The 72089-nt window shown below is 35.4% G+C and overlaps 2 long non-coding RNA genes across 2 annotated transcripts; both read right to left on the bottom strand.

The window, feature by feature from the left end:
- Positions 1–19982: 19982 nt before the first annotated feature.
- LOC143696144 (uncharacterized) lies at positions 19983–22730 on the bottom strand. The gene is made up of 3 exons (XR_013185552.1): positions 22498–22730; positions 20883–20980; positions 19983–20092 (listed from the first exon to the last, which is right to left on the bottom strand). It is a non-coding gene; the product is annotated as an uncharacterized LOC143696144 (long non-coding RNA).
- Positions 22731–57110: 34380 nt separating this feature from the next.
- LOC143696143 (uncharacterized) lies at positions 57111–68256 on the bottom strand. The gene is made up of 3 exons (XR_013185551.1): positions 68062–68256; positions 66676–66765; positions 57111–57224 (listed from the first exon to the last, which is right to left on the bottom strand). It is a non-coding gene; the product is annotated as an uncharacterized LOC143696143 (long non-coding RNA).
- Between the last annotated feature and the right edge of the window lie 3833 nt (positions 68257–72089).

The following is a 72089-nucleotide window of genomic DNA, read 5'->3' as shown; positions in this document are numbered from 1 at the left end:
CTATAAAGGAAAAGTAAAGTTGAAAGTGTGAATATATAAGTATTAAACAAACATTAGAGAACTGAACTACAAGTTAGCAGGGGACTTACTAGATTAAAACTATTTCCAAAGTATTTTCTTCTTTGACTTAAACATACAAATTTATCAGAAAGGGTTTGAATTTTTGATAATTTCGGAACAGAATCAGCAAATTATAACTCTCATAATACTGAAAAAATTGTCACGATGACATTTTATAGAAATATGGCATCATCATAAAAATAAGAACTTATGCATTACAGCTTTTAAAACAAACCCACTTAGATTGTCTTTGCCTCCTGTGTTCAATCCTTAACTTTTTAATGTTATATTTTATAATTTTTCTCCATGCATAGAAACGTAAAATAGTACACAGAAATAAATTCTGTCACATGCTTCCATAGCCTTTCAAAAAAAAGAATTATTTTAAAGGGTTTTCTTGAAGAAATTACTTTAAATTTTTGAGCATTGGCAGTACTGTTCCAAAAGTTGAAAAAAGATAACTTTTTAGATTATTACCTAAGATTTAATTACATTTTGTATATATGGTATGGTACAACTGTGGTACTTGATCTCATATAAGCTCCATTTTTACTGGAGCTAATTCTTCATTTAGAAAAAAAAAATTCATTTTATGATTTGCTAACTGTAGATCTTCTGAGAATATAATATTTTCCTCCCTTAAAGTCCTGATATTTAAATTCTATAAAAAGAGTGCTCCATACAGTGTACATGCAGATGAAAACTTTTATTTAGTAAACCAGATTTAACTAGTCTCTAGAAAATTTATTACTGATCAAAGTAAGCAGTGATGGACATTTTAATTAGAAGCTTGGTTTAATCATTAAGACTAAAGTAATATTTTCTTGACCACTGAGCTTAGAAGTCAGTTTGAAAGTATTTTTCTTTATTCTTTAAAAAGTATTATATAGTATAAAGCCACTATATGTTCATTTGCCTGCTTACTACTGTGGAAAAGCTTCACAGGAACATATGTGCAAGACCTTGTTTCCCAAGTAATTACTCAAAAAATAAAATTGTCAGGGAAACATGAGGGCCTGCTTTTCCTTGGGTTGGTTGTTTATGCCTTCTAAAAGTTGTAGAACACCAACTTTTTGTAAGGTTTGAGTGGGAAGAACAATTTATGTTTATTGTTTAAGTTATAACAAAAATACTGAGAACACTGGGTCCTAGTGTAAGGTCAAAGCAATTGCAACATTCTTCAGTGATGATAAATGAGAACTCAAAACTGGAGCTGATCACTACTGTGCAACTTCACTATAACAAATAAAATTGAAGTCTCTTGTGTCACATACCTCAGCTGCTGGCTCTAACAATTAACCTTAATCATAAAATTCCTAGAGATCTTATTATCACAGCAATTTACCTGAATGCTAAAGCCAGTGTCAAAAATAATTCACGTCATAAAAGGTATGATTTGCCTGTAAACCATTAAAGGGATCAGTCAGATTACAGTATACTCTGGCTGCAGGTGGGACATACTAATGAGGGTAAGTCCACTTTCCTGATGTGTCAGGGCTGGAGGCAGGATCCTTGAGGGGGAGACTGAGCTCATGGTTGCATGTAACTGACCATGGTTATTAGATATCACCCATCAGCAGAAAGGGCAAGATACAGATCTGCAAGGGACAGAGGTCACATCAGATTTACTGGACAAGTCTTGCTGGTTTTCGTGGTAAGCCACACATACTGAAAATAAATTATAGTAATACAAATAATATGTGTAAATATAAAAATAAATTTCTGCTTCAACTGGAATATAATGTTTAAACACAAATGCAGGTAAATATTTTAAACTCTGCATTAGCATTTCCCTGACACCTTCCCTTAATTGTACATATTATCGATCCCCTGCCACCTTCTTTTAATTGTTCTATCTACAGTTTATTCAATGAATTAAAAACAAATCTAATAAAGTTAGAATATAGTTCTACTTTTTAAAAATTTATTTGAGTCTTGGAAAAAAACAACTGCACTTTTAAAAAAAAATTTATTATTTTTCTTGTATTTTAGCTGTCTCTTGCGTTGGACCTAAAATTGCAAGAGAGGCACTTCCCTTTGCATGGTCTTTCTGAACCAGCCAAAACCACATAATGATGGAAACCTCACAAGGAAGCCTATTTTGAAAAAAAAATTGCCTGGTTGTCTGCAATGTTTTTCCTTAGCCTGTTATTTCAGGGAAGGGGTGGGAACAGGGATGTTGTTCTTTGGGTAATGTGTGGGTAGTGATTAGTATTGCAAAAGCCTACAGCTGGACTGCTTAGCTGACAAAAACAGGGAGCATAGAACTATATGAGAACAAAAAGGTAGGGGACCAGCTCAAAACTTTTCTAATTTTCTTTTTTAAACAGAAACCATAGCCAGTGAGGCTGTCAGTGTATATACAGCCTGGGAAAAAATGCTACATGTCCACATCTTAAATGCTGGAGTTGTCACAGCCTCCAGCTAAGAGGGATGAGGAGCAGGCAGCACAGCTATGACTCTGCCATATGACACAAATAATCTTCAGGAGGCCTGAGCTGTTCAGTTCTCATTATGTGTATGAGTTACTTTCAAGAGCAGAATGACAGCAGTCTGAAAAAGTGATCAGACTCTTTCTCAGAACATATTTTTCTAAATTTGCATGTCTGTGAAGGTTGCTGTTCTTTTTCCTAAGTATCTGCTCATCATCTTCATGGTTCCTTCATGAATCTGGCTGCCCAGTTGCAGCTGACTCAGAAAATACTTTTTTTAAGAAAATGCACATTTATTCAAATGAGGAGATCTTAGCCTTAGACCTTTATTCAGGAGCACACTTTTTACCAGATAAAAGCTCCTCTAAGTATGTCTGGACTTATGTACAGTTCTGCTGTGCTGTTAGAAATGGAGACTGGAAGTGTTGTTTGGACAGCTTTTGGAAGCTAGACCATGAACATAAATGTTAAAAAACCAAAACATCTAGGCCTGCAACAGCATGCATAATTGCATCAAAACCCTTTAATAAAGACTAAATGGAATGTCTATAATTAAGGAATATTTAGAGAATTAAGGTTAACAAAACAGGACCACATGGGTAGGAAGATTTTGCTGCTTTAGTTAGTGCTCTCTGCATTATCTTCTGACTGGAAGGATTGAGCCAGGGCCCCCATTGCTGTGGCAGCTAGAAAAGAGGTAGGCCTTGAACCTTTCAAGGATTTCACCTTGTCAAATGAGAAACCTTTCAGATTCTCATCAAGAAACTCTGGCTTTTATGTTATTCTTGATTGGTCTTTTCAATAACCTATCTTATATTATTGGCTTTTAGTGCCTGATATTGAACAGTTGGTTGCACAGTTTGTTCCATGTTTGAAATGCTTCATTCCCTTACTTTTCATATTCTTTTTCAATTAACCTACCCCTATTTCTTCTTTGGGGAAAACCAAAGCAGAACAAACAAAACAAAACAACGCAAAAACAAACCCAAAAAGCTCCCACCAAAACCAACCAAACAGAAAATCCCCAAAATGCCTCTGGGACTGTGATTCCTTGCAGTTTAAGTCCTGCAGTAACTTTAAAGAGTCTGCTAAGGATCTAGAGCTGGCAGCACTAACCACAGAGGAACCAAGAGTGCAAGCTAGTCTCAGTTGCAGTTAAATATGCTTTACCTGTGCAAAAGAAAAATGTAATTCCTGGAGGTGGCCAGTTGTGTGCTTCCTGAAATGGAGAATTGGGAGAGAGGAAATAAAAGACAGGTGAAAGGAAAAAAAAGGGGTAATTTAAGTAGGCATATAAAGATTTTTTATTAAACTTCTTAATTCCTCCAGATTTGTGTGCACCCTATAAAAAAATCTGTTTCTGCTAAGGCTCTTGGAAGGGAATTAAATAAAAATTCAAATTGGTGAACCAGCCTTGGGCAAGTTGCACTGGCTTGAAGGAGAAAATTTCATCCCCTTCTTTCAAATCTGAATAAGTTTAAACTGGCAAAACTGGAACAAAGGAATATCAAACAATAAATTACCAGACACAAGCACAAAAGCACAGAATCATAGAAAAAATATGACTAGAAGGGACTTCAGTGTATTATCTGGTCCAATCTCCTGCCTGAAGGCAGGATCAAGAATGTGTATGTCGTTCTTGACAGAAGTTTGGATAACATCCTGAAAAAGGTCTACAGTGAACTTACTGCCTCCCAAGAAAATCTGTCCCCAAACCCTGCAATCCTTAGTGTTACATGATTTTAGTTTTACCTATAACATACTGCTTTCTTTAGCAGCTTTATTAAGACTTTTTGTTGTTTAAGTAGTATGACCATAGGCAACCCACTTGAGGTATAATACATGCTAATACAGGTGATTTGGAAAAGAATATTATATGGGCCATTTAAAAATGGAACTGATTATTGCAGAAATTAAATTATAATTATTTTTTAAAGTATAATACTGATTCACCATTAATTGCCACAAGTCATACAGTGGTTTGTGTTGGTTGGAAAATGTAAATGCAGAGTGTGGGAAAGATTATGCATACCATCTGTGAGGTCAGGTCTGGGTTGGTGTGGGAAGTGAATCCTGATTGTAGGATCCAACAGCTCCTAATAGTAAATGAAAAACTAATGTACAAGATGCCTCAAAATATGCAGAAAAGTCACTTTCACAGACAGTATTAGTTTGTTGAGTTAATGATTAGGAATTTATCTGCAGTCTACTGATTGGTTTAGAAAAAGTAAACCTGCAATTCACCTTTAAGTATTTTTTTTATTATATTCATTATATAGTTTGATAGAAATACAGTCATTACTGTTACAGCAAGAATGTTTTTTTTCTAAAAAACTCAGAGATTTACATTATAGCTTTTTAAGTAAATATGCACCTATTCAGGATTTCTGATTTAGTAATCAGAAATTTAAACTGATTTTAACAGTCAACACAGGAATTACGTTTTGCAAAAGTTTACCCATAGTACACCACAGCAGTAAATGTTAACTTACTCTCTAGCTGTGCTTCAGTGGAAGTTTAAATAAAGAACTGATAAAGATGTAATTAAAATCTGTCAATTTAAGTATATCTCATAAATTATTAAAATCTCGCTCCTTCATATCTTGCTGTAATTATTCTGCTGTACTCCTCCAGCTCTTGCAATTACTCTTCACAGGGCCAGGCTGACACCTAAAGGGACCATCTGCAAAATTCAGATAAGGGCCCTGGCTCACTAGAGCAGCTGCAGGGTGGGTGGGAGAGGGTAAGACTGCAGCCTCTGGGCTCTGGGAATGTCTTGGCACTCCTGGTGATATGTGGGAGTGGAGATGGATTTCTGTATATGGTTTTAATATATGGACCTATATCTTGATTAAAGTGAGGAGAATGAAATCTTCCAGAGAAACAATTGACAACAATGTTAAAACATGAACCTTTGCAGCAAATTCCCCAATCCTGGACTGTCTAAAAGTCCTGAACTTTCATTTGTATAAATGAAATATTTACTTAAAAGTAAAGTCAGAGGCTGTCTTAAGAAGCTTCTTGCTCCTAGAACCTATCTATGTGGAAATTGAAGGTAGCTCCATAGCCAACAGGAGAAGGGTGCAGTTTTCTCTGTGTGACTGCCAGTTTAGTTAATACATTAAGTGGTTCCTTTGTCTCATTTTTACCCCAAAAAATTGTTCTTAGATAATTGCCTCATTTCACTGTGAACGATTGCCTCATTTCACTATGCGCTTGAACCGTGTGCAGCTGATCTAAAGGAAGTAGCAGTAGAGGATTGCAAAGAATTTTTGGAAGGTTTTAGTTTTGGTATTTAATTAGACTAGGGACATTTTGAATGAAATGGTGGAGTCAGGGCAACACATGGGACTGTGACTGCCAAGGAATCCAGGAGCAGTGGGAGCTTCCTGTGGGAGGGCAGGTAAGGGACTGATAGCTTGTCCCTTCCTACCACCCCAGTCAGGATCAGGGCAGACATATAACCTGTGCCTGTGCTTTGGGCACTTCCCTGGAGATGGGGAGAGGCCTAGGCAAGGATGGGATGTGGTCCTGCAGAGGGGCCTGGCTTAGAGGCAGGCCAGGCTATGGGGAGTGAGAGTCCAGCCTTGCTGCATCACTGGAGTGGGAACTGATGGCCCTGGGGCTGACATGGGGTCCTGGATTTTGAGCAGAGCAGGGGAGCCCAGGGGACTGGGCAGGGACAGGCAGGGCTGGTGGTATTCTTCAGGCCCTTGCTGTAAGTTCTAGTTTTGTTGTTTGAAATCTCATAATGGGAAAAAAGCTTGCCCTATTTTCATATTTGTAAGCACTAGGTTAGTCTTATTTTAATATAAACAAGAAAATGGTTAAAATACATTAGAATGTTAGAATAGTGCATAAAATCAAGAAATCAAGTGCATTTCAGCTTTGCATGTCACTTGGATTTCCTCAGAGCATATCTCTCTCTGGGGAAGCTCTGCCTTGAACAGTATTAGTCAGTAATCCTTGCAATGCACAGGCTGAATTTTAAGAGTGTTTAGGTAGCCTCATTCAATAAGGCTAATATCTTGGTAAACCTGCACTAAATATTAAAGTGTTTGATGAGTTAAATTCTGATGTTGATTTTCCTGAAAGCATTCACTCTATGAAGGGAAAATTGCCCTTAATGCTCAGGGCCTGTCTTGTGCCCGTCATCTACAGGAGACCATGGTGGGACCATGACTCCTGTCCTTCACAGGGATCCTGCTTCCCTTTAGTAAGAATTGCGTACAAATGAAAATCTTCATGCTTCATTTCAGACTTTTTTCTTTTAACAAAAACTTGTGACTTTTTTTGTGGTTGTAGTAAGTTATTTGTCTTGCTTGTCTAAACCATATTTCTGCTAGGACATTTTTCTTGGCTTAGTCATATAGATAAAACTTGTAAACATTTCCCAACCTAAGACATGAATCTTTTGGTGTGGTATATTTTGCTGGTCGCTTATAATTCTTTCTTGTAGCTTTTCCCAATAATTTTGAAACAGCCCTCTAGGTTGAGTATTTTCTGTGACAGAATTAGTAGTGGGAGAGATATATGGAATATACTTGAGTGTACATGGGTGTTTCCACATGCAAGCAACTGATGAAGCAGCAATATTTAGTGGTGTGAAGTGTCATGGGGAAGAGAAACAAGACTAAAAAATTAAGGCCTGAATGATCCACTCTATTCTTTCATGGCTGATGTCTAGAGCTCTCCCGTGATTACATAGTAGAAATAATGACAATTGTACATGGAGAAATGAATGCTGTGAGGAACAATAAGCAACAAAAATATGAATAAATGATTACAGTAAACAGAATCACAAGTTTTCATCCTGGATTTTTTAATTGTATGGAGATTAACTTTGACTTACATAAAACATTCTAATAGACATGTGCATTCATTCCCTTAATTTCTTCTGGTATGACACACACAGAGTACTTGTTCAGTGTCTTATTTTACAGTTTCCTGCAACTGACAATGCTACTCTCTTAAGTTTTCTTTGGCGTCTCTTTAGAAAGAGTTTAAAATTATTTGTAATACCAAACATCTAGACTTTAGGAACCAAAACTAACCAGCAAATATTTGTGTTCTCAGCTCTTGATAATCTTTGACCAAAATCTTGTCATCTGTTTTGGTTTTTTTAAAGAGATAATTCAAATTGGAAAAAAACCCCAAGAAAAGTCCCTCTCTGGCTTATATTGAATATCCAGAGTCCAAACAGAAATACTATTCCATCAAGTATTTCTCAAACAATGCATCAGCTATGCTGAAATCTTCCATGTCATCAAGTACATACTACTGCTGATGTTTAAGGTGAACTTGCTCCAACTTTCACCACATCTGGTTTCCAATTTTCTATTCCCCCTAAAAGTACTTTTCAAATTCCACATAGCCTTTCTGGGGCTGACAGAAAGCACCAGAATGGTAAGTAAAATGACTCACCATGTCTAAGCAGATGCTTTTCAGTTAAAGCCATCACCTTGAATATATGAGGTCCAATTTTAATTTTTCATTCTGCCTAGAAAAACTTGATTCTCCACTTACCTTCTTGGAGAGTATTGAAAATACAGGGCATTTTAAGGTAGCTCTTTCCAATTCTTCTAGTGAGACTATTTCATTTGGAATGAGATTTTTAAAGCCTTTAAACCAAAGTGGGGACTGGAATATAAACTTCCCTCTTGCAGATACATATCACTTCCGTTTCTTTTTACTTCTCTCTGGCTTAATGAATATTGAATTTTTCTGTATAGTGAAATAGTTTCACTAACAACAAGCAGCAGAATACTGTGTGAGACTGTCCTGAGATCAGAGCACTCCCCTACAATTAAGAGCTGTGGGTGTAGGTACTCTGTGTCATCCGCAGTCCTAGCAGGCCAGAAGAGATGACTTGCCAGGGGAAGCAGGTATTAGCCTGTCCATATATAGCAGTCTTCTCTTACTGCAGTAGTTTAGGAGGAGGGCATGATTTATACCTGCCAAGCTCCAGAAGAAGATTTTTTTGCAGACAACCACAAGTAGAAAAAAATGCCTACTTCCAACCCATGATACTTCAGTCTACTTCAACCCTACTTTGAGGGAAAGGGAGACTTGAGCCTTGCCCTTTAATTTCTCATTTCACGCTAACAGATTTATGCAAATTTTCCACTAACAGTCTGTTTTTTATGGATACCTGTCTTAAGATTCATCTATGTGCATGCATAAAGAACTGTGACTACTTTGACTTCTTGGGACATCACCCTTGAAACTGCAGGACTTAGGACACTGTGATACTATATCACATCATTTAAAAATCTTTGGTGACTGCCATGCTCACACCTTTCATTCATATTTGCTCAGCCTGGGTAGACTCCAGCAGCTCAACACTCTATTGCAATTTGGCTGACAAAAATAAATTGCAGAAGCTGTGTTCCAGGGGACACCTCCTGCCCAGAGACCCACCGCCACTGTTACGTAACAGCTGCACTGCTGTATTCTTTACAATTTCTGACAGCAGTCTCCAGCAAGAATCATCTCACCATTACACACCTCAGGGGAATATCCTGTCATCCTGTGATTCCCAGAGCAAACTCGAGTGTATTTCTCTATGTATGCCAACCACGTACAGCCCTGCAGCCTTCTGTGCACCTGTGCTTCACTTTCAGGGACCTGAGAGGCTGTCCATCAGTCTTTTCATTTAGCAGTTTGAATCAGGGAATTCAATTTGTGATGGGGGATGAGGAAAGGATTTTTTTACACCTCCTATATGTGTGCGTTTAATCTCTTATAAACTCAGATTTCAGTGCAAGCAAATGTGGCACCTTGCTTGAATTGTGCATGGATAGTAAATATGAGTTTGTTCTGTCCATGGTGATTTTTCTACGGCATGTTTCTGTGGCAGCATTAGCATGGTTCTGGTTGTGAGCTAACGTGTCTTGCCTCTGAGAAGGGGTTTTACCTTTAATCCAGCAATATCTTGACAATGGCTCTGTAGCTTTTATGAGGCTTAGGGAACAATTGGCGTAACCACACAAAATGTACTTGTACTTTAGGTTTGTTTCCTTCCAATTTAATATAAAACAACTTCTACTCTCCTTTCTACTCTCCTAGTCATCTATATGCCCCCCTGGACTCTTTGTCTGCCTCTTTTTGTGCAATCTACCCTGTTTAAACTGGCTTTGATCCTCCCCACGGGAGCTTGTTAGAACCATTAGGGTTCCTTGCTGTAGCGAGTGTTTCTTAATGATGATAAAATGGGTAAACTCTTAGACAATTACTAAAGTTTCCTCTTAATTTTTCTAGATGAATGAGAGCACTGAAACTGGCTGATCCCAGAAGTAAATGGCATTTTTGGATAAAGATTAGGATAATTTAATTAATACAGAAATTTATGGTTACCATTTGTTACACATACAGAAGTACATACAGTGTTCCATTTATATATATTGCAGTGTCAGGTATATTTCATTGCTCAGGGGAAGAAATAAGAAACTGACATCTGTGCATGTGGACTAAATTGTCTTTGACTCTCTGTAGGCACAGTTGGTATGTTTCTGACCAAATAATTCTTCCAGTGAACCTCAAACCCGCTTTAAAATACTTTCTGCTGTTTTATTCATAGGTAACTTATTTGAGCAGCAAGTGACAAAAGAGCTGAAATATGCTAAAAGATACAAAAGCTTTTATATAAGTCAAATGCTATATTCTAGGGGAGTTTTTGATATTTAAGAATCTCCTTTAAGTGAAACCACTTTCTAACAATTTTTGTTCTGAAGTTAATTGTCCAGTCAATTTCTTCTGCATATTTTCATGTTCTTTTTCTGTTAAATTCATAAGTGCTCTATGTACTTTCTATTTGTGATCTAATCAGCACTACCAAAGAATTTCTTCCTTGATCTAATTTTTTCCTTATTTAAAAATGTGCTAAATTCTTAATGAGCAACTACAATTTAATCTCATCATGCTCAGCTTTTCCCTCTTTCTGCCTATGTAATTGCATGAGAGTGGAGGCAAGTGCTCCTATCTATATTTCAAATCCCTCCTACCCTGAAATAACTGGCAGAAGCTTTTATCTCATTCCTCCCAGTACAGTATATAAGTTGTCTAAAACATCACTAAATAGTGAGAAAGAGAGGATAAAATCAGAGTTTTGAAGGAATTCCTGTTTTCCTATGATCTCAGTAATTTATTCTGAAATATATGCATGTATAGCAAGCCATATTCTAATATCACATATGTGCATCTATTTCTGGATATTTAGTGCTTAAATTGCACAGATCAGTACAGAATACTGCACAGTTTAACTGTTGGACCAGTATGATTTCCTTGGGGAATTCTGTGTTTGGATGAAAAGAGACTCTTTTTTCATTGATAGCATGATTATTATTATTATATCCTAAGGTTTTGCTCTTGTGTGTAACTGAAAAGCACATCAAAGATTTGGAATAGCTATAATGAGTACAAAACAACAAACAAAATTAGTCACCCACGACCATACTATCTTATACAACTGTACATTTATCAATGCAACCAGATGCTCTGAAACTGACCAGATGTGCTGCTGGCCGACATATGAAATTGAATTTAATGCATACAAGCATACAGTAATGCATAAATAAACTATAATACATTTATATTATTATTTGAATTGTGTAAGAGTAATTCAAATTAAATGCTGTGCTTGTTTCAAGCACTTCAGAAAAAGCTTAAAGAATACATGAAAAAATGCATTATGTAATGAATGGAAATGCTTTGCTAAAGATAACATTTCTTTCACAAAATTGGGCTTTTATAATATTCATAAGTAAAAATATATATTCAAGATTCAGAGTTTAGCTTTCCAGTGCCAAACACATATTTTAAAGGTACTTGCTGTAAACCATTGTAGCTATGTATAGCTGTTATACATTTAGGTCCACATATACATTTATCTTTATAGTAAGTAGATATTATGTAGAGTTTTCCTTTCATGCTTTCCTGTACTTTTACACTTACAAATTGAATGAGTTTGCTTTTCTGTGATGTAGTGGTTAGACACTAAAACTGATCTTAGCAACTGGCCCCATCCAGGGTCAATTACTTATCAACATGGAAATCCAAGTATGCTATGTTAATCAAAGTATTCTTAGTCACATGCTCATTTTTTGCTCCAAATAGCCCTTAAAGATGTGTAAGGATTTTTCCCTCTGTTCTAGTTTCAGCTGGTATACAGTCATTTTTTTCCTTGTGGGTGGTACAATGCTGGGTTTTTGTTGTTTGGTTTTGGTTTATTCTTAAATTTAGTTTGAGCACAATATTGCTAACACACAGTCATGGGTTGAACTTGATGATATCAAAGGACTTTTCCAACCTAGTTAATTATGTGATTCTGCCATTCTGTGATGTTTTAGCTTTTGCCAATCAGTGCTTTTTCTGAGTCCAAGAATTTTCAATTTGCCATGTTCTCCCAGTGAACAGGTGCTCAAGAAGTCTTGAGGGAGAACAGCCAGGAGAGCTGAGCTGACCTGGACAAAGAGATATTCCATAACAGAGAATATCATGCCTGGTATGTAAGCAGGAGGACAGTTGTCTGGGAGATGCTGATCCCTGCTGGGGCACTGGCCAGACATTGGTCAGTGGTAGCATACAATTGATTGAGCATCACTTGTCTTTTTCAGGTTTTACTCGCCTTTCTTTTTGTTATCTACCTTTTCATTGCAACAATAAAACATTCTTATTCTTATTCTTATTCTTATTCTTATTCTTATTCTTATTCTTATTCTTATTCTTATTCTTATTCATTTTACTCTATTTCAGTTATGAAGCTATTCTTATCTCACAGGGTTTACTTTTTCTAATTCTCCTCCTCTTCCTGTGGGAGGGAGGGGAGTGAGCAGGTGCTCGTTTTATATGTAGTTGCTGGCTGGGGTGAAACCACATCTCCTTCTTCAGTATATATACAGCAATAATTCCTTATTTTTAAATTTGTAGATATGTTTTGCTATTATAATTTCTCTTTATTAGAAAATAAAGCAAATTTCTCAGTACTGAAGATAGATATTTAGATCAATACTATTCACCATGTTGCTGTTAGAATGTCTATGTATTCAGGATCATTTCACTATTCATGCTATGAGAGATTTGCTGAATATAGGACAAAATTAGTACTTTTGATAGTTTACGCAGTGGCCATATGGTATTTACCAATTTTTTTATTATTGATCTTCATTTATTGGTTTGATTTAAAGCCTCTCCTCCTTATATGTCAGCTTGAAATGTCTTCACATTTGTCTTTTTTTTTAAATTTAATTTCCAATATTATGCACCTTTTTTGAGTTATTTCATTACATTTCAGTTACCTGCTGGCCCTTCAATTCTTTAAGGCATCTTTGATGGGTCTTTTTTGTAATTTTAAAAATAATTTTCTATTTGGCTATGAATGTACATCAATTCCAGGTGAAAAATTTTGTTTAGTGAGTAACAGACATAACAGAATATGATAAAATATTGATGAACTTTGATGAGTCATTTGTATATCCTGAGAATATTGCATGGGAATTTTGAATGCTACATTATGACATAAAGATATTATTATGGAGATGCTCTGTGTGATATATTGTAATACCCCCAAAGCTATTACAGTGTAATAGTCAGTCTGGAGCATTATCAAGCATCTGTTAAACAGCATCAAGTCACAGGCTTGAATTTAGATATCTTTCTTAGTACTTGTCAAAAATATACCACTTTTGATGTAGACTCCTGGTGCATACTAAACACATACAGTGACACATGATAGAGACCCACTCACAGTATTTATTTCAGTCAGTCTAATCATGGGGGAGAGAAGCTATTAATTCTAAGGCAGAGGGAAGGATCATGCCCTGAAATAAACCAAAGACGTTATTCTGCAGATTAGATGGCCAGAAATTGCCTGTCTTTGTCTTTTGAAATCGTATATTATTCTGAATAACTTCACTGCTGACTCTACCATTAGACGAGAAAAGAAAGACAGAATGAGAAATATAAGAAATTTGTGAATTACGTCTGTTGAGAGTTTGAATATTATGTTGTTTAAAATAGATAAAAATATTTTACTGTAAATTACAGTTAATAAGTTGGAGGGGGTCAGTATTTGTTCAATGAAGGTAGTTCAGGTATTGGATTCAAGTGGAAACTCTTAGTAAAAAATATAAAGTTAATTTTGGGACAAATCTCTTCACTGAACCTTCTGAGTGCCATGAGAAGCACTAGGAAAAACTGATATAAAACCGTCTTGAAAGTCTTCTGTACATCCAAATCTTGGCCCTGTCTGAAATGTTAGGATTGTTTGTATGAAATCAGGATCCTCCAGCTATAATAATTCAGCCTCTGGATCATTACTGAGTCACACTGTTCTCTGGACACAGGCAGATGACACAACCTAATCCTTGCAGTGAACCATTTAGACCAGTGGCTGCATTATTCTCTCCTCTCTTGCTATTTGTCTTTATAGTGTACAAAACTTTGGGGGAATATTTTTCTTCATTAAATGAAGTGCATTTTTCCATAGCTGAAGAGACTAAGGTGAAAATAGCAATGCAGAGATTAATTTACAAAACTGAATAAAAATTAGTAGCTCAATTGATTGTTTTCCTGTCTATGGAATCTGTATACTCTTGCTATGAACAGATAGCACAAGCTCAGTCTCAGGTACCAACAGAGTGGCTCATGAGTCATTACTCTGAATATATCCAGCTGGAAATTTTTGCATTTTCAGCATTCTCTAGAATGTGAAAACAAAAGTACAGTTCATTATAGCCATAGTAGTGCCTTTGAAAAATTGTAAAATACTTAAGGTAAATGAAAAGTTTTCTTCCATTTCACTCAGGAGCTAAAGCTGAAACAGATATTCAAGTCATCAACCTCAGTTACAAAAAAAAATAGTTTGAAAAATCACCCTTAAATACACAGGCAGTTTGCTCAGGAAGGTGGCATGTGGGTGTGATAGATATATAAATACACTACCTTGCAAAAGAGCAAGTTAGACATTAAGCAGGCTAGTAGTCAAAGTGACAAGGTTTAGCTGAGCTCATTAATACTTGCTCCAACAGTGGATAAAAGTAGCCTCCTGTCTGCCTGTTAGTTCAGTTTGGAATATTTGGGCCCATAACTGTGAAAGGATCGCTCAAAGAATTTAAGTTTGAATATTATTCTAATCACAGTCTGTTTAAAAATTGGATCACTGAATTGGGACTTTAGATATTCATATTAAAAACAAAACCAACCATCAAAAAACCAAAAGTTTATATCTGTTTTTAAAATAAGTACATCCCTTCAAGCTAAATAAAAATTAAATTCAAAACAAGATTTGAGTTTTAAAGGACTAGCTCTCCTTCTGGTTTTACACTGGACTTATTCCTTTGAGTTACTCCAATGTGAGATCAGTATGGATACTGGTTTCTGCACTATGGTGCTGCTTTATCATTTTGATATTAATGATAAGCCAAAATCTAATCTACCTGAGTGAATAATTACTCTATTGCAAACATTCTGGCTGAAAGCACTTAAAGAGATTTTGAACCAGCATTTCTGTGGGTACTCTTAATTTTGACAATGAAATTCTGTGGGATCTATTAAAAATTAACTACTGCTTCATTTTTAACACTGGTAAATTAATAAATGTGCACAGATTTTCTCTTTATTGCTTTTGAAGTGTAAAGAAAAATATCAAATTACAGGGAAAGAATTTTGCACATATAAGGCAAATAGGTTTAATTTGTGAATAAAAGGGATTCAGAGACATGGACTCTCAAATATTCAAAAAATATTTCAGTACTTGAATCTTCTCTTTCTAGGAGGTCTTGGATAGGATGAAGGTCAAGATAGTCAGCTGGGAAATGACAGCTAGAAATAATTACAAAGATAAAAGGTCTGATGGAAGTTTAGTGAAGAAACTGTTGTATTTTTGAAATGTGATATGATTTGGGTGTTTACTCCATGGAAGTTCCAGATATCAGTAGTAGCCTTTTCATCCTTCCATATGAGCTTAAATAACAGGAGAGGTTAGGATTTATACAAAAAATAAGAAACAGGAAAAAGTTTGAAAGTTTTGATGTGATTTCTCTTTCACCTTCACTTTAAGTCTGAAGATATATATTGAAATTAAGAGAGTTGCATGACTTTAACTCCAAATAGACTTAGATATAAACAAGTAGTTTTTTCCTTATATGTTTGGGACCTCAAGGGAAGCATATGACACTTGTCATAGGCAGTTTGATGTCCAGAAAAGAGAAGAGGGGGCAAGCAAAGTTATTGGGGAAATGTCAGGCAAGAAGAAGGATCTTAAAACAGGGTGTTCAAGACTAGAAAGCTGTTTAACTTAGGAAAAAACCCCCAAAACTACAGCTTTAGATGGGTAGAAAGTGTAGTGTTGTGACAGGCAATTTTTGAGAGGATTTAACAAGTTTCAGAATTCTTTTTCTTCTTCCTAACAAGAATGTCCTAGACATACAAACTAGACATCTGGCACAGTTCTTAAGTATACCAGATTACACTAAGTGGTTATGACACATGTACCCATGTGTGTTTAAAATGCATAAACTACAGTCTCCCTATCTTTCTAGCTATAATCTATAGCTGGAGTTCTTTCTGTTCAGTAAAAGAAAAAAAATCATTATATGAAGATAATATTTTTCTTTCAGGATTATCTTGCACTGAGTGGTTTCTCTGCCTCAGAGTACCTGCCTTCCCCCTGTAATTTCTTCTGGAGTCAGCTGGAGCATTTTCCCAGGCCTCACTTGCTTTGTGGCATATAGTGCCTTGTCTATTTGACTTCAGGTTTCTCACTGGTATTGAAGAAACGTAGATTGAATCAATTGTATACCCACTGTGATGCATGCTTGGACCGTGCTGGAAAGCTGTTGGATTTTGGAATGAAAGAGATCCTTTACTGATTTTTTTCTTTTAATTCGAGTAGGGGCAATTTGTCTTAACACTTCTTACTGCTCTATAGGAGCATTCAGTAAACATCATGATATACTGAATTAATTTATACCAGAAGAAGTCTTGTGGCCCTGGTTAGTGTGTTCCCTTTATTTAGAAGTATTCAGCTAAGAATTCAGTAATCTTTTTTCAGCAATTTGCAGCATATCGAAGGCATTAACATGTGATAAAGATGTATATAGACATTATCTGAACTTTTGACAAAGGAAATGGACAGTCTTTCTTTGTCCCCTTTTGACAGAGGTTCTGAAGCTAATCAGGCTGAACCAAAGCTACAAGAAAAGAATTTCTTGAGAGGAAAATTGTCAGACAAGAAGATGATTTAAATAGGAGGTGTGCACAATAATTAAATGCATGAATGCTTGGTTACAGACTACTTAATCACAAGATGTGTGTTTTCAGGATGAAAAAGCCTCTTCCTTTTATTTCTCATACTCCTCCAAATGTCACCAAAAAGCCATATGTACAGTTGTTTTATGAGTTGTGTCACATGAGTGTGACAAAAACCTAATAAATCTTTGTGGATCCTAATGTTTCATCATCAGTAAAATATGCAATCAGCTGTTATGAGCCTTGTTTATAAGATAACAGGTAGAGCCTTTTTCTTATAATCAGAAGTTCTGAAGTATAAATCAAACAGATGTAATTATTTCTTTTGCACTGTGGGATATAAACATTCTTAAGCATGATTAGGATATAAGTAGTTAAAGAGTAAACACTGATTTTAAGAATTGTTTGGGGGACATAGTAAGCAGTATATCATGCACAGTTTGGGGTTGTTTCTAGTTATTTGCTTGAAGAAATAGTCCCAGCTATGTCTAAACAACAGTAAATAGAAAACAGTGATATAAATGAAGAGAAAATGATACCATCATTTTACCCAAACAAAACAATTTGAAATGTTCAAAACTGGCATTCAGAACCTTTCACTAACTGCTAACATAATAATAGCTCTTGTAAACTTATCCTATGCTCCATTTGTCAGTTCCTGTACCACAGCAATAAATAGCCAAAAAAGTATTGACAAAGACATCTAACAACTCATCCATTTTAGTATTTTGCATTCATGGAAGATGTGATAGCAAATATGGCAAATGGGTAAGAGAAATTGAAGAAAAAAATAAAAAGGAAAAATTCAAAACTCTTAGTTCAAAAATATTAGTTGGTACCTACAGAGGAATGTAACAATTATTTCCCTTCTTTGCAATGTCACGTTCATTACATGGCCAAATTTTGGGATGCACTTTTAGTAAAGTATGTCTTAGTTTCCAATTCTAGGACTATACTTAGGATATGTTGCTACCCTTCTTTGTCACTTTTTGTGTAATGCTAGCAGAGCTGTTCACTGGTTGCTTGAAAGTCACTGAACTTGGCCAATTAAACTGCAAATATATCTTTGTATTGGAAATTGCAAGTCTATAATGATTTGCAACTACAAATGTACAACTGAAACTTCTTCAGTCTCTATGAAACCACATTTTAATCAGGTCCATGTAAATGGTAATATGATGAGGGTAAATATCTAATCAGAGAATGCAGTCACAAAATACAGCTGAGCTAATCCAGTCTGTATTGGTTTCATTAATTTTGCAGCATTCTGGAAAGGCACACTTCCATCTCTGGAGTTTTTAAATAAATATGGCTGCTCAGCAGATATAAGTCAGTGTAATTAGTATATATGCTGACTTATATAGTAAAATTAGGCTGCAAGCTTTGTGATTTATGTCTTATAGGACTATCTGTCAGATCTATACCTATCTATTAGATGTGCCTGTTTTATTGACAAAGCTGTCAAAGTTGGGAAGCACAAAATGCGAACAGAGGACATAAAGAGAAGGAATGGCAAGGTTTTTCACCATACTAGCATAAATAATTTGGAAAAAAATTGAATCCATTATTTTAAATTAAATAATCAGCTGTAGCAATCAATTAAAGAGTTTGTAAAAATGCAAAAGGTCTGTAGGCATTCTGCAGCCGGCAGGTTCTGAGTCTGTTCTTTAAAGTAAATACATAAAAATTTAGGTTTGAGGCTATGTTGGATCAACAATTTATTAGTAACTAGTTACATGTAGTATATAGTAAAAGCACATGCAAAAGTATATGTTACTCTGCAGAATTCTGAAAAGGTGCTCTCCTATTTGTCCATATACATTTCTTTTACTTGGTTTTAAAAACAACATTTTTGCAACCTCCCTTTTCTAATTAGCAAGTTTATGCACTGTTGCATATTAGAAATCTTATTAATACTCTATTTGATTATTATTAGCTTTTCAGTGGCCAAAACATCTCCAATTGCTTTCTGGTAGCTCAAAGCACCTAATTAATCTGCTCTGTAAATGAACCAGATAGCAGAAAGTCAATAATAGTGACAAGTTTCTCTTTTCCTCCTAGCCCCACAGATTCAGTTAGAAAATCTCACCAATCTCAATCAGAGAATCTTACCTAAAATATCTCTTGTAATTAAGCCTTATCACAGGAGCAACACCTGGGCTTCACTTCAACATTTATGTTTTATATCTTGCTATTTATGTAGCAGCAAGATACATTATGCTGTGATAGTAAAAGAATAAAAGTGCTTTTGTTGATGGCATGTCTGAAGATGCAGCATTTGCAGAGCTACATACCCATATGTATTGACCCCACAGAAGATAAAGCACGGGACAAATATAGATTTTTCAAAAGAACTCAAAAGGGAATTCAAGATGGGGCACAAAAACTACATAATTAGTGTCACACAAATGTTCTTGACACTTGTTTTACTTTGATAACACTAGAAGTCTTATCGAACCTTAAAAAATAAATAAAGTATGTTACCCTTGTTATATAAAACAAGAGAAATGTCACCATCCATATCAAACTTCTGTGTTTTAAGGGCAGGATTCTGCTGCCATATTTAAAAATGCTCCAAAATATCCCATTGACTTTCTTCTGGAAATATATAATGCTAGTTTGCTGCAGGTGCAGTAGATGAAAATCTAGTAGATGAAACACTTCTGGCCCTTAAAAATCTATGCACCAGGGAAGACTGAGGCAAAAGCACTCCAAATTTTTGCTATTCAAGTAGATATTGAAAACTTATAAAAAAAGATATCTCCAAATAAAGTGACTGGAAGGATTGTTGTGGGCTGTGGTTTATTTGTGCAGCATATGAACTTCCAATTGTTATTCCTTTGAGGATTTTTGGTTTTATTTTATGCACCTTCGTGGATATAATGGATTGTGATTTTCTTTTACCAGTTATCTAAGCAGTTCTACTTGTCATTCTGTTGCCTTTTGTAACTTCTTTAGTAAGTTCTGACTTTGAGAAATTGCTATGAATAACCCTTGCTTTTATTAAAATTCTTAATATAACAATAGAAAATTTCAGTTGCAATTTACGTCGTATTTCTGTCATGTAATAAATATATTGAAAGAAAGCAGTTAAACATTAGCAAGTTGTTCTACATCTGTGAGAATAAACCAGAAAATTGACATCACATTTTTTCTTGTCAGTCATGGAAATGTCCTGTAGTATATCACTTCTGTATGTATCAGGATATCTCCTATTAATCCAGACTTCCAGGAAACTACGCTGCTTTATGTTGAAGGTCTTGATATCTCTTTGGTGTGTTTTGCTGCCTTTTGCTGAAGCTTATGGAATTGAAAATCTTCTATCCATTGCTTAGATCCGAAGGTCCAGGCACCTTTAAAATGTTTGGTTTAATTTAGAAAAAGGATTGAACTCGACATAAAACTAATTAATTTAAAAACACAAACTTAATTTTCAGGCAGCATCATCATATTGTTATTTATTAGTATAAGCTAGCATCAGCAAACTGTGTCACTCAGAACCAGAAATATTTTTCTAACTCTGGAAAAATTCCTACTGCTTTGTTCGTATCTTCCAAGGAAACTCATGTTTCCCTGGAGCATGCAAGCAATTATTTCATGCATATACATATGTGTATATTTACATCTATATATTTATACATACAAATACATGTACATAATTATGCATATATGTGAAAATTATGTACATGTATTATAAATATAATACACATGTATGAAGATACATATATTTATGAGCATGCATGGGTTTTGTTTTATTATTGGCATAGAAGCTTGTTTGCTATGAATCTTCTTTGTTTTCATTCTATTTTTCATGATGAAAAATTTTATTTCCAAGAGCAGGAATTTGTTATAGGATCATCTAGGTTGGAAAAGACCTTTGAGAGCATTGAGTTGAACTGATGACCTAACTTCAGCCTGGCAACTAAACCAAGTGCCGCCACATCCAGTCTTTTCTGAAACACCTCCAGGGATAGTGACTGCACCGCCTCCTTGGCAGCCCATCCCAATGCCCACATTTGAAAGGGCTAACTACTGAACTCAGAACAGGGAAAGGACAAGAGGGAAAGGATGTAGGGAGATTTGGAAGGAGTTTGTTTTCTTTAATTCAGAGAACCAAAATCTGGTACCTTTGCTTCTACCTACCAAAAGATAGGTGATTAGTCCTTCTTGGTTTAGACTCCATTCTGGTCAAGGATGGCACACATTTCAGAGGGCCTTTAATGATCTCAGTTGTGATATGCCTGTGTTAGAAATAAAGAATATCAAACGGATTATCCTTAACAGTGTAGAGTTTTGAGAACAACACCAACATTTTCAGCTTCACCTGGAAGTGAATTTACTAGTTCAAATCTTAAAGCCCAGACACAGAATATGTTTCTACTTATCATGACAAACAAGTCTTTCTTTCTGTGTTGCATTCCCATTATGAACTGTTCAAAGCTGTGGATTAAATACTCTGAGAGGTAGACTTGCACTGCAATACCATATAATTTTATTTTTACTGGAGAAGAAAACAGGTTTTGAGGGACAAAGATCTCAAGCTTCACTGATAAAAAAATAGATATATTGAGATAAAATTATTTAGGCTATTTGATTACAAATAGTGTTTCAAGGCCTCAGACATTAAAATTTAAATGGAACATTGATTTATTTACCAACCAGTTTGTGCTATTTTTACATTCTCCTCATGGGGAATAGGATTTGAGTAATATAACTGATTTGAATACATGACAAAAGAAGCATTCAAAGCTGATTTAGCATTTGCTGCATTAGCATAATTATATTTTTTCAATCTAATTAAAAATGCTAACATCTTCAAAACAATGCATCCACATTTCTACCAATTTTCCATTTAAATCCAATTAGTCACAACAGTGTTTTTCACTGCAATCCTTATTCAAATAGTCTGTGAAAATACATTAATTTCACTGGATAACTTAGAATTTCAGTATCTTGCCTTCAGTGGAGAAACCTTTATTTTGACATTAAAAATTTATTATTCTTAGGTGATGTTCCCACTATGCCCTAGAGAAATTTTCAGTCTTGAAAGGAAAGATGAGATATATAAAATAAGGCAGTTTGCTTGGTTTTGCTTTAAAAAGATTGAAGTTGTGAATAACATTAAGGAACAAGTAAGAAATCTGTTCTTTGCTCAGTATTTCATACTGAGTTCAGTGCAGTTAAATCTTTTGTTTTCAAGGTATGACATATTTTCCCACAGGTTTCTTTACAATTACATTTAATCAATTTGCCAATGCCCCTCTGAGATCTTTTAGTACGATCTGAATATTGTTCATATTTGGACTGGTTGGAAATAGGTTTTCCATTTAGAGACAGTTTAGTCTCTAGAGGTAGATCAGTACTGCATCCCAAGAGACCTTTGTATAACTAAGGCACAAATATAAATATTGCACTCTTCTTTAATTCAGCCATGTATTGCTACATGCATAATCCACACTCATAGTATATACCTTTTTTAATTTTAAGGGAAAATGCTACATATTTGCAGTTCAGTTATGGTATATTTACATGTCAACTGTGGCAGCATACTTAGAGATCAATTGTGATGTGGTGATAAGCGAGACAGTTTTCCTGGGAGATGTTACAGAAACTGCCACTGAAAGCATCATATTTTGAGTTGAAAGAGGTTTTCTTAGTAGTAAGTAGTAATTTATAAGAGGACAATAGAAACATTTCATGTATCATTAATATAAGAACTCATCATGAAGTCTTTCTGGAAGGACTTAACCATAGATACCTTGCCAGGAGGACACTGAAGGATTGGCTTTTAGCAGATGGTCATTAACAATATTGTTTCAATTAGTTACTTTATATTTTCTTCATGGAGAACACCAAAGAAGACTGCGATGTAGTCCATAGTTGTAATAGTATCTGAAGAAATTTTATACATTGCAGAATAACAAAACTCCTTATCTGATTTGAAGTGCTGTGTAAATTTTAAGAGTTGGGATGTCTCTCTGAGGTGTGAGTTTTCTCAGAAAAGATGGCAGAGGAACATGTCATCAGTTGCAGGAAGGAAAGAGCTCTCTGGTTAATAGCAGTCACCATAGAACTTGTTCTTGACTTGGGATTTGTTCCACCTTTCCTCAAAGTGAAAAGACAAAGAAGCCTGTTTACACTGATTAGCGATTAAAAAAGCTGTGGAGAAAAATCATCAAACACCACAGATTTCTTATAACAGGAAAGTTTCTCACTGCCCAGTTCCAGAAAGGCAAAAAAGTCCCACATTGCTGCATTATGAAATTACAATAACACATTTTTTAGCATTTCTAATTTCCCCCAGAATTGCAAGATTTTTTTTTCTTTAGTCTTGAGAAGATCTGAATTTGAAGATGTTATCATTTTAGTCAGTCCATCCTATCTGTCCTACAAACAGGCTGTGTTCTGCCCACTGCAGTTTGTGGGATTCTGCACAGTTGTGTCCAATATCCTTTTCCTCACAATTTATGCACAATCACATAACTAACAGTGAAAATTATAACCTGCAAGATTTTAATAGTAAAGAGATGCCTTCTTTCAAAACGTGCAATAGTAATTGTTTAAAAAAATACATGCATCTCAAAAAGACAGTGTGAAATCTGTTGAACAATCTCTCCCAAATAATGACCTTTAAATAATCTAGCAGACAACAGTCAATCTCCTCCATTGACAAGGCCTCGAGGGCTTTTCTTGATAAGATTCCACTTCAAAGCAGGCAGTCTGAGTTGCACACAAAGAGAGCTTACACTCTTTTAGCTTACAGTGCAATCTGGCTTTAAATTGCTCCGCTCTGTATTGAACTTTAACTAGATTTCTGCTCTAGTTACTTCAAGTGTGTCAGACATCAGATCAGAGGTCTGAAGAGCACTAAAAAATGTGCTGTACAAACAAAATTGTAGGCAGTTCTCACAGGACAGCAGTTAATTAGATACCATGCCAATCAAACAGGTGTCAATATTGAATCAATTGGCAAAATAAATTGGCCAAAACAAGTAGTCTAAAAATTTGCTTTCTGTGAAAAAAGAAAAGGTAGGAATTGGGGAGAGAAGGGGAATACTTATATCATGTAGCAGTTTCTCATATCTAAAAGGATATAGATCACGTTATTTCTACAGTTAATTCCAGGTATATTTTAAATATAAATTAACATAGTTTCTGAAAATTATTTGAGTTTATATATGCACAGGTCGAATTTAAAAGATCCCTCTCAGAAGTGCTGAAACCTGCTTGTAAGAACTGCTCTTTTTGCCTTTTTTGAGAATATAGAAAGGAGTTCTGCCTCTGAACCCACCCCTTCCATAAGCCATGAACTCCTTACCAAATGTCTGCATATAAAACCAGCAGTTTTCCAGAAAGCAGTGAGGTTGGTTATTGCTTAGTTGCACACTGTGTTCAGGAAAGGGGCTCCTTTTGCTGAGTTGGAGCCATGTAGCCATTCTGGGTAAAAGTACAAAATGTTGAAGCTTGAAGAATGAGCCTTTCTTTCTGTTGCCATCCAGCTAGCCAATTAAATTCATGGTATGGCTGAGGCTGAGTTTTAGTAAGTCACGTTTAAAATAGACTAGGTCAAAAATAATTTAATTACCTAATGTCAATTAAACAGATCTTGTTAAAATCCTACATTATAGAAGACATAATGTTGAATCAAAATTTCTCTTTAGCAGAGCACATTGAGACAAATATTGGAGAATACGCTCTTTGGAGAAACACTTTAGCTGCCACCCTGACATATAAAATGCATGGACAATCTTCATATATCTGGGGGCAAATTTAGAGAAAAGTTTATGCAGTGTGAATTGCCATATTGATCCAATGATATGTACTGATTCCCATAAATCAATACCCAAGCATCAAGAATGTAATAATATTAATAAGGTATCAAAACTAATAAATAGATATAATATTATATTTCCACTTTTTAAGTGTCTGCTTGTCTCTTAAAAAATCAAAGTAGTTTAGATGATTCTTCTGGATCCTACATAAATTGTGTGTTATTCAACATAATACCTGTTATCTCGATGTTTTACTTGGTTGCATATTTGACAAATTACTATAAAACACAGGAAGTCTCTTGGCTCCAGTGAGATGGGATCACAATTACAAAAGGCCTGGATAATTAAGGGATAGTTTTCATCCTTATGCACTGCACTATTCATCAATGTGACCACCAATCTTGCACAATTAAAGCGAATGAGAAATAGAAAAAACAAATACCCACATGTTTGCAGAACATCTTTTGATGCACGAAATTCTAATTGGCTCATCCAGATAGACTTAGTACATTAATTATGTAGTTTTTAAAAATTTTGCTCTTCTTTTCCTTAAAAAAATTATTTAATTGACTAGCTATTTGCTCTATGATAGTCACTACTTGTATTTGTGAAGAAAAAATGACATGGAAGTTTTCAACCTCAGCTGCTGAGTATCAGCATTGAATGTTCAATAAGAAGTCCTGTTAAACCTGACATGTGGGAGAAATTATTGTATCTTTGTGATATTAATAAACTATTATATAATTTTTTCAAGCAATCCTATAAAGATTAAAGTCAGAACTTGTTAAGTCATTTGCTCCCTCACTTGCATTTCCACCAGCCCTCAAGATTTCTCTTACTCAAATAAAGGAATTTTTTTGCATCTACTCATCTTTGGGAAACATTACAAGTGATAAAAATCTATCTTATGAAAAATGCTATAATTCAGAAATTTGACACACAAGTTTTAAACATTTTTGGCCCTCCTTATTATGATTAACGGGAAGGAACTGGGATTTTTTCAAACCAAAATTACTAATTTTTTTAAAAGAGTCACTTTCTTCTATATCCCATTCTAGTCCTCTTCATAGTAGTACTACAAGATGTTGTCTAAACTAATTGGGGAAAAGATGAGGAGGTCAAAATCTTTTTTCTCATAAGAGTTATCACAAAACTTTATGTCAGGAATATGATGAGGAAATCTTTTACACAGGAGCATAAATAAAAAGAAGTTAACATTGCTCCTTATTTTCTGCCAAGAAGGCTTTGAATTCCCTACCAAACCTTCTCTGAGTCAGCACAGCAAGGAAACCCCATCCACCTCTGTGTTTTTCACTCTACATTACGCTTACATTTCATACTAATGATTGCTGCACAGCCTTGGGAAGTTTTGCTTTGTTTTTCCAGTATAAAGAGACAGCAGGTGCTCTGGCCAGCATCACTCACAAGGAACCCCTCATCACCTCCCTCTAGCCCCTATATCCAAAAATAATATTTTCAAATGTCAGTATATCAGATATAGACATTTTAAAGTTATGTGATGAATGGGTTTTTTTCCAGCTCCATAGATAGTTTTATTCTGAGAAAGAGGCAAGTGTGGTTGGAAAGAGAGGCCCTATAGTGCTAACACCTTTTCTGATTTAATACATATATGCATAGCAGTTTTTTGGGGAGACCCTACATTTTCTTACCTTCCATTTATATAGGGGTCTTTCTGTCAGATGATGGAGAAAAAGTCCTATTGACTTATTGGTAATGTTAAATCCAGCCACAAGCCAGATTTTCTGAAAAGTATTTTATTATATTTTTTCCAGAACAAAAATAATTGGCTCATCGTTGTTTTAAACTGAATACATATCATGAGACTGCACTAGGAGCACTGCACCTAGTTCTGGCATCCCCAGAACAAAGAAAAATCTGCAACCTGTTGTAGCAGGTCTAGAGGAGGTCTATGAAAAAGGCTGGGGCTGGAGACCTCCTAAGAAAGTGGCTAAGAGAGAGTGGATGGTTTAGCCTGGAGAAGGAAATACTCCACAGGGACCTTATTATGGTTTTTCCAGGTTTAAACAGGACTTGAAAGGGAGATGGAGGGAGGTTTTTAACAAAGGCCTGTAGTGTCAGGGCAAGGAGCAATGAATATAAACTGAAAAAGGGTAAATTTAGACCAGACATAAGGAAGAAACTCTTTAGGAAAAGTCTGGTGAGACACTGCACCAGGTTGCCAAGAGAGGTTGTGGATGCCCCTTTGTTGGAAGAGTTCAAGGACAAATTGGTCATTACTTGAATGAACATGATGTGTTGACAGGTGTCCCTGCCCTTGGCAGGGTGGTTGGACTTAGCAATCTTTAAACGTCTCTTCCAATCCAACCTGTTCAGTGGTTCTGTGGTACCAAGTTTAATGTCTGTCAATAACTAAGTAGATCCATAATTTAAAATATCTTACCATGACATGTTCTGTTCTGAAAAGGTGTTAAAATGGAGAAAGATGATACACTAGTAATTACAAGGAACATTACACAACACAGAATAAATTCAAAGCACAAGGTACTCTCATGAAGGTTGGTTAACTTAACCCAAGTCACGGTGCATTTCTAGTCATGCAAAAATAAATGAGAGGTCCTAATTTGCCATAGCTCAAATCAACTAAACTTTATACACTAGGAAGGGAACTTTCATAGCTCCTAATTATTACAATTTTACTTGCATTCATCGTACAACTGCAGTCTGAAACAACACCTTCTTAACAATGAGCAAGTGTCCATAATAGTTGTGAGAGAAAAAAAGCAAAACCAAGTCAACCTAGACATTCAAAGGAGAGATGAAGAGAACTTACAAACATTATGAATATAGCATTTGAAAGTCATAATTTTGTCCAATCTCAGACTTTTCTGACAGAATATAAAGAATCAAAATTGTATTTCCAGCATTAAATCATTGTAAGAAAAGCAAAATATTTGTCAGTATGTTTGTGGTACCTCATTACAGGAAGGAATCGTAGCAGTACTTTAATAGAAGATTTAAAAATGAGTTTAAATAATTTCAAAAGAAGGAAAAAAATTACAATTTATAAAAATGGACAATGTATAAATAGCATTTGTTTCTACCTGCTTTATTCCCACTTGAACATAGAAAACATGAGTATGTTATTGCAAATAGAACTGTTTGAAGTTCTGTAAATATTTTGGAAACTTACCATAGTATTCACACAGAAGAAACCGTTTTATATCAGAAACTCCAACAGGCTTTTGTGGTTCTTGTAAACATCAGTCCTGCTTGATAAAGCTTCATTTCCTTTCAATAAGTGCTCATTCATGTAAAGCACTGTAGGAAAGCCCCACAAGTTTTCTAGAAATTCACAAAAGAATTTTTAAAATTCAATATACATGTCAATACTTCAAAGAAGCAAGGTGTTAAAAGAGAAACATTGGCTTCTATTCAAATTCTCCAAATATCTGAGCCCAACTTTCTACAAAAGTTTCATGAAACTGTTTTAAGGCTGGCCAGTAAACAGCTGAATGTGAAGATAAAGTCCAGTTTTCCAACTGTGCTGTTTGTCTGGGTTTTATAAAGGCTTAAACCGAAGCTCTTCCAATGTAAATCCTTTAGTGAATACACTGACAAGGACTGACCTCACACATTGCTTATTTAATCATGTTTCAGTCTTATGCATTTTTTTGTTAACATTGCAAATTTTTTGAGAGAAAAGATTTCAAAGTCCCCTGAGTTTGAGTTTCTGCTGGTGAATTCAGATCAGAATGCCATTAATAGAAATTTATGTTTAAAAAAAAATTATTTCTGTATTTACTGATTTTAGAAGCTGGTTTAAGCATAAAAATATATGTCCATTAAGGCCTGCCAATCTCTATTCTATCTATCTTGTTATTATGAGATTTAAGTATGGATCTAAAATATTCAGTTTGAATTAAGAAACTATTTTTATTCTCCCAAATATTTCAATTTTCTGGGCAAATTCAAGCATGCTAACTCTGAATATTTGAGTAAACCTGAAGTCTTTGACCCAATTTTTCTCATGAAAGCCACATACTTTAAATAGGCCAGCCCAAATAGTTAGGTATTCAGAACTTCTGAATACCCGTGGGAAACAAGGAAGAAGTACTGCCTTCTACTATACCAGTGTTCCTTTCCTCTCATTTTTCTCACAAAACAATAAATATTTACAGTGAAGAAGAAGTTCTGAAACTTCAGAACCAAGTGCTGCAGAGCACACATTTCTTTTTATGGAAGACCCAGCAACACTCAGCGTGCTTTCCATGCTCTCAGTAGCTATCTCACACACTTCCTTGAGAGTGCAGGGCAATCAATACACTCTAAAATGCAAACTGTGAATCTTCCTTCATTAGGTGTGACTTTCTACCTCTGACTGCTATTTTGAAATCCATTGCTTTTTTAAATCTGCCTGTTGCGCCTTTGAGATTAAAAAATGCACTTTGAATGCGAGTCTGCACACTGTACAGTCCAATATAGCAACTTTTGGAAATAATAGTGGAATGAAATTATATTTTCCCATTACTAGAGAATAAAATTAAATATTCCTTTTCAAGAATAACACCAAAATATGTGATTATGTCTAGCAGGTTTTCCAAGTCAGATTTTTAATTCTTGTTTAAGAATGAAAATACAGTTAAGTGGGTGCTCTAGTCTCAATTTAAAGAACTTGTTAAATATAAGAAGTTCTTTAAATTGAGACGAGATATTGGATATTCACTATTTCTTTTCTTTTATTTTTTTAATTGATTCTCCACAGACTGCTATTTAAGAACCTGGAAAGATAATCAAAAGTCAGTAACCATAAGCAGAACGGGAAATTATGAGAAAAGGAAAATATAAATATTTTAGTCAGGTGACTAACCTGGTATCTGATATTATTTATAGAGGCAATCTATTATGAGAAATTATGAGAAAAAGAAGAAAACACTGATGAAATAAAGACAATTTGGAGAAGAAAAATTTGGAGAGAAAATAAGTGTTGCTGCATAAGATTAAAAGAGGGGTGAAAGAGCAATGCTTCACAGGAAAAACTTTTTTTGCATCTTTTAAAAAATAAAATACAGTTTTGCTAAAATCCTCAACTATTTGACGCATTATTGAAGTATTCTCATTATTGGCTTACTAAATTCCAATATGCCTTATTTGATAGAAATAAACTCACAAGAACTTTTTATAAATTTAATTAAATTTTAATTTGAAAGTCACCTTTTACATAATCTTTTCAAGTATTTATAAAATACATCAGTGTACTTATAGAAGAAAAATATTATCTCCACCTTTGCACTTATGTTTTATACATAGACATAATAAATTCCACATATTTTGAGAAACTGAAAAAGTTCCCATTTTAAACTGGAACATTATACTATTTCCTAATATAAAACTTCTGGATCATTCATACTGACTCTATTGAATCTCTCATAAAACAATCTACATTCATCTTTTCACTGGGTTTCAACAACTGAGCATTCAGCACTTTGGTAATTGCTTCCAAATGAATTCCCCAAAATGCAATAGTTTCTCAGAGAAAATCTCCTTTTGAATTAAGATAACTTTACCCATTAAAATGAATAAGTTAAGAAAAGTATTTAAGAATCACTGATAAATATTTACTCGGATAAACATAAAATGTTTTCCTCCATTCTTCTGTTTGGTCCTGATGTGTAATTAGCTAGGACACTTTACACACACACAGGCATCATAAACAAGCATGACTTAAACATGAGAAATTGTCTAACAGAATCTAAAATAAATACATTTCTTCTTCTCTATTGTCGCCAAGTGTACCTTCCTTTATCTTGCCAGCCTGCTTCTATCAAAGATTTTTTTTTAAATGGGTAACCCTGAAGTATTGATGACTTAAAGTACAAAATTGACCTTTTTTTTTAAATAGAAATATTTACTAAAACTTTTTAGTGAAAAACACAGTGATGTGGAGAATGGACCTTACCACATCCATGTATCCAAGACAGGTAAAGTGAAATAACTCCTCTACATTTTAAATTGTTTATGAATACAGAGAAGCCCAGTTAACAGCTTCTGCTACATAACTTTCATAAACATATGGCAGTTTTGTGTCCAGTAGCTTTATGTCATATGCACTATATAAATGGGGAAATAGATGTAAATTTAGGCTCTTTCCTAGTAGGGTTGGGAAATGACAGATAATGTTTTCATCAGCTGCTAATTTATAAATTGTCTTCACACAGAAATGTGAATGGAGCAGTAGATGTGACCAGTTGGGGGACTGGCTTCAAAAGTGCACCTGTAAAGGTTAAAAGTGGAAGCATCCTGGAAACAGTCAGAATTCATAGTCACACCATGGCTAGATTATTTACTTTTTCATGGGATAGATTTAGTTCAGGATCCAAGAGAGCCTCCATCATTAACTTTTCTACCACAGCATTTCTTTTCGGGTGGCTGGGGAGGAAGGAAGGAGGGAGGGAGAGGGAAAGCTCAAATTTCTTAAGTAATAGTCTTTCTCCCTTTAACTTCCTCCTAGTAATGCTGTTCAGTTGATTTTTTAGTGTGTGTGATAAAAACACTTTATAAATTACTGTTCAGTCAACCTTAAGTTGGCTGGACAAAAAAACTGTCACTTGCCTTTCCATCAAAAATTCAATTATACTTATAAAGGTCAAATCTAATCTTGTTCAGTCAGTCATTTCAAACCTGTCTGAAGTTAAAGTATTTGCAAACAACACATAAAAATTGTGAGTGCAGCCTAAATATGTCTACAAATGCACTCAAACTTTTTGCTCCAGAAAGTAGAAATCTGATTGCTAAAATTGTTAAGCTCCAAATTTCTGGGTATTAGGATGACAGAATATTACATCTATTTGATAGTAAAACATCAGAACCTGTGTTAATCTTGAGAGATGAACCAGTTTATCTAGGCTGAGAACATGTTTTTGCCTTCTATTTGAGGCAGACATATATGAAAAGATTTTAACAGGCTCTGAGTTTTTTTCCTTTACTCTCTCCACCTCCCTCCTGCCACCCTATCGCAATGCCCAATTTAATATACTGGAACTCCTTCCTATTCAGTAAAGACTCAGTTTCAAAAATCAAAAAGTATGTTAATTGATAATGTATTGAACAAAAAAACCATTTATTGCTAAGTATTATATTATAAGCAGTGAATGCCATTTCTCCTTTCACAATACAAGGCACTGTGAAAGGAGAATAAAATGATGAAACTAAGGCAGTGGTTGAAAATAAGGCAAAACCATCTCTGTGATAGCATTTCAACAATTTTGATACAATAATGTTTTAAGTGAATGATTATTTACCTAAGTCATTTATTCATTAGCTCTCCATTTCCTCTATTCCCTTGTTTTCTTGAAGAAAAACATTACATCCTTCATGGCTTTCTTATATTCTCTGGTGCTTTGTTTCCTTGGAAACAATATCCATTAACATTCTCCATTTCCTCCTTTGTTGCCATTTTGTGGATACACTGAGTATCCCAAACACTTCTGCAGTGTAATGTACCAGAGAACTAAGAAAGGGTTAGAAAATAGGCAAGCAGAACCTTTTTTAATGATACAAGGCTTATTTAAAAAGGAAACACAACAGAAAATACTATAATATTTAATGTTTTTGAGTAAGGTATGCAGTCAAGAAAGTATATATGTGGGCAGGGCTGGACAACCCCCATGTAAATACCTATATTTAATAGGTCATTAGATTTCAGATGACATTGCTGTTCCACACTGACACAGATGAAATAGCTTTTCAGTTACTCTTGGCAAAAAACCAAAATTGCATCCTACAATAAGCAATACGCATGTAATTGAAACTACATTTTGGTGAACTATTTGAAAATAAGTTTTGCTGGCTATGAATAAGAATCTTGAAGATTTTTTTAGCAATTATCAAATGTCTTTTGGGAGCATTTTACACCTTTCCTTTCATCAGGCTGACACATGGCTTGGATTTTAGCGCCCAAACTGAGATTTTTAACTTTGGTCTACTTAATTATGAATTGGTAACACACTTAAAATCAGAGGCAAGAAAATTTCACTTGCAGGAGGGATACATTTTAACTGAAAATACATAACTAACATGAATCAAGTTGGACCTTCTGGATGTTTTCTTTTTTTTCCATTGACTACAAAGGGAACCAGGATAAATTTGATCATAAAATTTTAGATATCTGAAGATAAGCGAGATGGAACATATTTGTACTCTCTAAAGTACACTTATGCCTAATTTTATTGTTTTGTATGTTCTACTTACATATCACACACCCTTTTCCATGTTTTTTCAGTAAACTGAATGTGATGGAAATTGTCACTCCACATCTGAGTCTGCATGTGGCACTGCCAGATACACGGTGCTGTTTTTTCCAAGGTATTCCAGGAAAAGCACCTGCTGAAAGCTTGCAATTACAGTTAGGAACAATTAAGGATCACAGGCAGTACTGAGAGGGCTAAAAAAAAAAACAAAACTAGAGTTATTAAATTCTGTGCTTAGCTACTGTCAGAAGCAGAGGTATCTATATTTAATTAATTTAAAATTCTCTGTTTGCCTAGATTTTTGTTTTTGTCTATGCATGTGCTCACTACTTTTGTCCCATCAGAATCTAATTTGGATTCCGCATTGAGGTGGAGGCACTCAATATAATGGAAACTTTTGAACATAACCTCTTAGTTGTTATGGGTGCTACATATCTTATATTTCCATTGTTAATCTTATTTAACATTGTGGAAAAATGCTGTGGTATCAATGGTGATTTTTGTATAAAAACACTTATACAAAAGGTGAGAAAAAAAGTTCAGTGTTTTCTAGCATGAAAGACTTCCAGTCCATATCATTCTCCTACCAGCTTATCAGTTCAGTAAAGCTATTTATTATTTTTCTTCTGACTGCAGATATGCCACTGCACAGACAATGTAATTTTTCTGGGTCCAGAAGAAGAGAGAATGGTTATTTACAGGTATCATTCTATATTTTATTTGCTGATTTCTTTAATGTAGAAAGAATAAACATTGCTTCTTTTCCCTCATGTAGGGTGTCACATGGTAGGAATGCATTTAACCTGTTCCTTTGGATAATGAGGCTGGTCATATGGCCATCACCAATCTGTGTGAAGAACTCTGTAATGTATGTTTCAGTGTCATTCAAATTGATGAGACATCCACTTTCTCTACCTGTGCCTTTCTATGCATCACTCAATCAGTGAGTTAGTCTGTTTACAGGGTTTTTTTCCCACTCTACACACAATTTATACTAATTGTGTTTTCCTAGAAGGCCTCTCTGTATTTTTGAAGGATTTAGTTCAGTCCTTTAGGTACATCTAATCTCCAAGAAGATTTGGTAGCAGCTCCATAGACTGAGGCAGCATTTGTGCTCCTAGTCCTTTGTGAAATAAGCACAGAAAAGCAGAATAGATAGACCTCATGTTTAGAGCATCAGCAGTACTGCAGAACGTGGTTGAGAGGAAGGGTCTAATGAGAAAGTATGGCGGTCATTTATTTGTAGCACAAATATAAAAACAACCCAGAAAATTGTGAGATAAGTGAGAGAAAATTATAGATGTTAAGAGAAAGACATCATTAAGAAACAATGTTCTGTATTTAAGAATCCAAAATCTTATATAGGCATCATAATCTCACGTTGTTTCTGGATGCTTTGGTTTTTCAGACAGTGGTTGTGCTCTGTGCTTGTGAAGTAATAAACACAGCCTTTACTGATAGAAAGAGAAAAATGCAAATTATTTATGTTCCTCTTCTAATAGGAATAACAGAACTTTACAGTGTTTTGATTCCAAATACTTTACTACAAAGTAAAAAAAAAAAAAAAAGATCCTGCAATTTGGAAGGCATAAAATCACTGGGGTTAGAAATGTAAAATTAAGATGGAAGCATGTCTTAGATCATCCATTTCTCTTTTATGTCACTACAATATTATAATGTCTAGGACTTTTACCAGTTCCAAATAATTAGGTTTTCACCATATACCTAGGCTGACTATTCTAAAGAGAAATTTAGCTGCCTGTTGATAGTTATATTTCTGGATTTTTGTTGTTGCTGTGGTTGTTCTGCCCCACCTTTCCCTGGGTTTATACCTGTTTATTATGGTAGTTATGTTCTGACATTGGATTTCTGTCTGAAGTTTGCCGGTAAGAGAATTTTCTTATTATCCTTAGTATTTGTACTGGGTAGAGTTTGAATAGGTGGCTCTTTTGGTGCCATAATTACAGCTCCAATTTCAATTTTTCTGAGTATATGCACTTTATTTCTTTGCATAATTTTGCAGCATGCCCATCTGTGTTCAGGATCTGCAGTCATTGCCATATGTAGGACACTTATTTTTGAGATGCCAAGTGCCACAACTCCCACAATTACAACAGAATTCAGAATTGTGCCCTGCCCGAACAAAACCCCTACATAGTGTAGGAGGAGCTAAGGTTCCTGTTGCACACAAATAATAGAGGAAGGTAGTGTTGATTACTCCTCTCTTGGGAAAAGACAAACATTAGTGGGATTCTCTTCCCTCAAGGACCTGGGTGTACTTTGTGGTAGTGTGCAAGGATCGGGAGACCCTCATCCTTGTTTCTCATTGGGGGAGAATTGTGATGTAAGTTATATCTTATAGGAAGTAATACAGGAGCAATGAGCAGAACTGACAAACAGTGATCCAGTGATTGATACAAAGACCTCAGCCAAGCAGATGTTAGTGATTGCCACTCAAATGTGTTACTCTCCTGTCCTGAGCACCCATCCTGACTTATTGTGCCCAAGTTTATGCCTGCTTTTATAAAAACTAGAAGGAGTAGAACAGGAGAATAACTATCTTTTAAGGGCAGCAGTTAATGAGAATGTATAAAATTGTATGTTGGGTATGAAAGTGGTTTAAATCTACAAAATAATCTAAGTTGCTAAGAAGTTGTTTCAGTAAAGAGGATTAGATCCAAAATTATATCTAGAAGGGGTATAAATGTATTAAATTCTGTGGGACCTGAATATGATGTAAAGTGTGTGAAATAAGGCATGGAGATTGCATTGGATCTGGTTGATAAGGAGACAATTTTCCCATAGCAGACCTTGTGGTGTTATGCTTTGTATTTTGTAGCAAGAATGGTGCTGATGAGACACCAGTTTTGGCCACTGCTGAGCACTGCTTCCACACATCAAGGCTGTCTCACCAAATCCCACATTCCCCAAAGGCCAGTGGGCTGGAAGTGGGCAAGAGGTTGGGAGAGGACAAAGCCAGGGCAGCTGACCCAAACTGATCAAAGTGAAATTCCATACCAAATTATGTCATGGCCAGCAATAAAATCTGAAGAGGACCACTCATCATCAAAGGAAGGGGAACTCGTTATTAAAGCATTTGTCTTGTGGTTTTTCCATTCTAAGAAGCACCAATTTTTTGTGCTTATTCTTCAGTTCAAAGCTTTCCTCTCACTGCTGTCATTATCCCATATGGATCCAATCATTATATACAAGATATTAGATGTTCAAAGACTTCTGTTAGTACGCAGAAATTCTCTTCTGCTGAAATTATATAGAGGTTCTGAACCTCTTTTGGAAAGATTGATTTGCTCATAAATTCAGGAGTTCCTATGTTCCATTTAGGATGATGAGGACGGCAAAGAATATCTTTTCCCCCTTGAATAAAATTTAAAATAATAACACTCATAGTTTAATGAACAAACAAGAAACAAGTTTGGCAACCATGTAAATAACTGAGACCCATTCTCATAGAATTCAGGAGAGAAACTGTATTGCCTAAATTATTATAGAATTGCATCATATACAAAGTATTTAAATGGCAAGGGAATAGCAGAAAAAAAGAAAAAAGAAAAACAGTTGATAATATCTGACAGAAAGAAGCCAGGAATGATGAGGTAGTCAAGAAACATGGGCTTCTTTGCTCTTGAGAAAAAAAGGTAAGCGATGATAGCAACCATCAGCCTCTGACTCATCATAGAGAAGAGAGAACATTTTGTTTCTTACTGTAAAGATAAAAATTACAGCTATATCTGGTATGTGATCTTGGAATTTTCCAGTATCATGAAGCCAAATATCTGCAAACAGGGGCACTGTGACTATCCAGGGGAATACTGAGAACATTTTCTAGATGGAGTTAGTTACTAGCAGGAGTCACAGAGGAATAATGTGGAAGGTGACCTGCTACAATTACAGGGAAGAAACTGCTGCAGAGAAGATTTGAGGTAAACACTAAAAACTGTTGCACTGCCTTTGCATAATCTCCTATGAATTTTTGGAGACAAAATCCTGTTAAGAAGCACTGCCAAGTCTGTCTCACACATGGCCTGCTTTGACAGGTTTCTGTTCTTGAAGGTCTGACCTTCCTTAAGGTTTCAATTTCTAAAAACAGCAGGAGAAAAACAAGATCAGAAACTTTCTGGTAGCAAAAGGAACAACTGAGAACACATGCATTCAGTTGCTGTAAGAGATTGCTCATGTGCCACAAGTTCTCTGTGAATGTGAATTTCATAGATATGACAGTACAAGTGAATTTTTGTGGAGGAAATATTCAACCTTGGAGCCCCAGTTTACATTTTATTATTTCATTCATTTTGCATGTCTCAAGAATTCTTACTATATACAACAGTCGAAAACCTTATTTATGACATAAATTTTGGCCACATTTCTTTGCCCTTATTTAAAGTCTGTATTTATTATTATTATTATTATTATTATTATTATTGTTGTTGTTTTATAATCTCTAGAAGATTCTTCTAGTCTAATATGAGATGGAAAAACTAAATTGCTTCTCAACAAATGGGAGTCTTCTATTAGTATTTTAGTACACAAAATATTTATTAGTTAATTTTTCACATCAGTCCTTTCAACTCTGAAAATCTGAAAAAAAGAGAAAAATATTAGGGGATATTCTAAAAAATTATTTGAACAGCCCCTTCATAGCATATGAAGTAGAGAAGCCATTACTGGGGAAACTCAGTAGATCAAAAGTTGCTGAGCACACAGATTTTAAATTTACTAGAATTAAAAATCACATTCAAAACAAATTTTAGTGTACATTTTGGTCTCCCACATGGCACAAAATAAAGTTCAGGAAATTATATAGATTCCCACAGTAAAATTTGCAGATTAATATCTTCAGCCTTTGTACCCTGCTTTAAGGCTGCCAAAGCAATTCTTTGGTATTTGAGCAATAACTGTTCTTTGTTTATAAGACAGAATTATTAAATTACCTTTAGTAATTGAAAAGGAAGAATACATGAGTTATAGGAAGTCTAAGCAAAAGTAACATCATATGATCACATGCAGTAAAATAAACTTACTTGATAAATACCATATGTGTGAGTTCTGTTGACCTTAACTTCTGTTGAGTTAGCATTAAAAGTACAGGACCACAATTCTCTGTCTATTTATAGCTAGTCAGATTCACAGCTGTTTACTCTATCTAAGACTGCAAAAATCTTTATCAATATGTTAAATTTTAGAACACAGTATCTTTTGTCCTATTATCCTATAAATATTTTTCTGTCATTGTTTCAAATTAAATTACTGCTTGAATCCCATGCTAGTCAATCAAATAATTTCAGTGTTCCTACATTGCAAGTAATTTGCTTAATGTATCATACATTGCTGACAGAGCTGACAGAGTACTTCTGAATATTAGCAGCATAAAAATGATAATGTGTAATTTCAGCAGACGTACTGAAAAAATAAATTAAGGCAAAATAAAACACTCCTATGCTCTGAGATGCATTTTTATATTGGCATGTATTTGGGAAATCTGATTCAGTGCAAAGCTCCAAATACTCTCTATTTAAAAATAGCTTTACAAATTAGTTCAGACATGTTGAAAACAGCAACTCACACCCAGAACTGAAAAAGTCCTTCTCTATCACTGGCAGTACTATTGTCTATTATTGAGAGAGGTGGCTGTAATTAGAGGCATCTCTGCAATTCTACTTACCCATTTATATACTAAAAATAGCTGGAATTTATGTTGCAAAACATTATTGTTCTGATGGCTATTTGCCACTTCCTAATTTCCTTCCTTTATGAATTTATTGTCAATACATCCTAATTTATTTTTGTGCCAATATTTGGCACAAAGACCTAACTACGTTTTGGTTTGTGCCTCTGATGTATATAGTAGACAAGAATTACTTTTCTTTTCAACTTTTATTTTTCAAAAGTAATGAATCTAATTAATTTATTCACATAAGATAGACTATCAACTCCTCAGAATCTCTTATACTCTAAAATCATACAGGGAAGGTGTGGTTCTTGTGAGAGCACTTAATACAGCATAGTTCATCCCTTCTCACTTGATTCCCACTGTGAAGTTCCCACATACAGCAAAATAAATTAGTTGCTTCTGGTAAGTTTTTTATTTTTGTTCTTGAGAACTTGTACTTTCAAGACATTTTGCCCTGAATGCGCAGTATTCCAATCATTTGCTGGTGTTAGGCCTTCGACTTAGGGATGCTAGAAAATTCCAGCAATATATTCTATTCTTTATGCCAAGGCTATTATTAAAAAAAATAATACACTGTATATGCCAGTATATCACCAGTTAGCCACCCCACTTCTGATACATGCATTTTCAGTACTTTCCATATGACTATTTTCTGTTTTGTAAGCGCTCATTTTCTTTCTCATCTGTCTTCCTTAGGTAACAGCCTTTCTCTGAAAGCAGGAGAATAAATGCTTTTCCGCTATGTAAAAAGATTAATTACATAGTTTGGCTTTTTTCTCTAAAAAATCAGATATCAGAGAAGATAATTTGTTTGATTTTTTTGGAAGCTAACATGGGTTCAAATCTCATTTATTGTTTGCACAACTTTTAAAATTATTCTTTGTTTCAGCAATGTATTCTAAAGCTTTATATCTTGCTGAAACCACCTGAAATTATTGGCCTGCAGAAGCTTAAATTAACTTATACCCATAGATGCCATTTGAATTCACCAGTGAAAAGGACCCTCCATATTTGTTATATCTGTTGAAGAAGTTTTGCTACTGGAAAAGGAATTTCCTTTGTCTGTCCTTTCAGAGGTCCAAGGTAGAGGGATTCTCCCCTCTCCACATTCTTTGTATTTTTGATCTATATGGAATAGGATATTTCCCAAGTCCCATTCTCCTGAACCATCTTGTCTTTTCCTCATTGGTCACCATCATGTATTTATTGTATTTGTTAATAAGAAATAGGAGTATGAACTTAATTTTTTATCCAGAAATTGCTGATTGGTTCTCTTTGAAGTTTCTGGGTTTTTTTCCTCTTGATATGTCTTTTTTGAAGTTGCTTGAAGTGAAAAAGTGAAGCTTTTCTAATCGCCAATCCAAAACCTTTTTTCTACCAAATGTACTGGCAAGCCTGCCTACAGGTTGCAATTAGAAATCAGGATGATAAAGGACTATTAGATTTATGGAAAGCAGATCATTTTTTTTCTGTTTAGCTACTTGTATATTTACTTTGACTGAATTGCAAAACTTAGATGAGAGAATTCATTTGAAAATATGCTACAGTTTAAACACAAAAAGACTAAATAAATAATAATGAAACTTTTTTACTCATTTCTCATATGTCTCATTAGACCTTTCATTAATACTTATATAATCTCTGTGAAATATATTGCTATTTAAATAAGAGACTTGCTTGACTGATGATTTGCTCATTCAAAAAGCAAATTCGTTTTATTGCTCCTCTCTTTCAAGGTATACATACTTTTCCAGAGTTTCTGAAAAATTTTTACAGAGTTTCTGAAAAAAGCTATCATATTTGCATCTCTTTCAGTAGGTCTCCATAATGCATCACCTTTCAAATAGCATCAATGCCAACCTGGAAGATAAATCTCCTAACATAGATAAAATATAATTTTAGAATTTTCAATAATTTGAATGAATTCTTTCCATGAAAATAAAAAGGAATGAATAACAATATAAGCCTATATAGCTCATATTTTGACATGGGACTAGGTGGCAAAATCTGCAATTAATAATAAATAGTTTGTTATTCTGTCATAATAATTTCCATTTAAGAGTTTTTGACCTTAAGTATAATGATTAATTAAAATTCATATAGCTTCTGGGAGGTTATCTGCATCAATGTGTGTAAAGTTACATCATATCAGGCCTGAGACCTAAGTAATTTTCTTGTACAGTTGCAAGAAATACTGCCAAAGTTTGACAATATCTTTTCTGCAAGGAGGTCTGTAGGCTTTTGAAACAGGAAATCCAGCAACTAGCTTATATGGCAGATTGAAGAAATAGGAAAAAAATATTATCCAGATATTCTAAATTTAATTAAATGAGGACATAACTGGCTTTATAATGAGAATTTTTGTCTGTTCTTTCATCTCAAATTTGTGATTGAGAGAGCAGGATCAATTTCTTAAAATAAAGAGTAAGCTACCACATCTGATAGGTGCTCACTCTTCACGCTAGAAGGGTATGAGATAATTCATGATGCTAAACCATTGTTGTTGAACACATATCTCTCTCTTGAGTTTGATCATTCCAGAACTAATTGGTTGACAACTTTGATAAGAAATTTTTAACGTCAGCTAGAAATCCATGGTCTGGATTTAAACCAATGTATTTTTATCTGTTCATGGATAATCTAGGTAAAAGTGTAATCAATATAGAGGACTTAGGAAAATCCATCTAAGTTCATTCAAGTCAATATATACAATTTATTAGACATATAATTTATAGTTAAATTTTAAAGCCTTATAATGACTGTTTTTAGCAAAATTTTACATCAAGTTGACTAGTAGAAAATGCACTTCTTTCTAATACTGTTGAAAATTGCCCTGAATTTACTAACATATTTTCATGTTTATTAATGAAGGACTTTTTGTAAATGAGTTTTGGTATAGTTTCCTTTGGTTTTGAGTTATATATAGCACATTTTGTTTCAACTTTAAACTCTCATGTCCCAGAAGGCAAGCTGACACACATATTCCAAAACTGTCCTAATCTTTTCAGGGGGAAAAAAGTATGAAAAATAGTGATACAGTTAGTATAATTTAAGGAAGGTATTCTTGGCTAGCCTTAGAGCAAGGAAATCATATCTTCAAGTAATATTTTTCTTGCATTCATTTCTTTTTATGACCAGAAAAAGTTAACAAGTTTATATTTGAAAAGACAGCTTACCTCCCAGTGTTTCTGTAGATTTTCCCATATGCTCAAATTTCATACTCTACTTTCCCCTACCATATAAGTAATAGTACCAGTTCAGCATGCTCTCCTTCTTCTTCTTAGGGAGACTTATGTATTTAAATCAGAAACTAATAGAAGAGTCCATTTGGAACATCTAGCCTGGCTACATTTTTATTGGAAGTAAGTATATCAAGTTCAAGTTCCGAGTCTGTAAGATTTTGCATAGCTTCTAGAGAAACATCTAATCTCATCCTCAAGTCTTTCAGTAGAGTGAATTTCTATATCAATTAATCTATTGAACATGCTGAGATCTTACTTCAAGGTCTTCCTGAGTCAGCATTTCTCAGATAATGGTCATAAGAAATAATAAACAGTGGTGCCATGTTCTGCAAAGTGGTTTAAAAGACTAGCTTACACCTTTCAGGTGTTTTTGACACAATGCGAACCTCAGAGAAAAAATAACATCAGGGTGGTGAAAGTTCTTTACCATCCAGTAATCATTTTTATTGATTTTTCTTCTGTCTTCCAAAGGTTTTATAGATATTGCCTTAGGAAAATAAAAGTGTTATTGGTATTACACCATTTTCATTGTGTTTAAATCTTTTTCCAGATGTAAGAGATCTCCATTAACTTCATTTTCCTACCTGAGTTTCAGCCATTTTTTCCTGAAGATGGAAGCTGCTTCTGAAATCCACAACTTCAATAAACACAACAGTAAACATCAAGTCCTGTGCATGTTATATAGGTTTTCACAGCAGATATTTACCTCTTAAAACTACTTTTCAGCCCATTTCCACCTATTACTGCATCATGAAGTTTATAAATTCAATTGTCCTGGTTCTTATTTTTTCTTTCTCTCATGTATTTTTTTTTATGTGGCTCACAAGTAAGGGATACTTCTACAAGACAAGCATATTGAGCTGGTGTATGGCTCAGGGCAATTCATCTACATTTTTTTGATGCTATAAATCCATATTTACATCAATTGAAGAAGGGTCAGCAGGGCTACTTATGAAGTTTGACTTGCTACAGTTGGTATTCATTCAAGACACAGCTAGAATTGTTATCTGTCTTCTGCATAACTCACTTCATCAACTTGGCTGGCAGCTACTATTTGAAATGATAAAGAATTTTAAGACCAAGCTTTTTTTTCAAGTTTCCTTAAAGGAAACTTTTCCTGTTTTAAATTAATCTTTTTTGCTTCTGTTTATGAATTGCATTATTTATACAGTTTTTTTTTTTATTTTCCTATCATGTATCTAGTTTTCTTATTTTCTTCAGAGAACAGCTGTATTTTTTAATAATCCTGACATCTGCAGAAGGAAATTTTTATCACAGTCATCATCTGCCAAAAATGAAGCATATCCTGTAAGAACTAGCCCAGCAGTGTGCCTTCAGAAGTGATGTGTAGTACATGCTCCTAATGATGCAATAGTTCCTGGCTTACTCCTGGTAAAATTTCCTATGCATTATCTCTACAGGAGATAAAAACTAGGGAATAAGGTTTTCTCCACTAGATTTTTCCTTGAATTACATTAAGTGTTTTATTTTCTTATGAATAGATATATTTCAGACATCATAATGGAAGACATTTTATGAGTGAAAAGAAGGCAATTGGGACTCCAGATTTACCTAAAACCACTAATTTCTATCAATAACTCATAATTATCCTGCTTTCTTCCTGAAGTACTAAAAAATGAAATTTTTTCATTTTGCTAGAAACTAAAAAAATGGTATAATTTTGCCATATAAAGGCAGTATGTTTTACCTCCATATAAAGGTCGCATGTTTTGTTTGAACATTTGGTCTAATTTTTTGCATTATTTATTTTCTGGCAAAATCTTGTAAAATTAGGGTTTTTTATTAAATATAGAGACAGGACAAGGAAACAACTTAAATTTCCTTTAATGCAGTTTCACATATTGCCACTAGTCTACAGACTCAATGCAGTCTGACTCAAATGCCTTCCCACATTTTGAAAATATCATAGATTAAAATTTATTTTGATATAACAAGATCTATAAAGAAGAATCATCTTTTCAATCACGCTTCAACTTTGAATTATACTTCAAACTAAATTTTTAAAGCAGTAAAGTGAAAAAAGTATATACTTATAGGCCCCAACTTAATATCTAATTGCACAGGACAGAATTAAAAATTCCATTTTGCCATTTTCATAGTATAAAATTATTCTAAATCAAGAACAACACTACATTTTAAAGGATTCATTTTTCAATATAAAAAATACAATATGCATTTTTGTATGATATCTTGCTGTCTACCTAGAAAGGATTTTTGTGGTTTAAAACACACTGAACCATGCTTTGAATTGCTCTATATTTCTTTAAAAATACTTACAATAGCTCCACTAGGATTTCACTTTCAGTTTTACTGCTGCTCTGAACCTTAACACTGAGATGTATTATAAGAGAACTGAATATCTAAAAAGGAAATTTTATGCCTGCATAGCAATGTCACAGGCGAGATTTCACAACAGAACTCGACACAGTAATGACTTTTCTGAAAAAGGAAAACTGGAAAAAATCCCAATACAGTTTAAGGCTTCCAGCCTTTTTAACAATACCTGCTTTTGTTGATAGACTTTTTGATCATCAAACGATAAAAGCAAATAAATGAGAGGCCTTTCTTATGCAATTTCTCTACTTGAGAGTAAATGGATTTCAGATGGAGCCCTAGTCTTTTTACATAATTAATGCTCCACAGCCTGTCTCTTTCTAGCACCCACTCAATGTTAAAGTATTTTCATATTAAGTTGAAGAATATGCCTGAAAGCCAGATGATAGCTCCTTCTAAACAAACTTGTGAAGGCAGTAATAATCACTGAAAGAAAGAAAAAACAGGAATGATATCCCATTAGGGTTTAACAAATACTAGGATTCAAACAGAAGTAAATAAATTCAATAATTTTTATCCACGAGACAGTATGAGGATTAAACTGTGTGCCTTCTAATTACTGGATGGAACTCCTGTCCCACAGAATGGCTATTTAAATAGCCATTTCAGTCAATAAGGAACATCTGCATGACCAGATACAGCAGACTTATCAAATAATTATTGCTTTCTAGTTCCAGGTTCCTCCGCTTGCCAATAAACATACAAAAATTGAGTATGAGAGAAGAATACAAATATATTAATAATGTTTCATATATGGAAGCACAACTCGATTTCAATAAATGTCCTCAACAATATTTTTTTGGTATCTGAACTACTTCACCTTAAAATATTTCAGTTCACTTTTTCCTGAAACACGTCTTCTTTCTTAGTTTAAATGTCTCCAAAAATCTTTTGTTTCCAAAATTTTTTTCACCTGCTGAATTGTAGATAGAAATTTTATAGATATAAAATGATATTTATTTACCAGTGAATTTTACAATTAGAAACATGGTACTACTTCAGTACACTTTGGAAGCAAAAGAGAATAAGTGAAGCCTGGGTAGCAGGACAATAGGGTCATGTCAGAAGCTCTGAATCTACTGAGAGGCCACTGGTAGGATGTTCACACTGGTATGTCCCTTGAGAAGAGGAATAATCCCTCTTCCATGGCAGCAACACAAAGTGAATTAGTCTAATGATGATGGATGCACAGGCAAGTGTCACCAGATGTTTATCTCAGATGAAAGAGCAAACTATCTCAATGAGTTGAGTCTATAGAGACATTAGGGAATGTCCAAAGCAGGGCCCTGAGGATGGTGAAGGGCTTTGAGGGGGAGCTGGGTGGTGAGTGGCTGAGGTCACTTGGTCTGTTCAGCATGGAGGAGAGGAGACTGAGGGGAGACCTCATTGCAGTCTGCAACTTCCTTGTGAGGGGAAGAGGAGGGGCAGGCACTGATTTCTTGTGACAAGTGACAGGACTTGAGTCTGGGGACTTGAGGACTTGAGGACATGAGGCTGAGTCATGGGAGGTTTAGGTTGGGTATAAGGAAAAATGTTCTTCACCCAGAGGGTGGTTAGGCCCTGGAACAGCTCCCCAGGGAAGTGGGCATGGCACCAAGCCTAACAGAGTTCAAGAAGCATTTAAACAGTGCTCTCAGGCACATGGGGGTCTCCTGTGCTGGACCAGGGACTGAACTTGGTGATACTGATGGGTGTCTTCCAAATCAGCATATCCAATGATTCTATAATTTATCATGTTTAAAGGTGAAATATCAGAATCAGTCATCCTTATTATTCACAGAGATGATGTCATCAAAAAGGATGCTTCTCAACTTAAGGATATCTACAGAAAAGTCAGTGGGAAAACATTTGGCATATCCATGCAACAGAAAATTTTTGTTACATCAGGCAAGTCCAAACCACCATCCTAGCTAGGACCCACCAACACCCAGTAATGAAAGTGTGCATTGCTTCATTAACACTTTAGCAACTACTCTTAATCTGACAGTCCTTTCAAACTGTGAATAACACTCATGACTCCTTGATGTGGCATCAGGAAATCAGCATCCGAAAGGGACAAATTTTGTTTGTTTCTGTTTTCTAGTGATCTGCTGAAGGAGCAGGTCCTGGATTCCTGAGGACCTTTCTCACATCATCAAAAGCAGAAAGCTGATGAATCTGTTTTGAGTTGCCTGACCTTTGGAGGAAAGTGGTTAGAGCAAGTCTGTGTTCAAATTTTCCAGACAGGGGAGGAGTGACAAGATTGGTAAGGGTGTTAGAAGTCTCAGTTCTGCAAATGTGAGGAAGCCGTCTGGTTTGCATTACAGTGACCACTACATAGAGCTCCAATTTGTGTTGACTTTTTTCTCCCTGGAAAAATTGTTGCTTTCTGCTGAGAAATGGTGGAGAAATAAATGAAAGCTTGAGTAGGAGGAGATATGTGTGTGAGAAGGACTGACACCATGAGCATTTTCAGAGTGGAGGCCTAATAAAAGGGAGATTTGGTGCACAACTGATCTGAAATCGTGCCAGATTCTGATGCCAAACTTTGAAGATCACATTTTATAGTCAGAAATTAGTGACTTCTTTCTTAATCTGTGATGGGAATACAGTTTGGTCCTACCCATGGATGCTGCTGATACATCCCTTAAGCATTTGGGATGTTTATATTGAAGAGATATTTGTTAGAGGCTGTCACAGGAAAGCCCTAATATAAGTTGACCATTCAAGACTGACCTCAAAAACATTGTCTAGAGCCTTTTTCTTCCCCTTTTCTTGAACAATGCCAGATGAAGCAAGGTCAAAGAAGTGGTCTAAAGGTTGCAGTACAGTGAACTTCTTAAAATAGTGGCCATTATGTTACCTGGTGAACAAGTGGAAAAGCATAAAAGGCTGGTCTTGAAAGAATTGGTATTAGGATAGATGGAGAGCTTCCTTATATAGTGTAAATTTGGGTCTTATTGAAAAAAAAAGGTAGTTTAGATGTACTCTGCAGCAGATTTCTTTCTCAGGCCTCGATTCTCCAATGTTTGCTAGAATTTATATTTTTTTAATTTCTCCTTCTGAACAGGTGATTTTTGTATTGACCAAGGCTACTTAGGCCCTGAGCTCGTTCTGCCTCACATTTTCTGTGATGACCCTGATTTCATCCTTGTTCTGTTAGTTGCTCACATCTCAGTGAACTGATGCCTACTGCAGTTTCCAAGTAAAAAGCATCAGCATTAGAGTGAAATATTCACTCATTCCAAAATAATGTGTTTGCTTCTGAAATTAATTTTTCTCTTTTCCTTTTATATCTGTCTTTCTTTGATGTTGGTGGTCAAAACCTTTCTTGTGTCTGTAATTAACATGACTCATTTATAGTACTTTTCTTCTTCTTGCTTCCTTGGAAGCCACATTTGGACGGACTTTAAGCAGATGTCATTTTCTAAGGATATGTTTTAGCTTTTAATATTTTCTTTGAAATGTTGTAAAAGACAACTTTAGTGAAATAGCCTGATGGGCTGGAACCATATTTAATATATGTGTTTTCTTGTTATTAGAATCATTAAACTTTTGGGTGAACTACTAAAGTTGTCACTAAACTAATACATAATTTCTCGATGGGAAATCTCCTGGAGATTTCTTTCAAGCTCAATATTTTCAGATTTCCAAGTACACTGTATGTGTACATCTGGGCATTAGAGGTCTGTTAATTGAGGGTCTCATGCCTCTGAATACACAACAATTCATGAGCAGCTCAACTTTTCAGCAGTAAAGATTTATTACCAATTATTTACACTTGTTAATAGAAAGCTGATTCAGATCAGAAGGTTCAAGGACACTTTGAAAGCCCTCTGAAAATGTGGTACTGTGAAAAAAAATAGGTGAATTTTTTAGCACAAATTTATTGAATGTGAAATTTAAGCGTTGTCATAATAACATGAAACTTGGCAAATTAAACTGAACACTTGCACAGAAATGTGTAGCTCATCTGTTTTCACATAATGAAATTCTATGCAGTGATTTATCTGCAAATATCCACAAAAAATGCAGCTCCAGTTTTAAGTCCTACTTTTGGTTTTAGCTAAAATGCCATATTAGGTGGAGAACAGAAGGAAGTATTTTGTTTTGGATCATGTGTGCAGCTGCCCCGGTAGCAAGCAGACTTACATCTGCAAAAAGTAACCTTGGTATGTGGTTTGTAAAAACTTCCTTTGGGCTGAAGCATCAGCCTGACCTCTCAAGGGCCAGGTTCTGGCATGTTTGTTATCACTGAGTACTGTGCATCCTGTCCCCAGCAGTGAGCTCAGAGGATGCTGACTAGGACAGAGAAGAAACCATGTGTTTTCAGATCAGGAACTGAGGCAGAGTGACTAAATCCTATATTCCAGTTGATATCCTATGGGGCAGTGATCACTAACAGTTGTCTCTAAATTTGCTAGAGTTTACAATTGCTTAACAGCTACTGAAAATCACGCCATGCAAATTTAACTGCCAAAAAAGGCCTTTAGACATCTGATATAAGGTACTCATGATTAAAAAATCTGACGGTGAAAAATATTTTGATCCAGGATACATTCTAGTAAATCTGAATGTTTTCTTATACATAAGTTACCTTTTCTTGTTGCTTAATGTATGTACATGGAAAGGAAAAATTAGCTGGTTTATTTCCAGATATTAAATAATGCCTTTTCTACTTGGACTCTTATAAAAAATATTCTCTTTTTCATGGCTTTGGAGATAAGCCTTGTGTGTCTTAACTGTAGAAACTGAATAATCAATTGTTTAAATGAGCCTGCTGCTCACATGTTCTGTTTGTTTTAGCTTTTTTTTTTTCCCAGGGGGAAAAAAAGTGAATAGTTTCATTTTTCACTTGCAAGGAACAAGAGGGCTTTCAGTGCTCTAAGATGTGCAGCCTTCTTACATTATTTTGTAATAAAAACTTAACACAATAGCAGGAAGAAAAAGTCTGAAAATTAATTTTAACCTTGACTTCAGAATTTCTACACAAGTTATAAATATTCTGGCCAGGTGTAAGAGTAAATATTCCACCTTAGGACACATATTTTTATACTGTTGGTTAGTGTGTATATGTCAGGAAACAAAGAGGAAGAGATTGGTTCTCAGAAATGAAAGAGCATTTTAATATCACTTCTTGAATTTTTGAATCCATAACTGTTCCCTACAAACAGGCTGTATTGTCAGCTACTCATTGGCTCAACATAGCAGTGACAAAATTCCAGCTGCAGGAATTTTCCTGTGGTGTGTTTCTGTCAACAGAGGTGATGGAAAGATCTCTCCAAAATTAGCATTGCTGATGGCAGTGTTGGCTGTGGTCATTGCTAAACTTACATCTGTACTGTCCAAGCCTTGCAGAGTTGATGAACTTAACCCATGCAGAACCTGAAACTAAAGGCACAACTAACAGGCCTCCTCAGTAAGTGCAGCTTCAGCCATGACCAGCATTAGCTGTACTCCATAGTAGAAGAGGTAATATCCAATTTGTCATGTTCTACACTGATCAAAATCAAGAAAATATATTAAGACCATTCAGTTACATATTCTTTCCCACGTGCCTGTACTAATGGAAAAGTCTTGTGACTAGTGAGCAATACATTTTCAACATTGTTGATTTTTTTGCTGTCCTCTAACTTTATAGTGGGGGTTGGCATCCTCATGTTTTTTTGCACTTGAAGCCAAGATCAAATAAAGTTTCAGGTTTATTTCCTAAAGGTCTGGCTGGTTTTGAGATGTCAGGGAATCCTGATTGCTGTGAAATGAGGGTAAGGTGAGGTAGTTATCTGAACAGCAGGTCAAACATGATTGTTGAAATTCAAACAAACTCTAACAGGCAACTCCAGGTATAAATCACAGAAAAAACATGAGCCAGTAACCCAAAATCTATAAAAACAACCATCAAGTTTCAGAAAAAAGAGTTTGTAGAGAGCTTTTGTCTGAATGACCTCTGATTCCCAGCTGTGTTGGGAATAGGCTAGGTGGGATCTGGGTGAGGAGTTCAAAGAGCCTTCACCTAACTTTAAGGTGAGAATACTTCAACAGGCACATAGAGACATAGTATCTGCCTTGGAGAAATGCATCTGTTGAAAGCATTACATTTAAACTGTTTAAAACCTCCCTGAGAGTACTGAATTCATCATTATGAAGCAGAATAAACCTTCTAAACTGCTTGTGTTCTACTAAAAGTGCAAACAAAATCGTTCACTTTTGTACCTTCATTAAATGCAGTTATTTTGGAAATCAGCATCCTCCCAAGCTATCTAAGGTACAGATGCCACTTATATTACAAAGTACATAAGTAAAATGTTTTTTCTACCACACAGTTTTGTCTGCTCAAGTTTCCCAATTGCAAGGAGGATTGATGGCTTCTCTTTGTTTATTTTGCATTCGATAGATATTTGGGGAAGGATTTTTTTCTGGTTTTGCTGACACACAATCTTTGCCAAAGCTCTGCTCTACAAAGTATGAATTGACTAAGAAAAATTTCCCAAACCCTCATGCAGAAAAACAAATTATTCATTCTATTAGCAATCATACTGACTCTTTTCTGATGTTCAACTTAAAATCTGGTTCCTGTTGAATTCTTTTTGCATGTGCTTCTATTACTTTTCCTTGTTGGCTACTTTCAAGTATGGCATGTGTTATCTAAGATACTAACCAGTGAAATTTAGGAACAAAAATACATTTTCTGTTCTTTCTTCTCACTTGCTTTCAGAGGCAAGTGAACTGACTTAAGGCACCATTTGCTGACTTTAGACACCGTTTTCACCATGGGTGAGAAACGTTTGCCTAAAACTACAGAACTGGTGAGCTATGCAAGTCCAGCCTACTGCCCTATTCCCTTGGGTGCCAGGTTACTGGAGGCACAATTTTCCCTTCCTTCCTGTTTTGGTGGTTGAGTTTGTTCCAGTGAAGTTCAAGGCACACTGAAGAAAAGTTTGTACCCTGACCTTATCCTGATGTGTAATCAGGACACAGACAAAATATCTCCTAACACAAACAAGTTGAGAAATGCAGCTGAATCACACCTGATTTAGACATTCATAAGGCAGACAATAAATATGCTTAATACAACACCTTATGAAACATATGGTGTCCTGATAGCTGAAAAAACTTAAATGGTTATTTATGAATATCTGTGAGTAATGCAGCCTCCTAAGTACAGCAGTACTCTCTGGCAATGTCCTGGGGCTGTTTGGTATTGCAGAGTTGTTCTCAATTGGTTGAGAATTGCTTAGGTAACTCCTCCAGGGAACAAAATTAAAATACTGCAACCCCACAACTTTAATTAAAGCCAATGCTAAAAAACAGGAAACCAGAACTGGTTTCCCATCAGTCTACCACCTCTCCTTCACTGCCTCTGCTCTACCTCTCTCTATATAAAGATTACAATGTTAAAAAATAAAGCGTAAAAATAAAAAAGAAAAAAAAAGTCAAAAGAATGACTATTTCTGTCTTACTTTTTGCAAGCAGCTAAAAGTCTTTTTTGTGAGGGCAAGTGAGATCAAGCCATGAAAGTTATTAGTTAAATACAGTTAAATACAGGGTCTGCACAGAAAAATGCTAGTCTCTAACTTTGTATGTTTTTATATCTCTTGTAATCGTGACATTTGTAAGTGGCACTGACAGAAACCGCATACTAAGCTCATGATCTTGAAACATAATTCCCTTTTACTGTTAACAGCTCCATGTGCTGACTCTGAAGGGGAAAAGAGGTGAACAAAAAGTATATCTCTTAATCTGCCCCAAAGCATGTATATAAAAAGCCTAAAAATAGAGTATGACAAACATTGAAGAAATCATGCATGTTAATATCTAGATAAATTGCACTATATAGAACAGACATTCCTTTCTAAAAAGAAAGAATGTCTGGGAGACTTAGACATCTAAATAAGTCTTTTCATTTTTTCTTGATATGCTGTTTTATTTGGTAAAGTTTTGGGATCTCCTTTACCTGCTGTACCTGGTATTAAAAACTAGGCTGGTCAGATTAGTCTTTCAGATGTCAAGGAGGTTTTTACATGAAAGTATTACTGTCTTTTTACCTTGAAACCATACTCTTTGACAATAGAAAACTTCTAGGAGAAATTAAAGTTTCAGCAGTCTTAATGTTTTTTTCATTCATTTTCTTTAAAGCACAGTTTATCTGTGAGACATTTTTGTCTCATATTTTAGTCATACATTGCAAAGGGATTTGTATATTTTTTTTCTGTCTCACCCCTGCTTAGGCTGGTTTTATTTTTGTCATCTCAAGCTTATGGGTATCAGGAAAGCCTTGCTATATCTAATGAGGAGGCTAATGATTCTGACTATTTATTTTATTTTTTAAACAGCATATTAGAGACAGATGATGGGAAAATACTGCAAGATTTCCTGATCAGGAGTAAAAGATGAATAGTACTTTGGTTCTTCCCAGTGGAAATACTGATATTTAGAGAGCTCTATGTGCAATAAATGTAGAAGCTAGTAGAAGCTAGTAGAAGCTAGTTCTCTTAGTAGAACATTTAAGCATTTAAAATTGAAAAAGAAACTTCCTTTTAATTAGCTGTTCTCTGGCCAGTTACATCAGAGAAGCTATTTGTCCCTCTCTGTCTCTTTTACTCTGCTCCACTTTCCCTCTCTTCTAATGAAAAAGAAACCTAAATTAATAGAAAGGACTTTGGCAAAATATGGAAGAACAGAGGTCATTCTGGATATCTTGTGAGAAACCAGGTAAGAAAGATCCTGCAGGAGTCCTGGATTTCAAAAATGGAGCAAAACCATTGATGTCTTGATGTAAGCTCTGGTTTAGTCCTGCCCAGTAAGATGCCTGAGTATGTGGTCACTACTGAGAAGACAACAGCATACTGGGTGGCAGCAAGGCAGTGATATCTGAGCTGCCACAGTCTTTCCCTATAAATAGCATAATTGACTACTCATTCTCAGATGACTCCAAATGGTATTTAAAAACCTAAGTTGACTTTAAATGATGGCTTGTGGTTGCCAGATATATCTGATGTGGCCTATCCTTTTATCTCTTCCTGTCTCTTCTACAGAATTCTTCCTGTTATACATTTCTTTCCTATTTTTTACACACTCATTTGCTGGTGAAATCTCTTATTACTATTTAATTTTTGTTGGTATTTCGGTTAGGTTGTTATAACATGCTTACTCGTTTCACTGTTTACATAAAAGAGTCTTTTTTAAAGACAAGGAAAAATTGTTCATTGCATACTTTACATATTTTTAACAGAGCAGAAGAAAAAACTAGACATTAATATTACTGCTGATGAAATTGTATGAAGATTGTTAGTGAAAAGCATTGCTGTGACAGCGGTCAGTGTTTAGCTTAATGCCCCCAAATTGTTTTGCTAATGGTCTTGCTATCCACAAGGGATCTCATATGCCAGACAATAATTGTTCCCCCTGTTTCTCTTTTTAATGATGGCCTCTTAAATGAATATGCCCCCTAATAAGAAAAGCTTTTAGAGAGATTAGATTTGATACTGATTACAACTGGAGAGGCTGCTAAAAGTTCCATAGAAGTTCTTATTTATGCTTGGAGTACTGTAACTGGGCACAGACCTGCTGTGTCTGTGGGGCTCTGGGCTCCAGGGATCCATCTCTGCTGCATCAGCAGCTTTCAGATTAAAAAAAACTGTCAGTGGAGGTAGAAACAAACTCAGCAGGGATTAACCACCTGCAAATTTATCCAGCTTCCTGGGTGTATTTTGCCACCAGTGCTGATTTCCATACTGTGTCTCACAGAGCCAAATTTTGTAGCTTCAAACCCAACTCATACATTCCATAAATGTCTTCAAGTGAATTTTCTTTTTATAAAATGGCTGAGAATTGTTTCTAATTCCTCTTGCTTTTCCTTGTGTACAATTGTCCTTGCTTCAGGAAGCATGAGGTCTGCTATGGGGTTTGCTATAGGGCACTGTACCATGGGGTAAGTTCCCCTAAATTACTTGGAATGTTGATGACCATCTGAAGGGAAGATATATGAACTCCAGAAATTTTTTTTTATATTATTAAAAAAATAACACAGTGTTGATGTTTGCTATGAAGAACGATGGAATCTTTATGCAATAATACCTATCTTTCAATTAAAATTCAGAATTCCACATATTTAATGATGTACACTGTGCTTATTTCAATATGCTGTTTTCAGAGCTCAAAAGGCTTATTCTGACTGCAGGGACGTTTTCCTTTTAAAAAAGTTTCTTTACCTTAAAGAAACATTGATTTTGGAATCAAGATTAAAAAAATACTTAAATATCAATGAAAATTCTAAAGGAAAACTGCAAAATCTATATTTCAAATCTTGGTGGTCAATTGAAAATCTACTTGTAGCCAATATAATACATGCTCCTATAATACATGCTCATGGAGATCATCTAAACAGTTGAAAGAAGAGACAGTTCTGTGAGAAAAAAAAAGAAAAAAGTTCTTTAATAATAAATAGGCAGCATAAAGGTTCTTTTACTTTTTGGAAATCAGATAGTTCTGAAGGATTGTGAAGAAGAAGGAATGGGGAGGGAATTTCAAGATTTTTCTGAATAACCAAAAAGAGTAATAAGATGATTCTGGGAATGAACTGCTGGATAAAAAGAAAGACTAGTATTTTTGGGCCACTTTCAAAAAGAAGAAGCAGCTGTGAAATCTAGAAGGTCTCCCCAACCTGACCAGGACAGCATTAACTTATCTGAAAGGTGAGAGTGAGGAAAGGAGGTAAAATATGATAATTCCTTAGCATCAAGATATGAAGAAGAAAATTAATTGAAGCACTGTATGAAATTAAATTAAAAAATCCTAGACTGTCTATACTAGCATAAAGAATCTTGGCAACAATTAAGAATATTACATTATTCGTCAACTCTTGAGTAACTTCTATTAACATTATATCATTGACATTTTCTTGAAAGATTAGACACATGAAATCACTTGTTCCAAAGTATCTAAGGAGGATGGCAGCACAATGTGTTAAAAAAGGTACTTTCTGGCTACATCTATACTAATAAATTCAACAACACCAGGAAACGTTATTGTGTGTTGGACTTAATTGCCCATACTGCTAAAAACTAAGAAAAATCCATGGCATGGTTTTGGCCTTCCTCAACCAATATTTTTCCTAACAATTCCCTAGCACATTATGAGTGTTAACCTTGAACAGGCACCATTTCAAATAAACAGATTTTATTTGGAGGTTAAAACAAATTAATAACAAGAATATGGGGCCTTAGGAATAGGGCAGGGGACAGGAAACAAATAGACTTCATTTGTTGGTTTTTTTTCCAGCTGAGTAATATGTGATAAAGCTCTTGTTCTCTCATTGTTAAAATGCAAAAAAATATAAATTGCTTTCATATCATAAGAATAGACCTGAGAATAACTTTTTTTAGATTCATATTGATACAAAAAAGAAAATTATCAAAGACCTTGTGCTAATTTATGAAGGCCTGTTTTTTGTAAAATGACGTAGTTTTTATAACTTACAGGATATACATTGACTCAAGCTTCTCCCAAGCTATCAGTAAGGATACATTTTAAAAACTGTAAATAGTTACATAATAAATCAGCTGGGAAAGAATAAATTGAAAAAAATGTGAATGATAGCTGAGATAATTTAAAGAATGTTTCACTAAGTGAGCCAAAACAAGAATCACACAGCCAAGAATTAATACAGAAATGATTAATTTAAAACACCCCTAAGCTGACCAGGTTTTTTAATTCCTAAAGGGTAATGATGAAAACAAGAGAAGTTGATGTGAGTGACTAAAGCAAAACTGAATATAAACCACAGAAAACTGAGAAGGGAAACAAATGTACAGAAGATGCATCCATCAAAGTTTAAGGATAACGTGAAGAGCTTTTTTAACTGTTCCTGTCCAGATCAGCAGGAGTGGGGATGGTCAAGATCCTAATGTTATTCAATACCATCTTACACCATTGCCAGGGTCCAGGGGAAAGGGACTCTCCTTCTGTGAAGAAAGGATGCTCCTTTTCCCATCAGAGGAAAGCGTGGTGGGCAAAAGGTCTGTCCACCACTGTTTTTCATTGTTGAGCATTTTACATGTAAATCACATTTTCTTTGTACACTTCTGTAATTAATACCAGTGCTGTTATTTCTTGCTTTATCATCATATTTCTGTTTCCAGCAAAATGTTCTTATCTCAACCCATGATCCCTCCCCTTTTTTTTCCCCACTGGATGGGGGGAAGGGGAGGGTTTTGTGGTTTTCTTCCTACTGGAAGTACTAAACTGGAGAATACCATTCCTAAGCCACGACACAGCACGAGGGAAAAAAAAGGCTACTAACAGGTTCTAGTACATTTGTCTGTAGAAAAAGGGTAGAATTATTAGAAGCATTAAAGCAACAGAATAAGAAATATTGAGTGAAAGTACAATAAATATATCATTGGGGAAAAATGCCAGACAGAGTATTTTTGCCAAATGTTTTGTAGTATGGATCTAAATGTATTGGAAGAGCTATCAGACATTAAAGAATCATAGATTCTCAGAATCTTCAAGAAAGAGAAGATTGAAGGTTGGAAGAGACCTTCCAGATCATCTGTCCAACCACCAACCCAGCACCAGAATTATCACCTCTAACCAAATCCCCAAGTGCCATATCCAGGTGCTTCTTAAACATGTCCAGAGATGGCGACTGCACCACCTCCCTAGGCAACTTATTCCAATGCCTGAATACTCTTTCAGTGAACATTTTTTAATAAATATCCTGTCATAACATCTTAAACTCGAGCAAAGTAGAACAATGAAATTGTTGCTGTAAAAATGTGTGGTTATTGAGCTGCATGGCATTGTACAGAGCACAGATCACTAACACAAATTGATTGGACTATTTAATAAGTTCAGGACAAGATGCATATAAAAAGACCAAGTACAAATAATAGATTTTATACAAGAGAAAGCACATTTTGAGAATACAGATGCTGAAAAGATGCAGTTGTTTGTTTTTTTTTTGGCTTAGTGGTTAGAAGCAAGTTTCAGGTTGAAAGAATTTTAGGTGTGGCAGTCTTCTTATTAATGTTAATAGGATGAACAATTTAACCATCCTGGATAGCAATAGCAATATAAGTGATATAGCAATATAAGGTGATAGCAATGAGTTTATATGAACAATGTTTTGTACTGGTGTGATGCTTCCCTGATTTCTGTGTCCAGTCCTGATGGCCACATTTCAAGAAGGGTTCCCCTTCTGAGAGTCCAGTCAAACACTAAAAAAAATAAAATAAAAGTCCTATATTATGAAAGCTGAAGAGCTCCCCTTGAGTAATTATTAGGTAAAAATTGCAGTAATTCAGTTACAATCTAAATGTACCAGTAATAGGATCCAAAATTGATAATATGCTGCCTCAACTCATTAAAAAAAGGTTTAATGACTGAAACTAGAAAGTACAGTAATTCAGTTGAGAACTGTGGCTTCTATGACAGCAAGTTTAGCTAGCATCTGACACCTTTGTAAGTCAGTGGCAGTTATTTCACACCTGGAAACTTTGAAAAAGAATTTGAGTAGAGGGTTTCTTTTTGTAACGATTTTTGCAATTTTACCACTGCTTCAAACAGCTCATCTTTTGCATGGTGTCAAATTAGCATGACATGAAGACAGGAGCTGTAACCTTCTGCACAGTAGCTCTCAGTAGATTGCTGAGATTTAAAAAGTGTATGAGGAAAAAACATCTCTTGTATCTTTGACCTTTGTCTTACTCCCATCCTATTTCTAAGCATTTGCTCTTGCCTGTTGTCACAAACAGGACACTGAGCTTGACTGATCATCCGTCCAACCCAATAAAATTCTTACATTCTTACTACAGTGGCAATTCTTCCTTGAATTCCTATGAATGTCAAGATTTTATTGCATTACACATAATTGTTATCCTTTGCAGGCATGAGTGGAAGAAAATAATGCCATCTACTCAGGAAATTGTATAGCTCTTTTAATAGCTGGATCTGTAATTATATACTGATGCCAGATTACTACAGGAACAACTAAAGGAAGCAGCTATGCTACGCCACACAGACTACACACCTGTACTTAATTGAAGTGTATTAATCTTGTTAACTATTTGGGGCTCTGTTCAACTGAGTTAAATACAGGAAACTACATCTTTCAATTAATTCAGATTTCATCAAGGCTTTAATTCGTTTACTGCTTTCTAGGTTTCTCACCTGATCTTTAAGAGCGTGAGCTATTGGAGTCTTATGCCCAATATATTATATATGAGTATTATAAAGCTTGATAAATATGAAGCTGCCTCTTACAAATATGGCATTTTTCCATTGGCAGAGATTGCTTTAGAAGACATTTTGAGCTTTTCAGTAAATTGGTTGCAAATCATTTTGATGTTTAGAGTGCTGGGTGCAGGGATAGTGACAGGTTCTGACAAGGCAGAAAGTGCTGTGGCATTATCAGTAAGCCATGGAAATGATCCTGAAAAGGAATGCTACATTACTTAAATGGAAAAAGTGCTGTTGAGACTTCACAATCTGTTCACACAGGGCTTATAAACAGAGAGGTGAAATTAGCTGAAAAAAGCTATTCAGTAAGAAGTATACACACACACCTCCTGCCTGAAAGTATGTTCAGGTGTTCTATCAGCCAAGTAACAGACAGATTTTTAAAATGAAACAGAGAAGAAGTGTTTCTGAAATAGCTGTAGACAAATCCTAGAGAAGAAATGTGATTAATTTGAGCAGGGTTTTGAGTTAGAATGGAGTACGAGGAGGGAATCTAAAGGAGGGTGGGCCACCTGATGGTCTTTTTTCAACATTCATTCATCCAGGGGATAGCACTGCAATATTACACTCATCTGCTGGACCAGTGGATACCTGCCTGACTTGTGTTCTATGTGCATGAAACAGTAATCTTTTATATTTCCAGTAAATCTCCATATGTGAAGTGAAGTATAACCTGAGCACCACATCTTTTTGAACACAATGTCGATTCAGTAATACACCAATTCACCACATGTTCTCATGATAAATGCCTGCTACCATTCTAGTGACCGTTCTGACCATAGTCAGTAAAAAATTTCTAACCATTTAGCATCAGGAGAAACAAATATTTACTAAATTTGATGAAAACAAGAAAACAAGTCATAGACTCATAGGCTCAAAGACTCACAGAGTCATAGACTCATAGAATAATAAAATCATAGAATCATAGAATGGCTTGTGTTGGCAGGAACCTTAAAGGTCAACCCCTATGCTAAGGACAGTGACACTTGCTGCTAGGAAATGTTGTTCAAAGCCTCATCTAACTTGGCCTTCAGCACTTCCAGGGATGAGGCATCCACAGCTTCTCTGGGCAACCTCTTTCACTGTCTCACCACCCTCACAGTAAAGATTTTTTTCCAATTATCTAATGTAAACCTTCTGTCTTTCAGTTTAAACCCATTCTCCCTTGTCCTGTAACTGCATTCTGTAGTGAAAGATCTCTCTTCATCTTTCTTGTAGGATCAGTTCAGGTACTGCAGGGCTGAAGATTATGAAACTGCACTCTATGTTATGAAAGTTCCAGATGTATGCATTTTATTTACTGGCATAGGTGGCCAATTTATTAATTTTATCATATTGACAAATGAAAAAACACTTGGTAAAATCTAATTGGAGTTTTTACCATGTTCACTTTTTGTGAGAGTAAAGATGGCAATTATTGGCAAGCTGTAAACACATTTAAAAACAGTGAAACTATTCATTAAGCTCAAAACCCAATAGGATTCAGTGCATAATACACATGCATGCCATGTTGCACTAACAAAAAAGCCCTAACAAACGATAACCTATTAATGAAGTGCTTATATTTTCCAAGAAAGAGGTCCCTGCATGACTAATGAATTATGCTTTTGTAATTATAAAGAGAACAACAAAAACCCCCAAGAGATGGTAAAAACTGTCTTAAAATTAAGCTAGACTTTGGTTCTGACAGCAGCTTGGTGTGCAGATGATCTTTTTGCAGTCCCCAGGGTAAGAAAGTATGGTTACTATATATCCTATATACTATAGATTTGTGAGTGCCTGTGCCCTCTGAGCTGCCCCATGTCCACAGCTGCCCCATGGCCTGTCAGGACCGTGCCTGTGCCAGAAGCTGGCTCCTTAGTATTTCTTACTAATTCATAAAATGCACATTTCCACCTGTCACAGGAGCTTCTTCATTGACGGACAGATGATAACAGCATCCTTATTATCCATGCTTGCTGACTGAGGAAGACAGTAAAAATCAAGACACATTTTGGGTGGCAAAACCTAAAAAGGATGTTTGCTGACTGATGCATATGAAACTGATTTTTCTTAGGAAATGCAGCTAACACAGTACGGCTCAGTTCACTTTGGATTACCTTATCTCAGCAGATGAAATAAAGGATGAAAATTCTTCATATGTTTGTTCATAAATATACATGTATACACACACACACACACACACATATATATATATATGGCAAATATTAGATACAAAATTGAAGTTTTCCCAGAAGAGCTAAAGTGTGGATGCCCCATCTCTCCACCTCGGGAAGTGTTCAAGACCAGGCTGGGTAGGACTTTGAGGAAGTGAAAGACATTCCTGGCAATGGCAGGGGAATTGGAACTAGATAATGTTTAAAGTCTCTTCCAATGCAGATCTGTCTATGATGCTATGAAAACAAAATTAAAAGATAAATTAATTCACCAGTTGGGTATACCTGTGGAGTAAGTCTGGTTTTAGCTGTTATATAGGGTTTTTCCACTGGTCATGTCCCTCTGTTATGAAAGCTCACTTCTAGCATAACTGTGCACTCTTACTCTTCTTCTAAGAAGTAATTTTTGGGTACTACCCTCTTGACTGAAACTGCATTCGATAACTATTGTGCCAAAATTCACTTTTCAACACACATTTTTATCCTTCACCATCTTTCTAAGAGCTCATGTTGTTTTTAATTTTGAACCTCAATAAAATACAAATAAATCATACAAGGTACTTATAAAGAAATAAAATATTATAAATATGTAGATATGCACTTCTATTAACTCTCTCATTCACAAGGTTATCTGTTTGACACTCTAATAATGCAAAGGTGCTTTAATAGTTTCTTTTGTGTTGTAGTTTTCATGTTTTCTCCGTAAATTTAAAACTATTTATTTTTTTAGCATGGTTGTTTTCTTGATTATTGGAACCAACAGTAAAGTTTATTACATATTTTATAAATTATATATCAAAATAATTGTATAAATCTTTTATTGATTCCTGTAGCCTCATTTTTATCTTTTCGAGGCAAAAAATAGCAACCAGAATGGAATATGGGAAAGGTAAGTTTATACTGCTTAACAGCAGTTTTTCTAATATTTTATCTCTTCGAAAGCTCCTTCAAATTTTTGACTGCCCAAATCACAAGAATCTGATTTTATGACTGTGCTTGACTCCAACATGCTAAATTCTTCATACAGGTTTAGAGACGTAGAGAAAGGAATATGACAAAGGAAACAATTCCACAGAGATAATTACATTTCAACAATCTCAAGATTAATAATTTTTGATAGGCTACTGTTAAAGAAATAGTAAGAGTACTATTTCTGCAGACACTAACTTACTATAGAAGAAAACTGGTTATTTCATTTGGAAGGGACTTACAATAATCCTCTAGTCCAACAGCAGACACATACTTGCAGGACAAAACAGGCACAATTTAAGGAATACCGATTGTCTTTTCCATAATGCCTGTAGCTGTGCACTGCTTCCTCCCAGAATGAAGCTGGCTGCAGAGGTCCCTGCTCATACTATCCTTCTCATTGAGGAGGCTGTGCACTTACATGTTTGATTTTTAGCTGGCTGCCTTCAGGATGGATTGTAAATCAGATCAGTGAAACAGCCTGAACTAAACAAGTAGTTTGGAAGTGGCTTTCCAAGCCAAATTCCTCATTTGGCTTATGGCACAACTGAAAAAAGACAGTTGCATCAGTGTAGCTGAAATCAGTGAATTACAGCAGAGGGGCTGGACACAAGCAACAGGGAAAGAGAAAGAAACTGTCTTTTTACAGCTTTTATCCCTGATGGTAATACGTCATGGAATGGTTGCCCTGCCCTAGGAAGAGGGATGTGGCAAGAAACAAAGAGCCAGGCAGTGACAACTCACTGTGCTATACACCACACTCAGGACAGGAGTTCTTGCTTCCCAGCAATGCAGTACTATTTCTTTCCTGTACATTCATTTAACCATCACAGGTGCCTTAAAAGGTAGAGCAGGTGGGGGTTTTTCAATGCTTGTGCTGACTTTTTTTTTTAATCTCTAGTAGAATTGAGATGCTGATTCAATTTGTTGAGGAAAAGAAACTTTGTTGCTTCTTTTGAAAAGCAGCACTGAAGCTTTCATTCATCTGCTTTTCATCCAGTGTTCTTTTCTGGCCTCCTTTTTGTTTCCTGCTACACAATGCAGTATTATTATGAAAGCATTTAAAGTAATGACAACTATATTAAGAACACATCACTCTGGAGAAAAAAAATTAACCATTTTTCTGTGTGTAGGGAAAAAAAGAGCAGAAATTTGCTTGAATTATAAAGGCCACACACACACTGGGCAAGTGTTGCGTGATCTCTGAAAATTATCTAATTGAGCCACAGCTGGAGACAGGCACACATAGTTGTGGCACTCAGAGTTCCTGTGACGCCGTTTCTTGTTCTCCACTCCCACACGGTTTTTTAGCCAGATTGCTAAAACAGGAACCTTACAGGATATTGAACACTGGCAAAAGATATCTACTTAGCTATCAAAGTGAATATGCTAGTCCATCAAGTCTTCTTCCTATGCATACTCCACAGAGGAACAGAGAAATGCTGCTTCAGAGTTGAATAAATTAGGATCTGGATGTGTATGATTTAAATCCCACTTTGGCGAAGCCCTTTTTTTCCTTTCCAGTGGAGTCTCAAGGGAAATTGAGCAACTAATGTAGAAACAGTCATTACCTTACTAAAGATAGACCTTGTTTGAGGAGCATACGTGGGCATGCACGTAGGCACAATTTTAAGTACACAGGTAGCCACCGAAGCATTTTTAAATGCATTAAAGCATGTCTGAGCATCTTGTTAGGTTGTGTCCAGTGAACCAAACTCAGGCACTAAGAATTTTGCAAGTTATTTTGTCTGGGCACCCAACTGACTTTGGGGAGTACACCAGTAACACAGGCTTCTGCTTCTCTGTGTTCAGTTTGAAAACATGGTTGTAATGTCTGATCTCAGGCCAAGAGAATTTGATGGAAGTTTATACTTTGAAGTTGAATTCTTATGGAGCAACTCTTATATTTCTTGCCCAGCTATGGGCCAATAAAATGGCCAAGGAATGTAGGACAGCTTTCAAAAACATTATAAATAAAATAATAATAAAAAAATACGTATGAGAACTACAGAGAGAAAGAGAAATCTAACAGTTTTGGGAAAATGGCTTTCAGGTTTAAATATTGTGCCATATATTTGGCCCATTGAAGTTTATAAATATTTACTACTGTAAAATTAAAAATAGTTAGACTTTAGCATAACCACAACTGGTGTTGAATTGAAACTAGGATCAGATCTTATATTTAATATAATTAACTAAAGAGGATATGAATTACTGTCCCCGTGTCATAGAATTATACCTTTCCACCATGAAATGAATAATTCTGAATTTTTAAGAGATAAACAAGTGATGAGAAAAATTGAAAAATGTTTTTTTGAAAAGGAAGAAGTGTCATAACTTTCCTATTATTAATCTTTCATATCCTTACACTATTTGTTATGTGCTCTAGCACGCATAAATATAAGTCAAGGCATGCAACACTTTCTTGTATAATGCAACATAATGAGTCTTTAAAGTAAGAATCAGTCTGTTTGAATATAAGGTAGCAGATGTGTATTCACTAAGATGAAAGAAAGATTTCTCTCACCAGTGCATAGAAAATTTATGCTTGTAATTCCTCCTAGAGAATAAAGAAGAAATATTCATGAACAGAAGGCACAATGCAGTATCATCTAATGGATCAATCTAAGTCTGAAACCTAAGAATTTCTGTGCTTATCCAGGTATTGCTGTCAATGTTTTGAAAACTTTTTTTCTCTAATTCTCTCCCCCAGTCCTCCCAGCTGTAAATCCTGTGCACTCCAGTGCTGTTTCATTTCAATATTTAAAATGCATAAGATTAGTAGTTAAAATAGTGTGTTATTTTTCTAATCATCTATGATTCAAACTGCCAAAGAAGGAATGTGGAATATACATGGGGTGTGATGAGTGCATGCAGACATCCTGATGTACCTAAACTTATTTATACTTTGAGAGATTATTGTGGTGGATGGTTTCATCCACTTATTAATTGCAAAATACAGAAATGAATGTATAATAAAAATAATAATGAATAATATGAAAAACAAGTACATCACAAATAGCTCCCTTCCTTGTACATCCATCCAATTTAATGCAAGGTAATGGTGTAGCATATTTGTCTTTATTTCCTATCTATGTTTTAGTGACTTTCTATGAAATTTGAGAGATTAGATTATACACCTTGTGTACAAATGGGAGCTGAATCTTCTTTCAGGGAACATTAACTCTGATAATCTTTCCAACCTCTAGGACTCACAGGTACACTAGGTTGAGGCTTCTCTCCTTTAGAAGCTCTCCCCCTTTACATGGAAACAGTCACCTTCCATTGGGAGCTTTGCATCTGACTTCAGTGACGTTAGGATTTCAACTTAGTGTGTAATTCTAATTCACGACCAAAAATAAGACTTTGGATGGAAAGTCACTTACGTGGTTTTAATATATGGATGTGTAGCATTTTGTGAAAAAATGCTCTTTTCACTCATCTTTCAGTAGCAAAATGAAACACAAGGATCGGATCTGAATTATGTCTTGCACCTAACCTGAATGAAAAACTGACATTTTAACAAACATTTACATCTTCAGAAAATAAAAAAAGTCACAATTAATGCCAGATCAATATCCTTGCTTTAGATCTTTTGACAAGTAATTGCCCCCCTCAAACCCGGCCAATTCTTTGCTTCAACTTCCCCCACTCTTCTGCCAGATTTTAGAATTTGAAATTAAAAGCATAAATTAAATGCTGTAGCTTGGAGCTAAAAACTGATTCTGTCTCTGAATGTTCTTTTAGAACCACGGCCAGCCAAAACTAATTCAGCCCAGCCTCAGTGAAGTGCTTGGAGCAGTCTGTCTAAACAGCACAGGCCTTCCTAATTTACCCAACGCTCACACTGCCTCCGATTAGGATGAAAGTGACTGTGCCATCGGAGGAAAAAGTAACTTGACTCTTTCAGACAGCAGCTGAAATGGTATGAAAAGTTGCACAGATCAGTTGTTTAGACTCAGGTCAGCTCCATACCTTAAACCTTCTTGAGGGCCTAACAAAATATTTGAGGAAACAGGAAATCTTCCCTTTTTGTATAGCTGCTGGACATCAGATGCTGCGTCTGCCCTTGTGCAGACCTGGCTTTTATCAGGTATCAGTCACAAACCAGATCATTTTAATGGACTGGCTCCTTGCAGTCCATTTTGGATCATCTTCCCGAGCAAGCTAGATTTCTGAATTCTCCCAAGCTTGAGCTATCATTAGCTCTCCAAAAGCAGAGAGTGGCAGGAATCTCACAGCAAAGTGTAGGAAAGCTTCCTTCATGCAGCCACATAAAGTTCTGTACCAGAGCAATCCTTTGCAGGAGGAGATGGTTCAGCTTTTGCTCACATGTGCGATTCTCTTTTCACACTTCTAACAGAAATCCATGTGTGTAGAATTTCAGCTTGAGATCTAAGGTGCTGGAATATGGTACTAAGGCACAGACAGGAGGTGCTGGAATGATCATTGCTTGTGCTTGTCAGTTATAGCTACAGCCATAATGGTCCATTGGATGAGTCAAGGAAGAATGACTACGCAAATATAGAATTAGAGCTTCTAGTATAAGTTGATTGCACCAATGGGAAAAAGTAAGTTTGAATTTGTAAGGTTGAATTCTCTAATCTCAGGGTTCTTGACTTTTGCAACTTTAACAATATTCTTTTGTTTAGAATACAAAAAAATTTCTGTGTCATATTATTTTCTGCAAGCTGTGTAAACAAATTTGTTATGACAACAACTATATATTCGTAATCTATGTGATTAATGCTTTCTTGGCCCACCAGTATAAAAAATACAAATGACAGTGTTTTTTTCTTAAATTATGCCTGTTCTGCAGCAAAAATACAATCATTTGCAGTGTTCTGCTTAAGATATTAAGTGTGTGAAACAAAAAAAAATAGAAATATGACTTTTATAATCTTCAAAAGAGTTTGGCTTAAGTGTGAGATAAAAACTTAGTTGGTATTTGTTTAATCTGGTTTATTTTCCCTGCTACTAAATCTAATTTTATATAATTGTAGAGGGGTAAATAGATCTCAAAATAATAGTGAAAACACATGAAATTTCTATGGTTAATCATACTATTCTTGAATAATATGGGCTTTAGGATTTCTGGTGAACTTGGAGATAAGAAGATGAAACAATGGAGTCCCTGTTCTATTACCAGCTTTTTTACATGATTGTTTATTGTTTTTATTCAATTTACTTTAATAACCCCAAATAGTTGAAGCAAATTTGACCTATATAGGAAGCTGCAAAAATAGTTATTTTATGATGACAGCAATATATAAAAATAATGAGGGGAAATTATTTTGTATTTTACCCATGTGCTGGAGAGAAATTCCATCAACAGAAATCTCTGTGTTTTTTGAGATGCTTCTGTTTCCTCATATGTTCTCATGGAAGCATTAGTCTGGAATGAAAATGGAGAAGACAAAAGATGTAATTTAAATCTTCACAAGAGAGCCAATTTAAAATACTAAAAGTTCACAAATCAATAATATTAAAACAGTTATTGAATTTAAATATTAATAAGATGGGAGGAATTGATGGAGTGGAACCAGAGCTACTTAAAATCAAGCACATTATATAGCTAAACCATTAGGTGAAATAGGAAATCTAATTTTCTTACAACTAATGTACCTAAAAATTGGAAATACACTGTTGTGACTGTGATTCATAAAAGTGGGGAGTAACTTCTCTCTTCCATTACACTTAACTCAGTGAGTGCCATGAACATTTCATATCTTCTTTTTGACACTGTGATAAAGGTCAGTATTAGACACAAAAGAACCTCCAAATAATCTACTATCTACGAATTGCCTATCATAAATATATACATAAAATTGAAATGAGGAGCCTGGCCTTATACTACTGAAATCAAGTTGGCTATAAACTATATAGCAAAATTCCTTTGACTTTTCTGTCACATCACTAACCATGTTACTATGTCAGAAAAAGATTTAGCCTCATCCTTTACTTCAGCAGAATTGTCATTGTCAAGGCCTCATGTCATTGCACTGCGTCACTAAAGAAAATTATTTCATGACAATTTTTCTGAGACAGGGCTTAAATTTTTACCATGACAATGAAACAGATAAGAAAACATATAAAAGAAATGTTACAAAAGAACTATGAACATATGTTTTCTATAGTCTGGTTCCATGACTTCAGATTCATGAGGGTTGTTTTCAGTTTGGGGAATTTTTGGTGGCTTTTTGGTTTGTTTGTTTTTTTTTTTTAAGTTTCCTCAAAAACAAGCTACAGAATAGTGCTTCACCTTCTTTTAGAGCAGTGTCAAGCACTGAGAATTATTTTTCAACGCACAGCTAAAAAAATAGAATTTCATAACATGAAAAAAGCCTGTATGCCTATTAGAGGCTCATTTTAGAACAGACCTATGGCAAGACTACTCTATGAATGCCTACAAGTGCATGTAAATAGCTCTCAAGAACATATAAGCAATTTTGGTATTTATTTGACAATTTAAATATTGCACACTGTACTCTTAACCTGGAATATACAGTAAGATTTTCAGTGAGAGCTGCTGGACTTTCTCTTCCTGATCTGGCAGTAATTCTTTACATTTATGAGGATCCATGCAGTGTCCCAGCTACCTAAGCATTTGAATATCTGGGCTGAGAATGTTTGTTACTCCTGAAGTCTTTCACAAGCTTATTTCACATCTGGACAAGGAAAACAGACTTACCTCAGGATGAGTCACTCATCCGCTCACAGGCTATGATAATATTGGTCGTCTGCTTTTTCTTTGTTCTGTTATTTTCTTCCTTCTTATTGAATTAATTAGTGTTGTAGGATCTAAGGCCATGAGCAAAACAATGCATGAAACACTGCAATGGGTTGCTGCCCATTGCTTCCCAGGGATCAAAGAAATTCAGTCTCTGAGGTGAGCAGCTCTGGTGCTGGCACAATTGACAGCAGAGCTCTCCAGTGGTGCAGGAGGGTTTCCCAAACCAGAGGAACCAGTGGGGGAACTGAGAGAGCCTCCAGGAGCCCATAGCTCATGCAATAACTCCTCTTCTTTGAACATATACACAGAATGACAATGTCACATGAAATGGTATACTGCTATATTTACCCACAGTTGTACAGTCAGAGTTGCCTTCCCATCAGGGCAGAGCTGTGCCAGCCCATGGGACTCAAAGTGATGCATTCACTGTGCTTGTGGGATGAAAGAGGCAATTCCCTTGCTGGTGTTTGGCTTTGTCATTCTGTGAAGTCTAAGGTCAGATCAAAGTCTACAATATTCAATTCTTTTCACAGAATTCATAGAATTCACAGAATCACTAGGTTGGAAGAGACCTTCAAGATCATTGAGTCCAACCCATACCCTAACACCTCAACTAAACCATGGCACCAAATACCACATCCAGTCTGTTTTTTAAACACATCCATGGATGGTGACTCCACCACCTCCCTGAGTAGGCCATTCCAGAATTTTATCACTCTTTCCATGATATCACTTTTTCTTAATATCCAACCTATATTTCCCTCAATGCAGCTTGAGACTGTGTTCTCTGTTTCTGTCACTTGCTTCCTGGAGAAAGAGACCAACCCCCACCTGACTACAGCCACCTTTCAGGAAGATGTGGAGAATGATAAAAACACCCACACCATCTCTTCCCCCATCATATTGGACATAGTTTCTCAGGATTGGTAGAAGCACATACCAATATAAGTATCAACAGCCTTGTTTAAAACTGCATTAACTGGTACTTCCAAGACTGACCTTTTCTTTTGCTATGAACTTGAATCTCTCTTTGTGTCTCCTTACATTTCCATTGTGACCCACTGAGTCCTATTGCTATTTGTTTTCTAAATTCTCTGGTGAGCCTAAATCTATGTTGTTTCAACTTTAATTTTTTTTTGTGTTGCAAAATTTATACAAATTTTCCTCTTTAATGCTTTTGATATTTGCATCATCATCAGATATTCTTTTTGTTGTTGCTTTTTTTTTTACAAGTGTATGTTTGAATTCTAACATATAAAGAGGTTAAGGGGGGAAAAATGTGTGAAACAATGAATGTTTACATCCAAAACATAAAGTCAAAATGAATATTGGTATCATTTGACTATATGATAATTCAGCAGATGACAAGATTAATATTAATCAGCCTACAACTAGAGCAGCCTACACTCATAAATAAACCACTTTGAAAGACAAATGAAATGAAGTTAACTCACAGACCATGATGTATTCATGCTCACCTGAAAATCAGAATACATGAAGTTTTTTCAGAAGGTAATAACAGGGAATAAAATAATAAAAAGTTTGAGTTAAAAAACTGGAAGCATTCTGAGCATCCATGACTCTGGACAGTGATCAAATAAAAATCTCTAAAGTTAAAATTTAAATTTATTATTCCTTAACAGATATAAAACATCACTTGTGACTCCTGAAAAACCGTAATTCAAAACTGAGGAATTAATATATCAAAGCCATCTTGAATAATGGTTCCAAAAGTGGGATTCAGTAAAACAGTGCCTTGAGTAGGGTAGCAAATGCACTTTGGTCTTACAAGGTCCACGTGTTCCATAGATCATCTAGCCTGTTGCCTTTAAAAAATAATAAGACATAATAAGAAATCTGAAAACAGAACTAGGTATGTAGCATGAAAGATAAAATATGACAATTTCACATCCTGACACGCTAAAGAAATGGGAATGAAAAAAGCAGAGACAAAAATAGAGTGGGAATAAAATTACAAGGCTGACTGGATGTTTAATTTTTTTTTTCCCTTAGACTTCTAGAATTCTACACTGTGGTGGGATGACCACAGCTGGATGCCAGGTGTCCACCAAGCTCTTTTATCATTTGTCCTCTCAGCAAGACGGTGGGAACTAAATAAGACAGAAAAAACTCAGGAGTCAAGAAAAAGGCAGTTTAAAAAAGAAAAACCAAAAACTGCACAAAAAAAGCAAAGGAAAGCAGAAGAATTATTCTCTATTTTCACTCAGCAGACAATGTCCAGCTGCTTTGCAGGAATTAGGTCTTAAGAATATACTGCAATTTGTCTGGATGACAAATGTCATAATAACAAAAAACAAACACACCCTCTCCCTCCACCCCATGCTCCACACCTTCTCTTAACATTTTTTGCTGATCAGATGTATGAAATACACCTTTGGTCAGTTTGGGTCAGTTGTCCTTGTTGTGTTCCCTCCCAAGTTCTTGTCCACCCTCATCCTACTGGTGTTGGGGGAATTTTGGAGAGACAGCCTTGATGCTGTGTGGGAGAACTGTTCAACAGTAGACAAAACAGTCATGTGTCAACAGCTTTCTAGCTAGAGCAGCCAAGATCAGCAATATGAGAACTGCTTATGGGAGAAATCAGCAAAACTCAACATATTAACCATGAACCTTTTATGTTAAAATGTGGGTGAATTCCACACACCTCAGATGACTCTGTTCCTTACAAGGAATACTGTGGAGCCCATTTGAATTGGAAGCCATGTAGCTTTAGGGCTGATCCTGTGGAAAGTACTGTATTTTTGAAAAGGAAGAGCATCTATCAAGCCTGGGAACTGAAGAAACCTCTTGTTGACCAACTGTGTCAGTCAAGAAAAAAGTATGATATACACAGTCTATTTTAGTCTCAAGTTAAAGTTCTGTATTTCATCCCTTAGGGACAGAAAGACTTCACTTCTTAGCATAAAACCCAGTGGCAAGAAAAAGGCTAAACATTTATAATTTAGAAGCATGGTGATAATTTGAGGCTGAAATATCAAAGGACAGATCAACAAACAGAAAATAAAGGCAAACAAGCTCAGTCTAGCCATAGCTGTCTGAGATGAGTCAGATCATGACAGCTCCGTGAGGATGGGGACCAATTCCTCTCGAGAGAAAACACAGGCACATGAGTAGCAGCTGTAGCATGGTTGTGGTTCCTGGCATTTGTGCTGAGCAGAACCACACACACATGGATGCACAGCAAGTGCTGCAGCAGAAGGCAGCTCTCTCTGCTAATATGGTCCTCTGAGTCCAGCTGTATCAGCTTTGTTACATAACTGATTAAATGGGACTACATAATAATTGCATCTCTCATGTGTCTGTCATCATTCACAGAAGTATGGCTGCTACACCGTGTGAGTGCATGTGTTAATGTCTTCAGCAAAGAACTCATGCCCCAGTAGGAGAATCCCCAAAGTAGCTACAATCTTATTTACTTGAGCTGTGGAAGCTCATAGCCACATGACAGCTCAGATGACAGTCATACCGTATGAGTCAGGCAGGCAAGAGTATGTCTCTGTTACTCAAATGATTTTAATTGTGATGAGAATCTGCATGAGCCCTGCTGGCCTTTGTTTTTTAGTCTGTAACAGAGTGATTAGTGACATGGGCAGGGTTAGACTGTGTAGCCAAAAGTAATTATTTTCCATTTGTGGGAAATTTTAGCCTTAGAGTCAGAGAGAATGTGTGTGTCATTTCTGATGCAAACAAAGGTAGTGAAGGATAAAGAAAAGCTGAGGGGGGGGGGAAGGAATTAATGGCAAAACCAGTGTGACAGAAAAGCAGATCAGACAGACTTGTAGGCATTTCAGTCCCACTTATATTGCTTCAGAGTACTGACTATTTGCAATCAGCAAGACAAAATCTGCTGAACATGAGTCAGCTGAATAGCAAATAGGTTATGTATCATGTTAGCAAAGAATTCTTCTATTTACTCTTTCAGCTTTCCATAATTATAGCATCTCTCCTTTTTATTTATAAGAGGT

Source organism: Agelaius phoeniceus, chromosome 1, assembly GCF_051311805.1.
Source record: "Agelaius phoeniceus isolate bAgePho1 chromosome 1, bAgePho1.hap1, whole genome shotgun sequence".
NCBI classification, from domain to species: Eukaryota; Metazoa; Chordata; class Aves; order Passeriformes; family Icteridae; genus Agelaius; species Agelaius phoeniceus.
The sequence above is the reverse complement of the archived record's forward strand: the minus strand, read 5'-3'. Positions and strand labels throughout refer to the sequence as shown.